The following is a 72089-nucleotide window of genomic DNA, read 5'->3' as shown; positions in this document are numbered from 1 at the left end:
ATTTATTTAAATAAATGTACAATTTTATTATATTTGAATGTTATAATTATTGTTTGAATAATTTATATAAATATAAAAAATTCTATATTCATTTATGAGAATATGATCTTGTATGCGTACGAGAGAATTAATATCATGTATAATGAATAAAATAGTTAGCAATATTTTGAAGTACAGAATTGTTGACACGGTTTTTCGCCAACGGTGTATTAAGAAATTAAACAAGTCGATTAGTGCTAAATTATAAACTATAATGAACTAATAAACATTCACTCAAAAGCATAGAACTTTTACGTGGCTCAGTGGTTAAAATCCACCTAGCCCACGAGTCAATATTATTACTTTTCTCTCTCTATTTCTGCAGAGTTTCGATAATACAAAAAGTCTCCCCTTTCCTGTCCAATATTCCTAGTATTTATAGGAGAATTCCATGGACAAGTTTGGGTAACTGTTTAAATAAACCGCGTAATTAAATAAGGTATATAATTAATACAGATTGTTCCCATTTTTATTGGGATATGATTTGATAACATAATAAATATACTCTTGCTATCTTGGATAATAAATGATAGATATATGATACAGCTTGGTCATTAATGAGCGTATAAAGAATTCCCTAATCTTCTAGGATCCTTTAGTACGTGTTATGTCTAGGTTCTCACGAGCTGAATATCTCACCCAAGCTCGTGTTTAACAACTACCTGACTCCGAGCTCATAGTAACTTCAAAGCGCCCAAAGTTGGATCTGATCATTATGAGTCCCGAACTCGATTGTTACCTTAAGTGTAGGTCAGATAATGACCTTTATACTGTGTACGAACTGGATTGGATCTCGAGCTGCTCACATCATTAATAACTATATATTCCACTTGGCTATTTTTCCACATATTTATCTGCCAGCTGTACCCGAGCTAAGTAATTGAACTCGTGCTAATTTTAGGGTACAACATTTTCCCCCCAAGCTCCTGCTCGTGCTTGATGTCATCACCTTCTGACATGCACAGTAGGGGCTTTTAGAGTTCTACAATATACAATCGTTCTTGCCCACTACTCAAGTACTGGACATGTGGCTTCCTGCAATTGGCGTTCATTCGGGTTTCGAGGACTTACAACTGTCCTGTCAAATTTTTGCCGCCGTATGGTTCATTTAATCGGATGGCCCAGATTAATTTCCATAGTTTACATATAAATAGGATGATTCATCCTGAGACTTCACCACCTTTGCATTCAAAATATTTCCTTTTCAAAAACCCAAGCTTTCCTTTTTCTTCTCCAAAATCCCCAAAAACCTTCATCGCCTTTCAAACTCTCAGAAGCTTTCAAGGAGCTTCCCGTGGACATTTCGACATCTTCTTTGAACAAACATACACTCTATAAGTATTTCATCATCTGCTTTGAATTTTTTTTTATTCTTCATTTTCCAGTGAGTTTTTCACTTCGAAAAATGCTTGTTTTTCAATATCGTTTAGGCTATGTCTGAGTGCGAATAGGAAATAGGATTCAGTTTAGGCTAAATGAATGAAACCAAACTTGTTTAGAAATAAGATACTCATAAATCTGGGAAATTTAATGGCAAATCGATTCGAATACCTATTTGGGTTGTAGAAACCAAAGGGGTTTTAGGTTTAATCCTAAGTAGCTTAGAGGTTACAATTCCTTAGGCGGTTTTGCATTAAACCACTTTCAAAAAGTAAGTAGTGGGTCTGACGGTTCTGACACGCGGATCCCAAAGTATCTGGGGATTTTAAGAAATCGAGGCGCGTGGCCTAGGATACTGCGTGGGACCACGCGTTGAGGCTTGGGCAAAGCTTAGCTCATATAAACTTTCAAATTTTGAAAATAAACCAATTAAACCTTTTCATCTTCCATACCTCTACAACCATAGCTAGAGACCATCTTAGGTCGCCTACTAATTAGGCCACTTTGTTGTCAGGCTATCTATATCATGTCACCTCCCAAGAAAAATGCCGTGAGCTCATCTTCCCAAAAAAATAAAATAAAGGCAATCATACCGCCTCTGAATCTCCCATCCCTCACTTTGGCCCCGTGGTGGAGAGAGAGGTTGTCGTCGACCCCAACACGTTTTTCGAGGCTGAGCATATAGTCTCACGGATAACGACACAAGGGGAAGGTGAACAAGATCCTACTAAGTCACAATATCGAAATGGGAGTTGATGGTCTCATTGCTCGGCCTGCATTTGAGGAAGAACGGAGCTGCACCCCCTTCTAAGACGACTACGATGCTTGGAGTGACGAGCACTTGAAGGCCGGTGCCTTCCTCTCATTAGACCAATATTTCGTAGATTTTTTTAACTACGTTAAATTGGCTCCTTTTCAGCTCCCCCCAAACTCATATAGGCTTTTGGCGGGGTTAAATATTTGTTTCTGAGGCACGAGTGGGAGGTCCCCACTCCAGCAGACATTCTATACTTCTTCTGCCTCAAAGCCAGTCCTGACCAGAAAGGGCGAGGTGATGGATTTTACTATCTCACTCGGTTTCCAAACTCCACCTCTGTCATCGACCTTCACATCCACCCAAATGACTATAAAGATTTATTCTTTATGTCAAATGGGTTCAAGAACTGTGACCATCGATATTTCAACCATCCTCGTAAGTCTTCTATCTTTGTGAATTCAGTACGTGAACTTTTATCACTTTCATTGTGAATTTTTTTATATGTCTTGACTGAGTTTGCTCCTTGTGCAGCTATATTCGCGAGGACGGGACGATCTGTGGCCCTTGGGGGTCAGTATGAGACTTTGTCTAGTCTTCCTCCCGGGGAAAAAGACTATTGCCAGATCGTGAACGATGCCACCATGGTGCCTGCAAATTAATTAGCAAGGGTCAGACATTAGCTCTAAGGAGCCGAGCTCCACTTCCCATCATCCCCGAGCTCCCCTTTTCTCAAGAGGCCTTGCCAGCCAATGAGGACGTCGAGGAGGAAGAAGAAGTGGCACCGTCGGTGCGAAAAAGGCAAGCTCCTGAAGATAATCAGGGGCCTGATCCTGAGCGAGTTGCATCCAAGGAAACAACCGGCCCCTCTAGCCAAGGTAACCCATACCATTTTAGGGAATTAGATCGGGCTGCTGCCAGCTATAGGCTAATCCATTGTAACCCTAACCAGCTCGTTAGCCGTCACCCTGCAGATCCGGACCTAAACGTAACCCTTCTCCAATGCGTGGATCATTTGGTGGCTCGCTATGATCATAGTTATCCCAAAGGCACCGTTGTAGTTGATAACACATTAAACTTTAGATCCATCATCTTTGAAGAGTATGGGACCAACTGTAGGACCTTGCCTTCCCTGCTCCATGATGCATTTGCTCCGGGTTTTAGGCAGTACGTAGATGAGTCCAGCCCCGAGGAAGGACCTGAACCCCCCCAGGATCTAGGAAATCATAGCTTTAGATTCCCCCTCCCCTCTGTTAATCCCAGAGTTGGAGGTTGTGCCTAGCTCGGTCAATACACCTGAGCTGATCATAATAGGTTCCTCCCCTGGCCCGAAGGGTAGGATTCTTGTTCTTTTTTCTTGCATTTATAATATTTTTGAAGCATTACTCCTGTGAATTGAATCCTCTGTTCGCTCTTTTTTCAGGTGAAGAGATGGAGTTGCTGGGAGCTCCAGATTTAAGGGGTGCCTTCAGGGCTGAAGGGTCCAGAGTTGGTCCCATGGTAAAAAGGTCCAGGGTGGCAAAGATGACCACCCCTAAGACCCCTCCTAAGGGTAAAGGTGCAAGCATTGCTCGGGAGTAGCCACCAAGAAAGCTCCCCTAGCTCTGGTAACAACTGTCACTGTCCAGCAAGCTCCTCCTCCTCCTCGACACATGCCTTCCTCACATCCTCAAGTGATTCAAACTAGGCCCCCGTTCGAAGTGAGACTCCCTTCGTCTGAAAATCGGTTGAGCCACACGATATGGACAAGATCCCTGAGGCTTTTTGGGGTATCGTGTATGAGATGACGAGTCACATGGTGGGCCATGCATACAAAGCTAGTGCCAGGGATTTGAGGGCCATAGAAGAGCAGCTCGGAAGATGTCCTCGAATCTGCTATGGGGATGAACCTCACCACGAGTCCTTTTCCCAATTCTAATCTTTCCTCATCTTTTTTTTTGTTATGTTTTTTTTGTTGACTTGCTTCGTTATTCTATAGTCTATCATGGCTCAATACCGAAGCATAGCTCGTGTTAAAGCCAAAAATGAGGAACCCCAAGCTGCCTTAACTGCTGCCTAAGAGAATGAGCAGGCCGCTAGAGCCACCCTGAGAGTTGCCCAAGAGAGTGAGCATGCTGCCAAAGCTGCTCTTATTTCTTCTTAAGAAGGTGACCAGTCTGCGAAGGCCGCCCTGTCCACCTCTCAGGCTCAGGTCGTGGAGGCGAGTCTTTGTGCTGATCTACTTCAGGGCGACAACGATGAACTTAAAGTGAAGCTGATTGAGGCCGAGGATAAGGCCAAGGAGGAAGTTGTAATGTCCTCGTCGCAAATGGAGGAGATGCTTTATCGTTGCTGGGCTTTTAACCAGGACGGGAACTTCTCTTTCATGCAGCCTGAGTTGTGGGACCTGTATCTTGCTAGATTCAAGATTCAGTTTTCGCAGGAACCCTCAGGGACTGGCGAGGCTTCCGGAGCTACAGAGGGAGATGGTGCGGAGGTCACCTCGGTGGAGCGTGCTAACGGAGCTCAATGACTTTTTTTATTGTTTTTATTATTTTTTAAGTTCTTGTAACAATCCCTCGGGATCAAAACAATTGTTGTCGTGTTTATTTCAAGGTTTTTTCTCCTCGAGATGACAATATATTTTTTATTTGAATATACACCTAACTTGTGATCTATTTGTCTTTCCCTTATTATTTTCTCATGTTTATGAATCCTTAGACTCTTGTACATTCGAAATCTTAGGGATGAACTTTTAGATCGAGATAGATTTTATCAATATCTTGGTTGTATCCAAGATTTTGCTCGCTTATTTGCGTCATACCTGTTTAGAATCAGGCCTCAGACCTGGTTATATCCAAGGTTTTTAATGAACTTAATAGTATTATACCTGTTAGGAATCCGACCTCGGACCTGGTTATACCCAGGGATTTTAATGATTTTTTAGACTTAGTTCGCGCTAGGTTTATTGAAAACTCGAGCTTTTAAAAAGCCGTTGAATAATCAATTTCTCCAAGCTTCTAAGTTTTTAATTTTTATTTGAGTAAGCTTAATTTTCTCAAAAACTCACCTCGGTTATGTGCCCCCCAAGTAACCAGAATGTATAAACATTCTTGGTTGCTTTTATAATGTGAGAACACGTGCTCGTAATAATAAAACTAAGAAATGGTTATTTAATAATCCATATGTTATCTAATTGAAACGAATTTTATAAATAAGCCTTACATTGATGGTAATACTATTGATAATACTTTTTCAAATGGAGAGCATTCCAGGTCCGTGGGACTATTTCCCCATTTATTCGGGCTAGCTTAAAAGTTCCTTCGCGTAAGGCCTCTACGATCTGGTACGGTCCTTCCCAATCGGGCCTAACACAGCATCCTTGGGATCTTTACTCGCCGAAAAGACCCTTCGGAGAACCAGATCGCCTAATCCGAGTCTGTGTCCCTTGACCTTTGAATTGAAATAACAAGTAATCTTTTGTTGATAATGGGCGAGCTGTAACTGCGATGCCTCTCTTTTTTCTTCGATCAGATCGAGGGATCCCCTAAGAAGCTCATTATTATGATCTTGATCAAATGTTCTCTGCCTGTGAGTAGTCACCATTGCCTCTATCATAAGCATGACCTCGCTTCCGAAGGTTAGGGAAAAGGGAGTATGTCCTGTGGAGGTTCTATGAGAAGTTTAGTAGGCCCAAAGTACTTGTGGGAGCTGCTTGGGCCATAATCCTTTGGCTTTATCCAACCTTTTCTTCAGGCTCGCCTTGAGGGTCTTATTTATAGCCTTGACCTACCCATTGGCTTATGGGTATGCTACCGATGAGAAAATCTTCTGTGAAGAGATCACTATCAAACTGCATCCCGTTGTCTGATACAATCTTTTTTGGCAGTCCAAACTGACATACGATATTCTTCACCATGAAATCCAAGAATCTCCTTGAGGTGATGGTTGCCAGAGGTTCGGCCTCTACCCACTCCATGAACTAATTGATTGCCAGTACCGCATATCGAACTCCTCCTTTTCCCATAGGTAGGGAACCTATTAGGTCAATTCCCCATGTTGCAAATGGCCAAGGGGATGAAATCATTGTTAGCTCGACTGGAGTAGCTCGGGCAACTATGGCAAAATGCTGGCATTTGTCACACTTCTGAACATACGAGATCGAATCTTTTGTTAAAGTGGGCCAGAAATAGCCCTGTCTCATTACCTTCAGTGCTAGGTTTTGCCCCCCAACGTAATCTCCACAAAAACCTTCATGTATTTCTTGTAAAATGGTTTTGGCTTCCTTGGGCAGAACACATCGTAGGAGGGGCAACGAATGACCTCGTCGATATAACATTCCATCAACTATTACATACCATGGAGCTTGATAAAGCAGTTTTCTCGCATCTTTTCTATCATCAGGTAACTTTCCAGTCGCGAGATATTCCATTATAGGAGTCATCCAGGTCGGTCTTATGTCAATCATTCCGACCTCCATCATTTCTCCCATTGCACTTGAGCTTTCCAAGAATTCCATTAGTACTACATTCAATGTTTCAACCTCTTTGGTGGTAGCAAGTTGTGCCAGAGCATCGGTGTTAGAGTTCTGCTCACGAGGTATCTGTTCAATAGAGCTAAACTCAAATTCAAACAATTCCCCCTTTACCTTAGCCAGGTAGACCGCCATCTTGATGCCTCGAGCTTGATATTCTCCCAATATCTGATTTACCATGAGTTGGGAGTCACTATAGCATTGATGGCTTTCGCCTTCAGCTCGTTTGTCACCCTCAGCCCTGCCAATAAGGCCTCATACTCTGCTTCATTGTTGGATGCTTCAAATCTGAATCTAAGAGTTGTATGGAATCGATGTCCTTCAGGCGAGAATAAGATTATCCCAGCTCCCGATCCGTTTTTGTTTGACGATCCATCAACGAAGATTTTCCATAATTCCTGCACTAGCTCCCTCATGAGCTTGTCCTGAAAACCAGTGCACTCAGCCATGAAATCAGCAATGACTTGACTCTTGATTGTAGTTCGTGGGATGTATAATATCTCGAACTGGCTAAGTTTAATGGCCCATTTTAAGAGACGTCCCAACATTTCAGGTTTTTGCAATACGTGCCTTAAAGGTTGGTCGGTTAAGACGTTGATAGAATGTGGTTGGAAATATGGCCAGAGCTTTCTGGAAGCCAAAATTAAACAGAATGCCAACTTCTCTATCAGTGGGTACCGTGATTCAGCTCCGAGAAGCCTCTTGCTTACATAATATACTAGTTTTTGCATACGGTCTTCTTCTCAAACTAACACGACACTGACTGCATTTTTTGTCACGGCCAAGTAAAGAAACAGAGACTCTCCAGACGTTGGTTTGGATAGTATAGGGGGTTCAGTTAAATGCATTTTCAGATCGTGGAATGCCTGTTCACATTCTTCAATCCACTCAAATTTCTTGTTTCCTCTGAGCAAGTTGTAGAATGGCAGACACTTGTTAGTGGATTTTGAAATGAAGCAATTTAAAGCCGCCACCCTTCCAGTTAGGCTTTGAACTTCCTTACGCGACCTAGGTGAAGGCATGTCTAATAGCGATCTAATTTTTTCAAGATTCGCCTCTATCCCCCTTGTGTTCACTATGAACCCCAGAAATTTCCTAGATGCCACCCCGAAAGTGCATTTCTGGGGATTCAACTTCATGTCATATTTCCTCAAGATTTCAAAACATTCTTCCAGGTCGGACACATGGTTATTGGCAGTCTTTAACTTGACGAGCATTTCATCGACATACACCTCCATGTTTCTCCTGATCTGGTTAGCGAACATTTTGTTGACCAAGCGTTGGTATGTAGCCCCGACATTTTTTAATCCGAATGGCATAAATTTGTAACAATATACGTTATGCTCAGTCATAAAACTGGTATGCTCTTAGTCTATAGGGTTCATTGCAATTTTGTTATATCCAGAGCACGCGTCCATGAAGGACATGAGCTCGTGACCTGTCGTGGCGTCTACCAACTGGTCAATCCTTGGCTGTGGGAAACAGTCCTTGGGACAAGCCTTGTTTGGGTCCACTACAAGAAAAAATACTTTCAATAAGAGCGAAAAAGTATTATCAAATATATACCATAGCACTTTTTGATGTGTTAAGGAAAGCGGTGTTATAGTATGTCAGAGCACTTTGCATAACACTTTTCCATAGTTATAGACATGTGTTATGGTATAGCACACGATAACACTTTTGTTGTGTTATTTTAATAGTTAGATAAGTATTTCATTATGTTATTTATAAATAGATTATATAACACTTTTCTGTACTTATAAAGTACTGTTATGATACACTTTATAATAACACACTTTCTGCATTATAGAAAATTGTTTGCATAACATAATTTTATGCTTATAAACCAGTGTTATTGTAAAAGATACAATAACACATTTTTTGTATTATTCTAATATTTGGATAAGCTTGAATTATTATTATATAAACCTGTACATTATATATTTTTTTTATTTCTTTAATTCAAACGCGCTTCATTTAATATACTTAAGACACCCTTAACATTGTACAAATATATTTTTGAGTACCAATTATATGGTTCATAACACATATAACCAAATAATAGTGTCAAAATACATTCAAGATTATCTAAAAAACAATAAAAAAGTCTTCAGATATTCAACACTGCCTAATTGACATAAACAAAACATTCTCACAATAATTAACAAAATAGTCTTAAACAGTTGCATATTCAAAAGTAAAAGGAGGAATTCATGATCTTCCAAATGTTAGCACAACAAAGCCTTCCAAATCAAATTTTCTTTTGCATTTCACTTGTTGAATCTGGTAAATAAAACATAAAAGAAAACTAATGAGGTCATGAAATATCATATCATTCATCTAAAATAGTCAATAATATCATGACACATAACCAAATTTACAATAATTGAGTTTGAATAAGAAACAAGTTATTATATTACACACATTACTATAACTATCTATACTCAAGTGACCTTAGAACTTTAATTCAATGGTGCATAATATTAATTCAAATTGGCCCCGATATCATTTTGTCTTTCTCATCTTCCCTATCAAATCAATCAAGTAATACTATCATAATCTTGGATTGCATATCGGTTAATGTTGAACAAGCATTTATATAATCAAATAACCAAATAAATACCTCTTGAAATAACCTTTTGAGAAGGCCATGCACCTGTTGAACCAACAACTTCTCGTATAGTAAGCATCGCATAGTTAGGACAAAATAAATAAGCACCAGGCACAACAACAACATCAACCCATACACGCACAAAATCTGGTCCAAGAGGAATTTCGTGCACCTCTAAGTTAGGATCACTAGAATCCCAATGACCTTCAGCAATAATTGCATCTGACCAATCGAGCAAGTAGCAAGCATTCCTTGTTTTTGTAAAGTTATGGCCCTTTTTAACTCCAACACTCTGCAAAATTAATTTTGAAGACAATATATTAGTTTTTGTATTTGTTTCCTTAAAAAGAAAGAAAACAATTTGAAGATTTACCTTAGGAGAAGGAATATTGTTGGATTGTGGAATATTGTGGGACTTCCCCTCACTTGTTGTTGCTCTACCGCCCTAAATATAAACAACAAGATAAGTTTCATTTCAAAAATACAAATTTTTAGTTATATAAGTGCAAGAAAGTTTTTTTCCTTATTATTTTCTATGCTCAATGTGCATTGATTTTGTTTGTTATCATGTGCACACAACATTTGTTTATTAATTAAGTGCTTAGGAACTAGCTCTATGCTGGACAAACACCCCATCGATAATGTTCCTTTATATATATATTATATTTTATGACTAGCCTTCTATGCTAATTCTCTGCTTATAGTCTCAAACAAATGGCATGTGATTCTATTATGCTTCTACAAAGATCTTTCCACTTTTTTACAATTGCATCACTTAAAAAGCTTGCATGTTATTCCTAAGTTAGTTTTCTATGTAATTTAGCCCATTACATATCATTTTGGTGTCTTCTCAATATGCAACTGAAGCATCATTAGACATTGGAATGATTGTCTCCTCATTTTTCCATATTATTTATTGCTTCAAGATGTTGTTATGTGTTTTTAGCTATTCATACGTGTTCTGTTTTGGTCCTTTCAGGTGTTATTGTGTTCCATGTTACAACTAAATTGAATGTCTTCTATGTGTTTGCTAAAATGTGTAACAAAATAATAGATTCATAATAACTTTCCTTAGTTGATAAGTGTGTGGTTGAAGATTAAATATAATTATTATGTGAATTATTTGATAATGTATTTTACTTGTTTGTTATATTTTGCATGTTCTTGTTTTGATTGTTTTTTTATTTTGACAATTATGTTATCAACCATAGTTTAAGAAAAAGAGAATGTGTTAATTATTGATTATCTTTACCGGGTGCATGTGTTAGATCGAAGAGTAAGAGAGCAGCTAAATTGGGGTACTTGAGTGAGCATCATACTTGATTCTTCTCTTCTCTGTCAGATTGTGTTCCGGGTATGTTTATGTATTCAGCTCATCGAAACCCAGTCTTATTTTTGTTTTCTATCTATGTCTTTAATTTTGTTTTTATTTTATAAAGTTGTAGTAACTTTGTGTGTGTTTGGGTTATATTGATACAAGTTTCACAAGATGTCATTCTATAGATTAGTCTTGTATTTTAAGTCCAGCAAAACAGTTACATATAATTAGTTGGTATTTGGTTGCTCAAAATTTGTATAATTATTCAATTGTGGGTGTTGATTGGGCATCCTTGTTTGATGTGGATTTTATAGACTGTTAGTTGGCAAAATTTTAATTAATGCCAATGTCTCTCTGATGCAGGGAGGTCTCTCAAAAGAGCTGGAAGGGGACAACTTTCACAACATAAAACAAGCAACGTTCTAAGTGATATGAGGAAAAAGACAGGGAAATTAAAGAGAGGAGATTGTAAGAATTCTTTAATATAGACCTCATTTTTTTGTATGTGTGTGTAGTTTATTCAGTTTTTATGTTATATATAAAAATCTTCTTAGGCTAGTTGGCTCACTCTCTCAGCATTCTCTCTTATATATATTTATATATATATTTATGTTTTTTTTGTTGTATTAGTTCTATTCTCTATTTTTTGTATGAAAGGGGAAAGTTTTTGGCATTATTCTGTTGATGTGGAAATGGTCAAGCATAATTAGCCATTTCAATTCAATTCTTTTTTTTTCTTTTTACACCATTTTGATTTAAAAATAAAAATGAAGAAAACTACAACAAAACTTTTTAAAGTCACCTATTAATTTTGTTTTCCTCTCTATGTGTATGTATGAATCTTCTAAAGTATTTGAATGAAAAAAGAATGGCTCCTTGTTTTCTTGTTTGTCTTTGCTTATTCCTATATTATTATATCCTTTTGTTTGATTGGATTTTTAAAATTCAGGTTTTATTATATCCTAAAATATATAGAAATATGGACATAATCTGTTTGATAAAATGTTTGTTAGAATAAAATTAGTAGTACCACCATATCTATTAACTTGTAAATATAGATTATGTTTTCAGTATGCCTTTATCTTACTGTTATTTATTAATTTTTAAGTAGAAATTAGATAGAATAATCAAAGTTCTTTATTTGTGCATTTTTACTTTTAGCAAGCACCTTTCAAACATTTTTAAACATATCTATTAAAATTTTCTTCTAAACAATTTTCAATATTGTAATGAGGAAAGATATGATTTAGTTAGTTATACATTATTAAAAAAAAACGATTATGTACCCAAAGCTAAGTCAAAATAGGAAAAATAAAGAATGGATATATTATTTTGTGTTAAAAATAAATTATCTAATAAAATGATTTTTTATATCTTTGTTTTCAGTAATTTTATGGGAAGAAAAGTAAGGGACGAGATCCCTTAAGATTGGGTCTGTGAATCATTCCGAAGTGCCAGTGACTCAACTTATTTGTTTGTAAGAAGATAATACATAATTCTAGATAAAATCTGACATCATTTCCCATATAAAAGTTACCTAACCATCTATCAATACCAAGTAAAAAAATTCAAACAACACACAATAAGTTTTCTTCCTTATATAACCACAACACACAAACAAATTTTCCAGAACCTACTTCTCTAAGACACACAAGTTTTCAACCTTCCGTTATCACCGCAACAAATAATTTTAATCTCATAACCTACTTCTCTACGAATGAATATTTAAGATATTCAAACTCCTCTAACATTTGTATGATATTAATAAAAGAGTTAAGAGAACATACTTGCGTACCTCTTGCAATTGATAATCAAGTTAATTAACTTTGCAATGCTCCTTGCCAATTCGATCCACAACCTAAAGAATATAATCAATACCTAAAAGATTAATACAAAATTAAAATTAAATGATACAATAAGTAAAAAAATTCTTTTATATATTAATTTTTGGCTATATAGGGTTACCATATTATTATAGGGACTAAGGAAAAGAATAGTCGAAACTAACAGTGTTGAAAAAAAATGAAGAATCATCATTCAGAATGTGTTCTTGGTCAGCATAAACAAAAGCCTTTTTTAAATAAAAAAGAAACCAATAAAGAGCATAAGACCATTAGTTTGTCTCAACAATAGTGCCTTGATTCTTTTAAGTATTGCAAAATGTAGGCCTTAGATTGTTAACCAAGTAGTCCCAAATTTTTCTGAAACCAGATTGAGTTAAGTTACTGTTAATCCTAACCGAATCAAACTAACTATCAACCACTTACAGGTTTTACTGAAAATAGAAAGACATAAATTCAAATAACACAACAAAAATGTAATGACCCACTACTCTAGACTCTTGGACCATTAACGAAACTATACATACAAATTCTTACTAAAACTTACATTTGCGAAAATACCATAATTTTATTAGAAAACTTATAGAAATAAGAGTTACTTACATAAATACCAAGAAGGATATGGGATCCCATTGTTTGAAAAACAAAACATAACATGATTTATAAAATAAAGGGATTACATAGTAAGTGCGGAAAATACATATAAAGACCATAAACAAATGACTACATCCTCGAAATCGAACTCTCGACTCCTTGACTCCATTCATCATCGATACACAATCTCCAAGCATCCACGAACCTTACCGCCGCTAATGCTATTTTCCTGCACATTTAAACAAAAAGGAATGAGCCTAATGCCCAGCAAGGAAAAATCTAACACATACTTCACATACATAAATTTCATAATAAACATATCATAACACTTATTACATACACATACTATAATGGCCATTATTACTTGGGGTCCCATAGACTAAACAAGTCATATGCCCATGAGATTAGTGGGGTCCTACTAGCTAAGTAGGTCATATGCCCATAATCTATTTGGGGTCTTGTTAGTCATATGGGTCATATGCCCAAGCCTACAAACATACATACTCATAATATATTTTATAACATATTTCATAACATAAAACATAAGATAACACAAGCATATAACATATAGATTCTATCCTATTTTCCTTACCAAAGTTACCGGGATATGTGGACAGCATTGGGACTTTGGAACACTCCTAATAACCATTATGAAAAAGAGTGAGTCTAATGAAAGAAAAGAGATGAAAAGGAATGGGAAGACTAAACCATTGAGAAACATACTTACCGAAACTTATGTGCTCAAGAACTTAGATTTCCTAACCAAAATAAGAATGAGGTTAGAAGACTGAGTAGAAGGCTATGAGAAAGAAAATAACATAAAACCAATGAACTAGAGTTTTGGGTTACCTTAAAGACTTGTAAGACCAATCTACACCACAAACCGAAATACTATAGAACCTTACTTCCCAAAGTGTTTGATAAGCTTATGAGGATCAAGCTTATGCTTTCCCCAAACCAGGTGTTTACACTCTCACACTCACTTAGCACTTGCAGCCTCTGAACTTAGAGCAAAAGATGAATAATGGCTGGGTACTAGGTCCTATTTATAGAGTTTAGGAATTAAAGGATCTTGATTTTACTTGAATAAAAATAATAGCTTTTTAGGTGAAAATAATTTGAATAATCGTTCAACAGAGGCTGAAGACTCGTTCAAAAAGATGCTGGACTTATCAAGAGGTTGAATGGCTGAATGGAAAAAGAATTCAAAAACTTTCAAAACATACTGAAGGAGGTGATATATCGCCTGGGCCAGTATGCCCGAGGCAGTCGTGCATTGTCTCGTGTTTTCCGTATCTACGTGCTGCGATATATCGCCCCCTATAGCTGCGATATATCGGCACACGCTGATTAATTAAACACGAAATTACACATTTTTAGCTAAGTTTGAATGGAGTAAACAGCCTTGACTAAGCCCTCAACGTATTCAAAGCTGCTGACCCTTATTAAATTAAATCCTCAAAATACTTAATCCTTAATCACCCATTCATAACATGTGCTTAAAATCCTATTGGTCCTTATGTAAACCTTATAGTATAATAAATATTATCCTTAATATCAGTCATATAATCAAACCTTAGGTTAAAATTAATATTCTTAAACTATAGGTTAAACTTAGAAAATCTATAAGTACTACTATGAGTGTCCAAATAATTCCCGGTCTGAACCAAAAATCCACAGTTACAAAGATAATACTATACATACTATAATACTACTAAATAATTAGCTAAGTAAAGTTCTTGGACTCTACAAAAAAATGGGGGATTGACCTTTTACCAGCTTCTCTTTGCTGCTTCAACTAGACCTTTTTTTGCCCAATCTTCATGGAAGGCAAACAAAGTTAAAGTGAAAGAAGCAAAAAGAAGCTTTGGAAAGATTGTACTATACATGAGAAAAAACAATAAAAAGAAGATCACTACCCAAAAAAAAAAAAAGATTGGCTTACAGCTTTTGTATGCCCTCTTCCTAGTACACTTTAAAAAGACTGTGATTCCTAGTCTTTTGTTTTGTTAGAAATTCATAAGAGCACCATTGTTCAGGGTAAAATCGAAGCTTAGTTGATATGGAATGAATGGCCTAAAGATAAAAAGAAAAGCATGCTTGAGATTACCATATGATTATTGTAGAGAAAACAAATTATAGATGCATGTTCCACCTTGGATTTTCTGTCAGCTAACTCAATCAGAGCCATTTTGATGTTGTTATGTACTAGCTTTGATGTTGTCATGTTTATTTCTAGACAGACACTAATTATGATGTACTTACTAGGCAATAATAGATATTGCAATAGTGTGTCACTATTTTAGACTAATCTTTCAAACCATAAATAGAAATAGAATTGTCTTACTTAGATATATGTAAGTTTTGTAGAGTAGAATAGAGTAGAACTGATGATGCAGCAACATTAATTAAGTTGATCTACTAGTGCCTTAGATCAGAACCTAACAAGTAAGGAAATTGAAAAAAGTGAAAGCATAAGTGTACACACTAACAGTCCGAACTAAAAAAAATTAAGTTTTGAGACAGCTAAATAGAATCAATTCTAAACATAAACTACAAATCTTCATAGAAGCATAAAACACCACTAGCTGAAGTGTTTCCCACTTTCCATATATAATAAAAGTATTGAAGTCAATCAAGATTACTTTTTTGTGAGAAGCTCCCAAGCAAGCCACAAGTACCCTAATAAACATCAAATTTACACAAAAACGACATACAAAAATAAGACACCCTGAACAAGAAAAAAAAAACTAGAGCAACCTTTACAAAATAGAGCAAGCTGCTTTTTGTTTTAATCTAAAAATAAATAAGTAGAAATTGGCCAGGTCCAAATAAGGCAAAGATGGAATTTCATATATTTCTATCATAGAATGACCCATTTTAAATTTCAATGAAGCAAAAACAAAAATTGTTGATGTACCGATATACATAAATAAAGTTGTTTGAAGAATATAATTTGGCCAAACAATGAAAAATTGTTGTTGTGACCATTAAAGTATTTTGCAAGGCTCAACAAAAACAAGAGTGAAACCTTACAAGATATACATATAGAACTAGGAAAGTAGCCACTGATTAGTCACTCTCAAACAAGTAAACCCATAAAAGCAGAGATCGGGGCTCTCAAAGAGATTCTTCTATTGGAACCTTAATTAAAATAGTGGAAGCATGATATACCGAAGTAAATTAATATCAATGTCCTCCCTAGAGTAAACACACTAAAAGAAAACAAAATCACATCCACCAAAATAGTAAAACAAATAAGAAATAATTGAATCCTAGTGTCTCATAATTAAATTATTACCCCAAGACAGCAATATGACAATAACTATCTAAAACATCCAAGTCATAAAAAACAAAAATTACATCTCACATATACACTCGAAAATTAAATAACGAACCTAAGACATAGATTTCAAAGTTACAAATTACCCAAGTAACAGAATCTACAAATAAATTGGTAGGAAAATAATATAAAACAATTGTCGAACCTAAGAACCAATCGTCTCTTGTAAACTATGTAAAGGAATAACAAAAACTTAAACAAGTTTTCTATAAGATAACTAGTCCCAGAACTCACACCTTTAAAAGGAACAACCAAAATAAACATAGAACAACAAGGAACCATAATATCAAGGAAACGTAGCTCTATAATTAAAATAAATACATAAGAAACGTAGAGCTAAAAGAAAGATCAAAACCAAATATAATCAATAAATTATCTAAGTCTTTGGTTCTTTCTAGAACATCAACAAGACCTATATCTCACCTTTGCAAAGACCAACCATGAGAAACCAGACCTCCAACCTATGTTGATACTATATACGAGGCCCAAACGCACCTCTGTTGAGATCCCGTCGTGATCACTACAAGTCCACCAACCCACGCGCAGCGTGAGAAGGAGGGGTCTGAGGAAGGGAGAGAGAGGTCAAAGTTTGGGTTAAAAGAGAAAAGGCCAGTGGCTAAAGAAGAGCTTTTGGTTTTTCGGCTTTGGGTACTGAGGTAGGAAATGAGAAAATCTAATTAGGGCTCATTTGTTTTAGTCAGAGAATAGGCGGGAGGGACACACCTTATTTTTTCTTTTTTGTTTTTTCAATTACATTTTACCGCCTCCTAAGCTAAGAGAATATAATACTTTTTCAATAGTATTATAATCATGTGTTGTGGAAATGAGATTTTGGTGTAGTGGTAGTAGGGTTGATTAAATTTCTCATTTAATCTTAGATGAGACCTAATTACAATATATTTTGTATAGTGTGATTATTATTATTTGTGTTATGGATATATGGTCTCTTTTTTTCTTTACGTATGTAATTTTTTTTGTAGATAGGTATAATTCAATTTTTGGTAATATATATTGTAGTTATTTAGAATATCCTACAAATTTTCAATAAATTCTAAATAATTTAAAATGGTGAAAACAAAATTTCAAACAACTTATATATATATATATTGACAAAACAATTTCTATATATAAAGTGGTATTTCTATATTTTTTATAGTGTGTTGTGAGTTGAAATTTTTGAAAATCTCACTAAATATTTATAAATTAGAGAACTATATTTGCACCCCATAAATTTATATATACATCTCCAAACTAAATGCATCTCATTTTATAAGATAAAAAATATATTTATCTATTATTACACACCATACATTTATTATATTAGGTCTTGGTTTGAACACCATTTAAAAAAATTATGTATAGCATTTATTAAAATTGGAGACTTAAATACAAATTTGATTTTTTCTTAGTAAAATATATAATTAAATACAATAAACTTACTTTTATATTATATGATTTGTTTTTAATAAGAAATTTTTATTGCTTTCTTGTTTTAACTTATAACAATGAATATAATTTTAAGAGATTAGAAAAACTCAATTAAATAGGAAAAAAATTAAAATTTTAATTTAATTAAGAATTAGATGTACTCACTAAGTATAACATTTTATAAATAGAATTAAAATTGTAAGGTGGAATATATTTTAATTATTTACTCAAGGATAAATATGTAATGAAAAAATATATATTATTTTAAATAAAATGTCTTTATAATATTTTTTAGTGTAAATAACTTTCCTTATAAATTTTTATGTCTTTTACATATACAAATCTAATATTTTTGTATCTACATAAATTAATATATTTTGTAAATTAACGACATAACTTCATTGCACCACATCTCAAATAGTCACTATCCTGTTTGTATAACAAACTCTATAAATTTTAAGGAAAGCGTTATTATAGTAGAAGTGAAATATAAATATTTCATTTCAAGAATAAGAAAAGGAAGTAGGTTTAAAAAAAACCAGTTGCTGTTAGGTGTGTGGAGCTTCCTTCTCTCTCCCCATGGGTCGAAAGAAAAAGGAGGTGCCGAAGCCGGCGGCGGTGGCCGTTTCTACGGATTGTATTCAGACAAAGCCAGATCTCCCTTCAATTCAAGAACACATCGTGCTGGAGAACAGCGTTGAGGAATACCATGACCTGTGTGAAGTGTTGGAAGCTGAATCGTATGCTGAACAATTTTTGCCAATGGATATAGAGGGCACAACAGGTCCGTCCAAAGCAGCTAGTTGGGCCGAGGAGGTGGAGAAAACAGATTATCAAGACTCAGCTAAAGACGTGTGGAGCAAGTTCAAAGCCAACCAGGTGAAAACTCCGTCTACTATCTTGGATTTCATAGAGCCTATGAAGGTTGGGGATCAAATAATTGCTAAACTGGACATTGATGAAATTGAGGTTGAGGCTTCTTTTTGGCGCACATCGATTGTATGTGTAGTTTTGGGTGCTAATCCCGCCTTTCGAGTATTCGAAGGATTTGTGAAAAGAGTCTGGGGTAACCTTGGTATTGACATGATAGTCCGCATGAACTCTGGGTTTACCTTGGTAAGCTTTCGTGATGTTTCTACTAGGGATCTCGTCCTGGAAACTGGTGTGATTCACTTTGACAAAAAACCAGTTGTACTTCGACCCTGGACACCTGATATGGACACAGTGCAGATGGTGAAATCAGTTCCGGTTTGGGTTCGATTTAACGGCTTAGGGCTTCAATATTGGGGTCGTAAGAGTCTAAGTGCTCTAGTAAGCACTATAGGCAAACCCATTATGATTGATCAAGTTACTCGTGATAGATCGATGGTAAAATTTGCGAGAGTTCTTGTTGACATGGAAATATCTGAGACCCCTCCTAAGACTATCTTGTTTGTTAATGAAAGAGATCAGCTAGTTGAGCAATTGGTGGAATACGAATGGCTTCCCTCTAAATGCAAAGCTTGTGACTGTTTGGGACATACTATGGTGAACTGTTTGAAGGATAAGGGGTACATTTGGGTTAAAAAATCCAATCCGGATTTTAAGAAATCAGAGGTGATTGCTGGAAAAAACATTGCTGAGCCTTATATTGATAATAAGCAGGCTACTACTTCTCAGGAAAGTGAAGCTGCTGCTGTTAATATAATCTCTGCTACTGCCCAGGATGCCTTAATTTCGTGCGAAACAGCTGCTGTTATTGTAAACAAGCCAGCTAATTCTAATGTCGGTATAGTAGCAAAGCATGTTACTGTAAGTAAAGCAGGGGTGGCAAAGGATACAGGAACGGGGGGCGAGTGGATAACGCCAAGAAGGAGAGGAACCAAGGCCAATACTGTCCAGCCTTCTAAAGCATTAAATCGAAATGGATATGCAGTGCTCCAAGAGCCAGGGGATGGGAATTTGGCTACCAATTCTAACTCTAGTCAATATAGAGAAGTACAACATCCTTAGTTGGAATGTTCGGGGTATGAATAAAGGTAATAAACAGAGAGATATTCGCTACTTGTGTCGATTGAATAATATTGGTTTTGGGGCGCTCTTTGAGACCAAAGTCCGCCATGAGAAAACAGCAGGAATAATTAGTAATAGTTTTCCCAACTGGGATTATTACTCGAGTAGTGTGATATCGTTCAGAATATTGCTTATTTGGCAATCGAAATTTGTGCAAGTTAAAATTCTTGTTGAAGATACTCAGTTTGTGCATTGTAAAATCAGAGTTTCTGGGCATAAAACAGAGTTCTTTTTAACTGCTGTGTATGGCTCAAACTCTATGTTGGACAGGAAAATTTTGTGGGATAAGCTTGCTGGGTTAGGACATTTTAATCTTCCTTGGATTGTTTTAGGAGACTTCAATGCTATGTTTAGCTATCAAGACAGGAATGGAGGTAGACCCATAACTGCAAAGGAGGTTTTTGATGCTCAAAATTGGCTGTCTTTAGGCCAATTAGATGAATTTCGCTGTGCTGGTTCCTCTTACACCTGGTCTAATAAGCATGAAATTGGGGACCGAATATACTCAAAGTTGGATAGGGTCTTTACTAATGAGAAATGGCTGGATCTCTTTCCTAACACAGAAGGAATTTGTAAATGGGACAGTATTTCAGATCATAGTTACTGTGTAATCAAGAACCATGTTATAGGGAATATTGGTATCAAGCCTTTTAGGTTCTTTGATTGCTGGATGTTCCATAGTATGTTTAAAGCTGTTGTTCTTGATAGTTGGAACAAAGCTACCTCTAAAGCAGGCCTTGCCGGTATTATCCTAAAGCTCTACAGGGTAAAACACATGTTAAAGAAATTCAACAAAAAGGAATTGGGAGACATTCCTCACAGTTATCAGGTAGCTAAGGAAAGCTTCAATTTGGCCCAAGGTGCCTTAGCTAATGACCCTCTCAATACAATGCTCCAGTTAACTGAACAGATCAAGCTTCAAGAGTTGATTCAAGCCAGGAATAGGTATGTTAGTTTCCTCCAACAAACCATTAAAATAACTTGGCTGCAATTTAATGATGAAAACTCCCATTACTTCCATGCAATCATGAAAAAGAGGAGGGCTGAGAATAGAATTACTTCATTTGTGGTAAATGAGGAGGTGATTGATGATTATGATAAGGTGGTAGAGCATTACTTTAATCACTTCAGGAACTTCATGGGGAAGAAGAGTTCGGCCAATAAAAAGATTGATACCAATAGCCTGAGTTTTGGTGAAAAACTTTCTGTTCAGCAGCAGGTCAAATTGATCAGGCCTTTCAATAAGGAAGATGTGAAAGAAGCTTTGTTTGGCATTCACTCAATCAAGAGCCCTGGTCCGGATGGGTTTGGTGCAGGTTTTTTCAAAGGCCTTTGGAATGAGATAGGAAACGACATTAGTATGGCAGTGTTAAATTTTTTTTCATGATGGTGTTCTTCCCAGCGATCTTAATGAGATTGTTATCTCCCTCATTCCGAAGACTGATTCCCCAAAAATAGCAGCAGATTATAGACCTATTGCTTGCTGCAATACGCTCTATAAATGCTTTATTCTCATTTGTCTGAAGTTCTCCCTTTTTGATTCACAGTAATCAAGGGGCATTCATCAAGAATCGTCTCCTGGCTCATAATATTCTTATTTTTCAGGACTTGCTCAAGGGTTATACGAGGAAGAACATTTCAGCTAGATGTATCATGAAGATCGACCTTAGTAAAGCTTACGATATAGTTGATTGGCAGTTTGTGGCTGACTTGCTCAAGGGTCTTTGTTTCCCTTCGAGGTTCATTCATTGGGTGCTGGTTTGTTTAAAGGGAACCTCTTATTCGTTGATGCTCAATGGTCGGCTTCATGGCACCTTTAGAGGGGAAAAGGGTCTTAGACAAGGAGATTCGATATCTCCTCTTTTGTTTGTTTTGATTATGGAGTATTTGACTCGGCTTTTACTTCAGACTTCTAAACAAAAAGGTTTTGGTTTCCATCCCTTATGCAAGCATGTAAATCTTGTCAATCTCTGTTTTGCAGATGATCTAGTTATTTTTTGCAAGGGTAATGAGAAATCAATGAGACTTACACAGTCTGCCATTGATAGCTTTTGTGCTACAACATGCCTCTCAATCAACAACACAAAGTCTCATATATACTTTGGAGGCATAAAAGACGATTGTAAATCTCAACTTTTGGAGATTACTCAAATGGAAGAAGGCTCTTTTCCGCTTAAGTATCTTGGAATTCATCTAAGACCAACAAAATGGAGAGCTGCAGACTGTGGGGAAATCATTGAAAAAATCCAGCGGAACCTCCATTCCTGGACAAGCAGGAATCTATCTTTTGCGGGCCGAGCCCAACTCATTCATTCAGTCCTTTTTGGAATTAGGAATTTCTGGATGAATATCTTTATCCTTCCTCAGAAAGTTGTTGCTTTCATAGATAAAAGCTGCAGAGATTTTCTTTGGGGGATGAAAGGGAACCGAAGCAAACTTCACCTCACTTCTTGGGAGCAAGTCTGTCTTCCCAAAAAGTATGGAGGAGTTGGCTTCTTTGAGGGCAGGAAGTGGAATATTGCAATGATGGCCAAGTACATTTGGGCTATATCGAGCAAAAAGGATTGCTTATGGGTCAAATGGATAGATTCGATCTACCTTAAAGGTCAAAGTTTCTGGTCTGTTCCTATAATAAGTGACACTAGCTGGTACTTTCGGAAATTATTGAAGCTGAGGAATGTTATAGATTGTCCTGTTGTTACTGCTTCGGTTTTAAGAGGTAAGTTTAAAGCGATTTTTTTTTATCTTTCACTTACAACAGCTAGCGAGGTTTAGTATGCTTCTGCTATATGGCATCGATTATGTGTCCCGAAACATAGATTCATTTCCTGGCAAGTGATAAATGAACATCTTCTTACTCGAGATAGTCTTGGGAAAATTATGGAGCTGGCCTCCTATTTCTGCCCGGTTTGTGAAAGTGTCACTGAGTCCCATCAACACCTCTTTTTTGACTGCACTTTCACTAAGAAAATTCAGCAAGAAGTTAGTTCCTGGTCCGGTTTTAGGGGCTGGCCTCTTACCATTGAAGCCTGGAAGATTTGGAGCACCAATGTCTGTTCAGACCTGCTGTCTTTGGTTTGGAATGCTATACTTTCAGCAGCTTATTACTCAGTTTGGTGTAATAGAAATAGGTGTGTGTTTGATTTGTGTTGTAGCTCAGTGATGGTAGTTAGTTCATCTATAAAATTAGCTATCAAAGCTAGAGTTAAGGGAATTAATTGTATCAAGGCTAAGAAAAGAGAAAGAGATGTAATTGGCCTTATAAATTCCCTTTAACTCTTCCTTCTTGCTGTTTGCTGTAGCTGTTAGCTACTGTTAGCCTTGTATCTGTTTTGTGATAGTTGATTATAAAGTTCTTCTTTTCCTCAAAAAAAAAAAAAAAAGGAAGTAAGTTTACACTCAGAAGAACAAAAGAACCTGGGTCAACAAGATACCCAGCTCTTTAATAGGCTCGGATAACCTTGATTGATCCTTTGAAGCCAAAGTCTGCAATATATAAATAAAGACCAGAAAAGGTACTGTATTGTAAGCAATTCAATGTAATAAATCTTGACACTATCAAAGAACACAACTGGGAGAAGGTAAAAAATGAGAACATAGTAATATAAAACAAAGTGCCAAATTTCATATAAACATTAGGAAGGCCTAGATATACGAGGCACACAACTTACGTTTACCTGCATTTTTCTACAGCCGAGTTTATTCAATACTAACTATAAAGATATCTTGTTTTCAATATAGGAAGTTGTATATAACAATTCAAAAATTGGTAAAAATATGTCTAGTACACATCTAACATTCCTCACCTGTCCATTAAGAAGTTCTCGAGCAATTTCAAATGAATTTCCAGCAATTACAACTTGAACTATTTGTGCTGCAATACCTTGTTCCTGTTCATTTTTTAGCTCTAGAAAGTTAGTATGCCAAAAATTTGTCAATTTTTGAGCTACATTAAATTAGATAGATAATATAAAATGAACCTCTTCATCTCCTAGATGTCCAGTAATGTGATCAACAAGAAGCTGAAACTGGAGAGGGTTAGAATTGCCACTTCCAACTCGCAACCCAGATACAAAAACAACATATATGTCTTCTTCTGCAAGGAGTGAAACCAATGGTCATATTTCATAGCAACGGTATGACTCAACTGTTTCTTTATTGGCTTGAATTACATGATTCTACTTCTTATGTCCTATCTATGAGAAAAAAAGACCATGCACAGAGTTCTAACGAACATTAGGCAAATTAAGAGATTATACTTGATTTAAGTGATCTCTCAATTTGTGGAGGTAGGCCAACTTCCAAAACATCTTCAACATCGAAATCACCAGGTCCTGCTTTTCCATGCAAAACAACAACCACCCCTATCAAAGTATCATGTTAATCAAAAGTTAACAATTTTAAAAGGCATACCGAATGAAATCAACAAAATATTTCATACTCTATTCTAATACTTTGTTCATGAAAATTACCTGTAACATAAACAGGAGGTGAAAGAGCATGGCCACTAAGCTTAACTCTTCCACTTTCATCTTCTAAGACAAGGTAATCATCTGTGTGCATAAAATTATGTACCTTGACAAGTGGGGCAACAGTTCTCTGTAAACAGAAAGATTGCAGACTTTTACTTTCCAAATATTCCATTCTTATTCAAATCCAATGATCATGTATCAAAATATATGCACCAATACAAGCAACAACTATACCTCCTTAGAGTACTCCTCAAGAATTGAAGGTTTAAGTTTCATGTGCTTGTACAAGGTTCCAACAACTATGCATTGCTTCCCCTCTTCTAATTCCAAAACAACACGTACTGTAAAACTCAACAGGAGAACAAGATTTATGAAAGCCATAGCTCGAACGGATAGCTAAACATCTACAGAACTAAACATCAAAAACCTACAAAGTAGTAATAAAAATAAAACCCAAATCAAAATAAACATGCAACCACAACGCATATACAAGATTGAAGCAAAAAAAAAACTATTACAACACAACTAAACCTCTTTTGAAATTAGTCTTAGAATTTGCAAGGACCTGGTAAATGAGGTTTCCAATTAGGAGTAAGGGAATAGAGAATAGTCCTCAACATGTGAAGACGAGCAAAGTAAATCTGACTATACTGTTGACCCCTGTACATCTCTTTCCGAATCTCAAACTTCTCATCCTACATTAATAGTAAAAACTTATTATTGTTATTATTATTATTATTATTCAAATTTTCTCAAAATATATAATACAAATTAAAATTGAAATTGAGATTGAGAATTGAATTATAAAACTTGCCAACTCTGTTAACTGTAATTGAGGGTTAGATATCTAAGAAACATAGAGAAGGGAAAGAGCATTTGGATTTAGCTCATAAAGGTCTGAGTTTTTTTTTTCCTTTCTCACTTACCAATTTCCATAGTTCCTCGAGAACCAAACAGAAAGAGATAAAGAGAGAAAATAAAAAAGAAGAGAGAGGAAGTAGTACTGACCGAAGAGTTATAAGATGATTGTTTTCTCTGGAACATCAGAAACGGGGCTCTACAGCGGAACGGGTGCAGAATCGCACCTAGGCTTTTGGAATCTAGGCCCTCGCTTGGTGCACACTCGGGGCTCTACAGCAAAACGGGTGCAGAATCGCGCCTGGTGGTGGCCCACGAATGGAAGTCGCATTGGGTCGAAGGCACGCAGAGATGGGCTCGCACCTGGGGTCACTTGGTTCGGGGGTTGGGTTCACGGGTGCCTGAGATTTGGAGCTTGGCTCGAAGAAAAAGGGTTGTGAGGATGGTGGTTAGGTGGTCGGAGTTGAGGATGATGGTGGTTACGGGAGTGGCGGCTAGGGCGAAGGGAAGAGAAAGAGACGAGAAGGAGAATGGGAAAAAAGGTATCGGGGTAGGCTGGTTCTTTTTTTATATTTTATTTCTATTACTTTACCACTTTTTACATAGTATATATTATAATACATTTTCAAAAGACTTATAATTATGTGTTGTGGAAAGTAGTTTTTGGTGTAGTGATCGGAGAAGTCGATACAGGTTCTCTATTTCTCATTTGGCTTCGGGACCAGCACAAGATTGGCAACTCAGATCGGGTATTTTGCTTCCCTGATAAACCCGCATATTAGTAACCAAGCTACTTCTTCCTCTAGCGCTTCAGCTCGTACTATTCCCAAAAGCCTTCATTTTTGGGATTTTGCAGGAACGTTCTTGTCCAAGTTTAATGCGTGCATTATTATACTCGAACTGATTCCCACCATATCCTCGTATGACCAGGCAAAAACATCCAGGTTCTTCCATAAAAAATTGACCAGCTCCTTTCTTTTGTCTTCAAGATTTTTTCCAATTTTTACAACTCTTGAAGCTTCTTTGGGGTTGATGTTTACTTCCTCGAGCTCTTCTATGGCTTTGAGCTCTGACCTATCTTTGCCTATCTACGGATCAATGTCGTCACGTTGGACGACCTCACCAGCTTCTTCTTGAGGTTCTTCCATCCCATGAGTGACTTCTACTTCCTGGGACTCCTCACCTCCCTCACTTATGACCATCGCCTGTTGCCCGAGTTGTGACTTTCCCATCATAGAAATGCTATAGCATTCTCTGGCAGCAAGCTGATCTCCTCTGACTGTGCATATCCCCGAAGCTGAGGGGAATTTCATTGCCAGATGTTGGATCGATGTTATGGCTTTGAATGCCATCAGCGCGGGTCGGCCCAAAATCGCATTGTATGCGGCCGAACATTCGATTACAACGAACTTGAGTATTTTGGAGACAGTTTGCGACTCTTCTTCCAATGTCACCACTAGTTTGATTATCCCTATGGCTGATGTTCCTTCACCCGAAAACACATACAACATCATTGAGGTCGCCTTCAAATCGAATATGGACAGTCCCATTTTTTCCAGGGTGGACCTAAAACGTAAATTTACAGAGCTTCCGTTATCCACCAGTATTCTCTGAACCCTTCGGTTGGCGAGTTGCATGGTTACCACCAGGGGATCATTGTGTGGGAATTGGACATGGTTAGCATCCCCTTCCGTGAAAATGATTGGTTGTTTTTCCAATCATCGTTGTTTCGATAACCACTACTCCGGGATGAACTCCACTCCGTTACGAGCCTTCAACTCATTGATGTACCTCTTTTGGGCCCCGCTGCTCGTGCCCGCCAAATGAGGTCCCCCATCAATAGTGATTATATCTCCTCTTACTATTGGAGGAGGATTGAACTGATTTTCCTGAGCTCCATATTGGCCTATCGGAGCCTCTGGGACTGACTGAGAGTTCTGCCTGGCAGGCAGATTGGGAACTACCCGATTTCGGGCGTATTGGGTCAATGGTCCAGCTCAAATGAGAGTCTCAATTTCATCCTTCAACTGTCGACAATCATCAGTGTTATGACCGATGTCATTGTGGAATCGGCAAAATTTTGAAGGATCTCTCTTTGCCCTCTGGTTTCTTAAAGGTTGTGGCTTCTTCCATGGGAGGCGATTAGAATTAGCCAGAAAGATACGCTCTCGGGTATCTGTTAGGTTGATATAGGTAGCGTAAATAGGCTTGAACTTCTCTACGGACTTGTTTTTCTTTGTCCCACTCTGGTCACTCTCACCATTCCCTTTCCTTTTGTTATTCTCCCCTTGGTTATTATGAGTAACGACTTGAGCCATGGCTGCAACATCCGTTATCGTTCCAATGGGTTGGGTAGGGGTCTGGTTGGTTCCTGTGATAGAAGCTTGTGCTTCCTCCAGGTTTATCCATTCTTGAGCTCAGGCCATAAATTCATCTATGCTTTTAACTCCTTTTCTTTGGAGTTCTTGCCACAGGTCGCCCCCGACGAGGATTCTCGTTCTCATTGCCATGAGCTTGGAATTGTCATTAGCGTCCCTAGCTCGTGTAACAACATTGGCAAATCTGGCCAGGTATGCTTTCAATGTCTCACCAGGTTGTTGCTTTATGTTGGCCAATGAATCGGCTTTAACTCGAGCGGCCTACGAAGCTCAGAATGCTCTTTTAAACTTCCACAAGCTTATCGAATGCCTCTTGTATTATTTAAACCACTGCCGAGCAGGTCCGACTAGAGTTGCAAGGAACAAGATACACCTTAGATCGAGCCCGACATTATGGGCCATTATCATAGTGATAAACATTCTGAGGTGGTCAGACGAATCTCCATCTCCATCAAACTTCGACATGTGTGGCATCCTAAAGCCTGTAGGATATGTTGCCGCAGCAATGTTTGGAGCAAAAGGTTCGAGCTCCTCATCTGAGTTGAAATCATCCTTTTCCTTCCCAGATAAGAGTCTTTTCATTTTCTCTTCCATTAGAGCCAGTCTTTTAAGGGTTTGGTCCCTAGTCCCTAGGTTAGCTGGGGCTATTCAACAGCTCCCATCCTATTATAGATGTTTGACGGGTTATTGTCCCTCCAAGCTCGAGCTTGGTTATGTGGGACATTCCCATTGTCGCGTACAATGGACAGACCTCCCTCATGCCAAGTATAGCTAACGTCCTCATCCCGACCTGGATACCTCCTCTGTGAGTTCAAATGATCGCGCAGGTCGGGATGTGGATCATATCGGGGACTTTGTGCTAAACTCAAATGATTTCTTAGGTCGCTCTTGGATCTGCCTCTACGCTAGCTCTCCATCCAATAACTTTCGTTTGTGAAACTTACAGCTCGCGGTTGAGATCGAGGACTTGGGTTATCAACATGCGTTCGTGGGGCAAAAGTATTTGCGGACGGGGGAGGATTTCTCCTACTATTTCCACGAGCTGGAACATCTCAATGAAGACGAGGTGGTGATGGATATCTTACAGGTGATAGAGGATGCTATAATGCCCTAGTTACTTCAAGACCGTTACTGTGAACTTTGAACCTTGCTTAACTCGCTAATCGAGTCATTTGGTTATAAACGTGCATCTAGGTGTTATTAATAGGCTAAGGTGAAAAATCTCGATCAAAAGGAAAGGATAAATTTTATTTAAAACATAAAACTGTACATGGCCCATAAAAGCGTTTACATGTTATTTACAATCCAAAACGGTCATTACAGTGTAAAATTACAACCCGTCGACCTAAGCGGCAAAAATAGGGTTAACCCCTAGTTCCTTTGAGAAACACCTTGGCCGTGGTGGTCAAGCGGCCGCATATGTACACATCACCACCTAAGCTCTCCACTCAAGGCTGGGTGAGCTTTTATTTCCCTTTACCTACACTACATAGCACCCATGAGCCAAGGCTCAGCAAGAAAACTCATTACTGCATGTATACAATATCAGATGATGATTATGATGATCATACATGACTTATAGCCTTAAACAGATGAGTGAATATCACTTCAAGATTCTGGTAACCATGTTGGGGCTTGTAGCCCTAATAAGATAATATCAAGATTCTAATAATCATGCTGGGGCGTATAGCCCTAATCAGATGAGTGACTGATGAGTATGTCACTAACTTAAACCAGACGAGTGACTGAATAGTGAGTCACTAACTTGAACTAGATGAGAGTGAGTCACTAACTTGGGCTCCGCACCCTTAGCCATGTGACGATGCAGTCACTTGGGCCTTCTGGTCCTGACTCTAAGTAACTAGCCATTAGACTAGACAAGTGCTTTTATTTTTCATCGAACTTAAGGTCAGTCAAGAATTTCATGCTCATGACGATAATGCTTATGTTGATTGGATCTAATCTTTTTGGCTTGCGTTAAACACGCTAATACCATTCTTGACTCACAAGCCAATACCATACGACCAGTGCTTAGTACTACTGCCGAACTTGACTAATGAGTCACAGCTTCACAGTTAATACTGACACCATTGCCGATTCTGACTAATGAGTCAGTGCCATTCACAAGTAAGCAAGATTTGCTAAGCATTTGATATGCAATCAATGTCCACATTTAAAACACTCAACATGCCTCATTAATAACCATGCATGTCACATATGGGGTGTAGTTTTCTTACCTCTGGTTCGAGCAATAAACAATACAAAAATGACCTTTGAGAACAATCGGTCCTTTTGATTCCTTAGCGGTCACCTAGTCATAACCAAATATAACTGCCATCAATGAAAATGAGCAATGAAAGGTTCTTGACCTAAACCTCACTCCCGGGACCTCGAATCGTACCCAAATGATTAGTAGATTCGATCCCGAGCCTTAGGAATTGAAACCCCGAGCCAAAAACCCTCAAAAGTGCCCAAAATAGGAATCAAGAAAGACAGGGTAGCGTTGTAGCGCTGCCCCCCTAGCACCATAGCACTACAAGCAGGGAAGTTTGCCCTGGCTAGTGCTGTAGTGCCCTCCTTTGGGCGCTGTAGCACTAGGACCAGGCTGAACTGCCCTAGTTTTTCCCACCTTCGATTTCTCCATTTCCAACCTTAAAAACTTGATCCCAAACTCCAACCAAACTCACAAAAGAACCCAAATATCCACTCTACAAGTCCTAGGCATCATAACCCAATCAATCATAGCCAAAATCTCCCATCAATTCTCAACTGTCTAATCTAAATTTCAATCTGAAAACCAAATGAAAGCAGAGTAGAAAACCAGAGTTTTAATGGCTAGAAACTTACCTCAAGCTCAGTATGGAACCCTCTTCAATGGTGGAACTCAACCTTAGACACTTAAGGTTTGATTCCCTAGCTTGATTCCTCAAATGGAGCTCAAAAATTCAAAGAGAAAAGGAGAAGAAACACTATTGGGAGAAGAAGGAAACTATGCTCTGTTTTTGCAAGTTTCTATAGCCTTCAATGGTTTATATCTATCCTTATGTCAAAAGACAATATTGTCCCTAAGCTTAAATAAAACCCTAAACAGCCACCAAGGGCAAAACCGTCATTTCTCCCCTATCTCATTAATTATAATTAACGCTCTCCAATTCCCGTTATTCCCAATATTCTCAAATACAAATAAATCATATCCCATTACCCTTTTATTCCCGGTAATGCACTAATCATCAAATTACCCCGAGACTCACCCTGAGCCCCGAAATTAACCCCGTTATGACCAAACCGCTAAGTTGTATTAAAAGATCGTCTCATGCCGAATAGCTCGAACAAATCCACATTATAATGTGGCCTCATCAATAATTCACCAACATGCATGAAAATATACAATTATGCCCTCAACGGGCCAAATTACCAAAATGCACTTATAACGAAATGTGGACCCACATGCATGCATTTATCATTATATTATAATACAATTCACATAAACATGCATATAATCATTTAATGGCATAATAAATCAATTATGGCCCTCCCGACATACTAATCCGACCATTAAACCTCATTAGGGATTTTGGGGAATCACAGATGCCTTATGAGTGAGGCTATCCTCGTTCCATCAGGATGGACTAAATTAGCCCGCCTTGGTTCTACTCCAACGCCCCTAGTTCTCTGTGCCTGGGGCTCTGATTGTGGCACAGAGGTATTTGTTGGAGCATTGTGTCTTCGTGAGCTTGTCCCAGCCCCTCCCTGCAGATTGTTATGGGCATTTTTATGAATCTGTGAAGAAGGCACAGAGCTTAGGGTCGCGGTCCTGACCGACCGACTGACATGCTGATGACCCCTATGATGATTAGTGGGTCGAGCATTCTGGTGGTTTTGCTCTGAAGGCATAGAACTTGGAGTGGCGGTTCTGACAGATCGACTCGGTTTAGATCAGTTATTCCTGTGGAACTTATGAGACCCACTTTGCCTCTTTCCAACATTAACGTCAGTTGCAAGAGGGGGTAACCAAGCCAAGACCTCCTCAATTTTCCTATTTTCCCTAGTGAGATGGCTCCTTAACTGGGCATTTTCCATCTCGACGGTAGTCATACATCCTGGATTAGGTTTTGGTGGTAGTGATGCTGAACTCCCAGTATCGTCCTGATCCGCCTGTTGTTTTCCTGGACGTTGCTGAACATTCGGGCCCCTTTCATTAGGAACAGCGGTATGATGGGCCTCCTGCCCACCAGGCTGTTCTGTGTCCTTATCATGCATTGAGCGAGTGACCACCATGATGAAAGTCGACTGGAACTTGTGACACACTAATTTACTCTCAATGAAAGCACCAAACTGTTGACGCGGTTTTTCGCCAACAGTGTATTAAGAAATTAAACGGGTAGATTAGTGCTAGATTATAAACTGTAATGAACTGATAAACATTCACTCAAAAGCATAGACCTTTTACGTGGTTCAGTGGTTAAAATCCACCTTCCACGAGTCAATATTATTACTTTTCTCTCTCTATTTCTGCAGAGTTTCAGTAATACAAAAAGTCTCCCCTTTTCTGTCCAATATTCCTAGTATTTATAGGGGAATTCCATGGACAGGTTTGGGTAACTATGTAAATAAACTGCGTAATTAAATAAGCTATATAATTAATATAGATTGTTCCTATTTTCATAGGGATATGATTTGATAACATAATAAATATACTCCTACTATCTTGGATAATAAATGATAGATATATGATACAGCTTTGTCATTAATGAGCGTATAAAGAATCCCCGAATCTTCTGGGATCTTTTAGTATGTGTTATGTCTAGGTTCTCATGAGCTAAATATCTCACCCGATCTCGTGTTTAACAACTACCTGACTCCGAGCTCATAGTAACTTCAAAGCGCCCAAAGTTGGATCTGACCATTATGAGTCCCAAACTCGATTGTTACCTTAAGTGTAGGTCAGATGATAACCTGTATACTGTGTATGAACTACATTGGATCTCGAGCTGCTCACATCATTAATAACTAGATATTCCACTTGGCTATTTTTCCACATATTTATCTGTCAGCTGTACCCGAGCTGAGTAATTGAACTTATGCTAATTTTAGGGTACAACAATAATATTCAATGAATGGTTACTAGTATGGTTTACTAAGTGTTGTGATAATATTTAATCAAATATGTGCAAGTGTACACAATCACAAAACAAGTAATAAAGTGATAAGTATACAAAATCATCTCCACAGGTATTGCAAATTAAAACTAAATGCGTCAATTAATTACCAAACAATTACACAAGAGTAACCAAATTAAATTATTTTGATTTTTGTCAGCTAACACTACTTGGAATCAATTAAAAATGCTAAAAAATAAACTGCAATGCTAATATGAAAGCGAGATAAAATCGATTGGTTAAAATAGGCTTGAATTATTAAATCCCTCTATGTCAATTGACCTGTCCGTTTTGCGGCAGCAAAATCTCAGCAAATTACCCAGAGTTAACAAGAATTCAAAACATGTTCATGAAACTTTTTCAAGACCAATGATATTAATTCTTCCACCTAATTTAACATATTCCTATGTCAATCAAGTTAAATAATCCAGAATTAAGCATCAATTCATCATTGTTACACAAGGCAAATAACACATTCCTATGTTATTCACAAACATAATTTAACACGATTATCCACTTGTGTCATTCAAATCTATCCATTATATTCAAACTTCCCAGCACAAATATAACTCAATATCTTGTAATTGGTGATCAACCAATAACAAGAATTCATCATTAAGAACATTTGAATGAACAATGGGTAAATTACTAAAATAAAGTGCTATAAATTTAGAATTAAGACATAGATTTCATTAATAATCCAAGCCTCAAAGGATCTAGTTCATAGCTAAAACAATAAACAAAAATACAAAATCAAATCTATCCATGAGAGTTTAAACACCAAATACAAAGAGGAAATAGGAAAGAAATGACAAGGGAGAAGAAATAGCCCAAAAGATGATGATGGAAGCAAGCTTCTCTTCTTTCCTCTTCTTCCTTCTTCTCTTTCCTTCTTTGTACTGCAGAAAACTCTTGTACTTGTTGGTTCTCTCTCTCTATAATAATTGGCTGAATTTTGTAATAGACGCTGTCCTTTTCTCCTCTTTAAGTAGGGTACAAAACCCTTTTTTCTCTCTTGCCAAAAATGCCCTCCAAGCACTCCACGTGAGCCTCCTCATTTTTCTCTAGAATCTTCCTTCTAAAATGCAGCTAATATTCTGATTTGTTGCCACCTCACCACCATTTGACAAATCAATTAATGAAATTCCACGTGTATTTCCCTTATATGGTGACTTTTCCTCGTTGATTCATGTTAAAAATGCTCCAACAAAACTTTATCTGCTCTAGCAAACCTAATATTTTAGCACACAATAAACAAATAAGAGTCTTTTCACTTTTTATTATTTTCTTTGGACAATTTCATACCTAAATTCCTTAATTGACACCTTCAGCTCTAAAACACCAAAAAGGACACAATAACACAAAAAGAAAAAGAATTAAATAAAAATAACAAAATACACAAACATCACTCAACCTAATTCTAAAATTATAAGCTCAGAAGTATGAAAAGTAACTCTTTATTCAAGAGTTATCACTAAGCATATGTGATGCAAGTAATCTAGATTTGGATTACTGATGTGGAAGGACATCTTGGTAAATGTACTTTATATAATTGTGATTATATATGACAGGATCGATGTCAATTAATTATCTTTATAAACTCACCGTTTGCCATAAAGATTTAATTCATATCTTCAAAGATGATCATTTGTATATCAATCTAAATCTTGAGTTATCATGAACTCCTGTTTATGTTTATTGATTCTTTTTAATCATTTGTTAACGTCGTTTAATATAATGAGGCTAGTGACTTTTGTTTTGGAGATTCAACATCATGAATGGCTGGGAACATGATTTTACAATAATGGAATCCATGCTTTCCTAACAGATCAAATATTGGTTCCCTTAAGGGTTAATTCAGTGTCTGAATAGTTATTGAGCTCAAATCTATAATATGATTATATATGAATTATTCATTGGTGCATTAATGGTACTTAAGGAACAAGAGGTAATTAGAAGGGTAAAACGGTAATTCATGACTAGCTCTAATTAGCAAACCAATAAATGGAGGACAAAGTTGCATATTTTGATTATATTAATGGACTATAAGAGAAAACTCTGTAAATATAATTCCATACACTGCTACAATCTGCTAGTTAGCCATCGGTCATGAAAAATCGGTTCCGCTTATATCGACTTAACATATATTCATAGGTCAGTTTACACAGAACTGACTTATCATGCATGTCAAAGGTTAGCATGAGAGGTCGGTTGTGCGGGAATCGACCTACCATGTGGCCATGGTAGGTCGGTTCTGTGTGAACCAACCTCCAATGCTCGTAGAAGACAAAGTAGATCGGCATTGTGTGAACCGTGTTTGGAATTGTGCCCTTAAAGCAATTGTAGGTGACAATGGTTTTAATGAAATGAATAAATGAATTGAATTATTGTGTATATGTAGCTTATGTACTATATTATTGTTAATAATATTAAGTAAATATCAGAAAATTCCCAAGTTCATCTATGTGGTCTCAATCTCATATTGGTATGAGAGGATCGAGATTGAGATAATGGACTTAAATAATTTGCAGTAAAATAAAGTTGTGGAATCTTTAGATTAATTATTGATAGAACGGTCCACTAGTATTATGAATACGTGTGACCTAGATCCGAGTTACTAGTGTAGTAGGACACTTTAGTGGAGGTACTTTGCATACTGAGAGTATGTAGAACTGGACTAGATGTGATTTGATAATACTTGTTTACATACCATTTCGTAGTATTATAAAACACATCAACTGATGATCATATACACACTAATCTTAATCCTGAAGTTCTATATATGTCATTTGATCCTTTGATTCATGCGTTACGGTTTGTCAGAATGATCAGGCTAAGAACTATTGTTTTGGGGACTCAATGATGTATATGGTTGGGGACATAGCTTAACAAATATGGAATCTATACCTTCTTATAGATTGAATAATGGTTCCATATTGGGTTGGCTTTTGGAACTAAAAAATGTTAATGACGTCAAATTCATAATCAGATTATGAATTAACCTTCACTAGTAAAGTCAATGATACACTAGGAATCAAGATATAATTAAAAGGGTAAAACAGTAATTTTATTCTCACTTAATTATGAATCATCAATAGCAGATTAATTTGTATGTAATGATTATATCAATGGACACTTTATGGTTACAATAAAGTACTCAGTAAATATGTCTTTAATTCTCAAGAATGCATTCTCATATTTATAGTGGAGTAATCATGAGATTAATAAATATGATTATTGAATCAAAGAGTTTTGGTTAATAATCTTTTATTTATTGGAGCTTGGAATTATTGCTCCATAGGTCCTCAGGGTGGCTCTATCAACACTATTCAAGGTAAGAGTTGATACAAGGGTTAAACTGTGAATGAGCAATTTGAGAGAATATTTATTCTTCGGGGTAAATATATGTGATAAATGAAGTTACACAATTTATTATTGCATTAATGCAATTTTCGAAATTGTGTAGATATAAAAGAAATTGATTTTAATCAATTATTTTATTTAAGTGAGAATGGATAAATATGGATAGTCAAAATTGGTTTTGATTATATTTATTTGATTAATAATAAGATGATAATGAAAATTCAAAATTTGAATTTTGAATTTTGAAATTCAAGTTATTATCTTTTCCTTAAAAAGATGATATCTTATTTGAATTTATAATTATTAATTAATTAAAATAAATATGCATGAAAAATCAAATCCTCTTATTTTAGGGAGGTATTACAAGCATAGGGCTTCCTGGACTGCCCTATGTGTCTACCACTATTGATAATGATCAGTTATTGGTTTTTTCATTTATTTAATTAATTAATAAAACATTTTGAAAATGGTTTTTAGAATGGAATGTAAGACTTTGTCTTTAATTATCATTTATTTGATTATTATTAAGATGATCAATTTTATTTGATTATTATTATTATTATTATACCTATATATTCTACATGATAGAAAATAGGAGAGTAAGTTTTATAAGAAGATTAAGAAAAACCTATCACCTTCTCTCACAAAAGAAAAATCTTTCTCTCTAGCCTATAATCAAGAGTCTCATGTGTTGAGAATACTTTTGATTCACAAATTTGATTCTTGTTCTCTATGTGCCCACCCACATCTTGAGGTGTAGAGAACGTCTTGGAAGATCTTTGTGTGAGTACTCAAGTGAGGATAGGAAGATCGAAATATATACGAAAAGATTCAAGGATTCTTGATAGGCTACAAGAGGTAAATCATTTCGTATTACTTTTACATATACATATTTTTTGTTGATTAGCACATTGCATATTAAAAGACCATCATATAAAGTTGTTTATATGAAATTTTTTTGTTGTATACAATACTACCATTACCGCAATTTTCGCTGCGCACTAGGAACAATTCCTAACAATTGGTACCAGAGGCATCTTTAATCCTTGCGTATGTTAATTACTGTGTGGGTATCATATGCATTTTTTATATTATGTGTAATATATGAATGGATGAATATTTATGTATGAATTGTTTATGTTCTTAAGGGTTGGTTTTCATGGTGCTTTTGGGTCAGGAAAAGTTCTAAATTTTCTAGATATCCAAAAATTGTAAGCCATTTTGGGGAATAGGAATTTTGTAATTTTTTAAAAAAATTTATGGATTAAATTCTATTATGGCCCGAGCCTCGAGCATGAACCCCGAGGCCCGAGTCGCCGCCCCTGCCAGCCACTGTTCGTGAGCGCTATCCACCACCCACGGCTGTGCCCTCCTCCACTGTCGACCTCCCTAGTCGCCGCCCAATATAATTAAAAGTGTTTAATTATAATTTTTGAATTAATTATGGTGAGTCCAAATTCCAATTGGGCCTCAATAACTTGTTGGGTATTTGTAACACCCTACTTCCTTAGAGTCGTTACTAAGTGAGTTAAAAATGTGCCACTAGCCCGCTAATCGAGGTTTTAGGTTAAAAGTGTGATTAAAATGAAATAAAACTCGTTTAATAACATTAATTATAAAATTAGGACATTCATTGAAATCATTAAAAAGCTACATAGTTGGGATCCCAAAATACTGTTTAGGAAATACTTTACAACTCAAAAATACAAGTAAGGTCGACCTAGGTAGCAAAACAACCAATACATTACATTTTCCCAAAATAACCCTGGTCGTGGCAACCAAGTAGACCGAACATGTACCTGTTGCTCCACACTCTCCGTACTCATAGTTGGTCGACCTTTCCCTTGCCCTTACATGCACCATAGAGCACCTGTGAGCCGAAGCCCAGCAAGAAAACTCAACACAAAGCATATAATACATACATGGCAATTCACAGTATATAACAAAATAGCCAACGAGCTAAGCACATAGCGGCTAACACCGTCCCAGGCGCTATACCAAGCCATGGCTTCGTGGTCTTCACTGAGAGGGTGGCTCTTGCACCCCAAGAGGATCTCCCCCTAGTGGCCTGCACTCAGCATGCTCAATACCGAACCCGGCCCCTTGCCGTACTCGGTTTCCTTCGCCGTTCTCGACCTTCGCTGTTCCCGGCCTTCGTCGTTCACTCAAAACACATGCATCATATCAACAAATATTTAATCATATACTAAACAGAAAAATTAGGGCCACGCCCTACAATACAGACAATAGGGCTACACCCTGCAATACAACAATAGGGCCACACCCTGCTCTACGTGTACACTAGTTTCCTTACCTTTAATCCGAGTGCTTCCAGTCAGGCAAGCAATAATGACTTCCGAGAACGATCCTCTCCTGAGTCCCAGTAGTAACCTAGTCACAAACCACAAGTAACGTTCTCGTTACTATCTGATTTTATAATTGATCCCCGGAATCAATCTCGTGCTCTCAGGACCTCCAATTTTCCCCACACAGGATGGTGAAATCGTCGCCGAGCCCCTTGGGCCTAAGCCCTAAAATACAAATTTAAGGGCCCTGAAAATGGCTTGCCCTGGATCATCCCAGCGCCGCTGCCTGGAAGAACAGCACCCTGACGCTCCTACGCGAACCCAGAAAACTGGGTTTTTCCACCATTTTTCCCCGAGCCAAAACTCACCCAAGCCAGGCCCCAAGTGTACCCAAGTCCCAAAACTCCAAATAACACCACATACATAACATATATGCATCAAAACCCAATCCAAACTCAATCCTAAACTCAATTTCAATCAATGGTTTAAAATTCTACAAAAACTTAAACCAAACCAGAAACTTTTCAAAACTTGAAGGAATCCTTACCTTTAGAACACAATTCGACCCTAGGCTGCCTCCAATGCCACTCCAAGCTTCAATCCTCAAATTCCCAAGCTTAAGTTCCTCAAAACTTCATCCCAAAACCTAAATTCAGAAATCAACTTCACATTCCTCAAGAACAACATAAAAGACCTAAACCATAGAAATGAAATCCTTACCTTCTCTTAAATTTTGAGAGTCCTAGGTGTGGATGGCTGCTAATCTCTTCCTCAAATGAATTCACTTCCAAATTCCTTCAAAAAACCAGCTGCCTAGTCTTGTGCTATCCTATTTCTTCTTGAAAGCTTGAACCAAAGTACCAAGGAACTCTTGAGAAGCCTAGAACGTGAAAGCTAACTTTCAGTTGTGGGTTTGTCTAGTTTAGAACCTCAATGACCATTCTACCCCTCACTTCTATACTAAACCTCAAGGGCAACCTAGTCCTTTCACTCTTTGAAAAAATACCACCTTTTACTTATTATTTCAGTAACAACACCAACCTCAAGTTACTAGTAGTTACCAATCTCACAACTAAAGACCAATTTCGTGACTCTCTGCTAACACCGTGGGACAGGATCTCCTCATGCCGGAAACACCACACATAGCTCAAAATCATACCCTCAACGGGTTCAAATTAAAAATATGCCCCTAATAGCCAAATGGGGTCCACATGCATATTTAATTCACCTAACACATGCATTTCTAATCACATAATCATTGAGTTCACATATTACCTTAATTAAATCAATTATTAACGTCCCGGAACACTAATCAAGACCCTAAGTCTTATTAGAAAATTTGGGACGCTATAGTATTAAAACCCAAAGTTTGATTATTTTAATTCGTTTTACAACCAAATTGAAAAATATTGATTTTGAGAAAAACACATTCTTTTAAAATAGTGAGTGGGAGAGGGAATTATGACAATAAGTCTCATAGTCTCCATTATTGGTTGAACACCGAGAGGCATAGGAAGGGCCTCGTGTCGCCTCCGCTTGCGGCCTCCCTAAGGAAAGGCTTCCGAATATGTTTATTTTATCTCAAGGTTGACTTCTGAAAAGAGAATAAGATCAGTGATATTTCAAGTTTGACTGACCCTAAGGCACACTCTTGAGTTAAGTCATTAATCGAAAAATAATGGGTTACACTCTGAAGATGTATCTAGACTTTCGAGCACGACTAGTACATCTTGACCAAACTAACGGTAATTCATAAGTCAAAAGAGAAAAATGAGTTTTAAAGTTTTCACTTATGGAGTTGAGATCTTGTCTCAAGGTTAATTTGTGATTAGTCTGACCTACCCCAAGGCTAGTCCATTAATTTTCAAATTAATTTATCGTGGACTAGTAACTATTTTGTGTGTGTTATTTTATGTGTTGTATTCATGCATCATGTTTACTATTTCAAATATAAATTGATATTTATTATATGCATTAATTCATTATATTTTATTTATTTATTTTTCAGCAATATGTCCAATCCAAACCTTGTAACTGCTTTACTTGCTAATGAGAAATTGACTGGTGATAACTACATGAAATGGAAATCAAACATGAACATTGTTTTGATATGTGAAAACCACATGTTTGTCCTGAATGAGGAATGTCCTGAGGTTTCTGCTCTCACTGTTACCAAAACTGCTACAGAAAAGTATGACAATTGGATCTTATCTAACAATAAGGCCAAATGTTATATGCTTGCTAGTATGAGCGATGTGCTCAAAAAGAAGTTTGAAACCGTTGAAACAGCTTATAAGATTTGGGAATCTCTACAAGACATGTTTGGCCAGCAGTCTGATAAGTGCAGACATGGTGCTACTAGAAGCTTCATGAATATGAAAATAAAGAAAAATGTTTATGTTAGAGAACATGTCCTAGACATGATCAACATATTGCACGATGCAGAAATCCATGGTGTGACCATTGATGAGAGAACTCAAGGGTGATACTTGAATCTCTCACACCAGCTTTTGCAGCATTCACTACCAACTATGTTATGAACAAGTTGGAGTACAACATGACCCAACTGCTGAATGAGTTGCAAACTTTTGAGTCTTTAAACAAAAGTTCCACTAAGGTTGAGGAGGAAAATGTTGCTGAAACAAAGCCTTCCACTTCAAATGGTAATTCAAAGAAAAGGAAGGGTGGCCAAGGAAAGGACAAGAAAAAGGACAAACAACCAGAGAAGACCAACAAGTCTTCCAAAAAGAATAATTCTGCAAAGAACTCCAAAAAGAAGGCACTGAAAGGATCATGCTTTCATTGTGGAGTTGATGGTCATTGGAAAAGGAATTGCCCTAAGTACCTGGCTGAACTGAAAGACAAAAAAAGGGTAAATTTGATTTACTTGTTTTAGAATCTTGTTTAGTGGAAGGTGATTTTTCATCTTGGATAGTTGATTCTGGAGCCACTAATCATGTTTGTTTTTCTTCGTAGAGTCTTAGTACATCGAGGAAGCTGGCTCATAGAGAGGTGATCCTAGAGTTGGAAGTGGGCAAGAGATCTCGGCAGCTGCAGTTGGAAAAGCTCGCCTAGTTTTTTATAATAATAAATTTATTGTGTTGGACAATGTTTATTTTATTCCAGGTTTTTCTAGAAATTTTATTTCCTTATCAAAATTACATGAACAAGGTTTTAATATTTCTTTTAATAATTATTCAATTGTTATTTCGAAATATGGTTTTGACATTTATTCTGCAAAGTCTGAAGGTGGAGTTTACAAGTTAGAGTCCAATGTTGAGCATGTTTATAATTCTGAATTATTTAAAACTGCAAATCCTAGATTTATTAAAAGACAGAAGATAGATAATGATAGTGAAACATATATATGCCATTTGAGATTGGGACATATTGGTCTAGATAGAATTAACAGACTAATAAATGATGGTCCTTTAAGAGAACTATCTATTGGTTCTCTCCTAGTCTGTGAATCTTGCCTAGAAGACAAAATGACCAAAAGACATTTCTTTGCTAAAGGTTCAAGAGCCAAAACCACTTCAACTTGTACATACATATGTTTGTGGTCCATTAAATGTCCAAGCTAGAGAAGGTTATGAATATTTTGTCACTTTCATTGACGATTATTCGAGAAATGGTTACCTATAGTTATTGGAAAGGAAATCTGAAACTTTTGGTAAGTTTAAAGAATTCCAAGCAGAAGCTGAAAAGAATTTAGGTAATTCACTAAAAGTACTTCAATCAGATCGAGGTGGAGAGTACTTAGATTATGAATTTGAGGACCATTTACGTGAGCATGGTATTCAATCCCAACTCACTTCACCTGGAACGCCACAACAAAATGGTGTTTCAAAAAGACAGAATTGAACCTTATTGGATATGGTTAGATCAATGATTAGTTTCTCATCATTTCCTTTGTCATTCTGAGGTTATGCAATAAAATGTGCTCTATACATACTAAATTTTGTTCCATCTAAGTCTATTAAAAAAACACCATTGGAATTATGGAATGGTACTAAACCTAGTTTACGCCATTTTCGTATATGGGGTTGTCCTACACACGTGCTTAAAGGAAAGACTGGGAAGTTGGAATCACGCACAGAAGTGTGCATGTTTGTAGGATATTCCAAAGAATCAAAAGGTGGTGTATTTTATAGTCCCAAAGATAACAAAACGTTTGTATCTACAAATGCTACTTTTCTGGAGCATGACTATATAAATAACCACAAACCTCAATGTAAAGTCGTACTTGAGGAAATGATCTCAAATAAACAAGACTAATCACCAGCTTCGTCGTAGTGGGAGGGTTGGTAAACAACCAGTTCGCTATGAACATGAAATTTAGATGCTTGTGTCTAACATAAACAAAGATGATCCATTGACATATAGAGATGCAATAGAATATTCTGACAAAGAAAAATGGCTAAATGCCATGGTCCTTGAAATAGAATCGATGTATTCCAATTCTACCTAGAATCTTGAAGATCCACCTAAAAATGTTAAACCTATTGGTTGCAAATGGATATTCAAGAAGAAGAGAGGAGCAGATGGGAAAGTAGAGACTTTCAAAGCAAGGATAGTAGCAAAAGGCTACACACAGAAAGAAGGAGTTGATTATGAAGAAACTTTTTCACCTGTGGCCATGCTTAAATTTATCCACATACTCTTATCCATAACTGCTTGCATGGATTATGAGATTTGGAAAATGAACGTTAAAACAACTTTTCTCAATGACTATCTTGACGAAATCATTTACATGTCTCAACTAGAAGGGTTCAAAGTGAACGGTTAGGAGCAAAAAGTTTGCAAGCTTCTTAAGTCTATTTATGGACTCAAACAAGCTTCAAGATCTTGGAATCTTAGATTTGATGAAATAATCAAAACGTTTGGTTTTGAACAAAATGTTGATGAACCTTGTGTTTACAAATAAATCAAAGATAAGATTGTGGTATTCTCGTTCTTTACGTTGATGATATTCTACTCATTGGGAATGACATAAAAACATTATCAAAAGTAAAGAAATGGTTAGCTGAGCAATTCCAAATAAAGGATTTGGGAGAAGCCAAATATGTTTTTGGGAATTTAGATTTGTAGAGATTGAAAGAACAAAATTTTGGCACTGTCTCAAGCCACTTATATTGATAAAGTGCTAGAATGCTTTGGCATGCAAAAATCCAAGAAAGGCACTATCCCTACCCTGTCAGGAGTTAAGTTGTCTAAAGAACAATGTCCATAAACACCTCAGGAAGAGGAGGACATGAGATAGTATTCCTATGCCTCTGCAGTAGGCAGTCTAATGTATGCAATGTTGTGCACTAGACCTGACATCTGTTATGCAATAGGGATGGTCAGCCATTATCAATCCAATCCTGGATTGAGTCATTGGACAACAGTAAAGAATATTCTCAAGTATCTCAGACATACTAGAGATTACATGCTTGTGTATTCAGGTGGGACCCGAACCCCATTGGATATACTGATTCTGATTTTCAATCAGACGAAGATAGTTGAAAGTCGACATCTGGATCAGTTTTCACACTTGAAGGAGGTGCTGTAGTTTGGAGAAGTATTAAACAATCCAGTATTGCAGATTCCACCATGGAAGTCAAATACATAGCAACTTGTGAAGCACCTAAAGAAGTTATGTGGCTCAGGAAGTTCTATATTGATCTAGAAGTTATTCCAAGCATGGATAAACCACTTGTTTTGTACTGTGATAACAGTGGGGAAATAACTAATTCAAAGGAACCCAGAAGTCACAAGAAGGGAAAGCACATCGAGAGGAAATATCACTTAATCCGAGAGAAAGTCAATCGTGGAGATGTTACTGTCTTGAAGATTGCCTCTGAAGACATTCTTTCAGATTCGTTCTCAAAGACTTTATTTATTAAATATTTTCAGGGTCATGTAAGAAGCATGGGGTTAAGGGAAATGCCTCATTTGCTTTTTAGGGCAAGTGGGAGATTGTTGGGAATTCTGCTGTTAAAGCAATTGTAGTTGACAATGGTTTTAATGAAATAAATAAATGAATTGAATTATTGTGTATATGTAGCTTATGTACTATATTATTGTTAATAATATTAAGTAAATATCAGAAAATTCCCAAGTTCATCTATGTGGTCTCAATCTCATATTGGTATGAGAGGATCGAGATTGAGATAATGGACTTAAATAGTTTGCAGTAAAATAAAGTTGTGGAGTCTTTAGATTAATTACTGCTAGCATGGTCCACTAGTATTATGAATACTTGTGACCTAGATCTGGGTTACTAGTGTAGTAGGACACTTTAGTGGAGGTACTTTGCATACTGAGAGTATGTAGAACTGGACCAGATGTGATTTGATAATACTTGTTTAAATACCATTTCATAGTATTATAAAAACACATCAGCTGATGATCATATACAAATTGATCTTAATCTTGAAGTTACTATAAATATGTCATTTGATCCTTTGATTCATGCGTTACGGTTTGTCAGAGTGATCAAGCTAAGAACTATTGTTTTGGGGACTCAATGATGTATATGGCTAGGGACATAGCTTAACAGATATGGAATTTATACCTTCTTATAGATTGAATAATAGTTCCCTATTGGGTTGAATTTTGGAACTGAAAATGTTATTGATGTCAAATTCGTAATTAGATTATGAATTAACATTCACTAGTAAAGACAATGCTACACTAGGAATCAATATATAATTAAAAGGGTAAAACAATAATTTTATTCTCACTTAATTATGAATCATCAATAGATGATTAATTTGTATGTAATGATTATATCAATGGACACTTTATGGTTATAATAAAGTACTCAGTAAATATGTCTTTAATTCTCAAGAGTGCAGTCTCATATTTATAGTGGAGTAATCATGAGATTAATAAATATGATTATTGAATAAAAGAGTTTTGGTTAATAATATTTTATTTATTATAGCTTGAAATTATTAGTCCATAGGTCCCCGGGGTAGCTCTATCAACACTATTCAAAGTAAGGGTTGATACAAGGGTTAAACTGTGAATGGACTATTTGAGAGAATATTTATTCTTCGGGATAAATATACAATTATGTGATAATTGAAGTTACACAATTTATTATTACATTAATGGAATTTTCGAAGTTGTGTAGAAATAAAAGAAATTAATTTTAATCTATTATTTTATTTAATTGAGAAATGATAAAAATGGATAGTCAAAATTGGTTTTGATTATTATATTTATTTAATTAATAATAAGATGATAATGAAAATTCAAATTTTGAATTTTGAATTTTGAAATTCAAGTTGTTATCTTTTCCATAAAAAGATGATACATTATTTGAATTTCTAATTATTAATTAATTAAAATAAATATGCATTAAAAATCAAATCCCCTTATTTTAGGGAGGTGTTACACGCATAAGGACCCCTGGACTGCCCTATGCGTGTACTACTACTTATAATGACCAGTTATTGGTTTTTTTATTTATTTAATTAATAAATAAAACATTTTGAAAATGGTTTTTAGAATGGAATGTAAGACTTTGTGTTTAATTATCATTTATTTTGTTATTATTAAGATGATCAATTTTATTTGATTATTATTATTATGATAATAATACTTATATATTCTATATGATAGAAAATAGGATAATAAGTTTTATAAGAAGAATCAGAAAAAACTGATCACTTTCTCTCACAAAAGAAAAACCTTTATTACTAGCCTATAATCAAGAGTCTCATGAGTTGAGATTACTTTTGATTCACAAATTGATTCTTGTTCTCTATGTGTCCACCCACTTCTTGAGGTGTATAGAATGTCTTGGAAGATCTTGGTGTGGGTATTCAAGCAAGGATAGGAAGATCGAAATATATACGAAAAGATTCAAGGATTCTTGATAGGCTACAATAGGTAAATCATTTCGTATTACCTTTACATATACATATTTTTTATTGATTAACATATTGCATATTAAAGGATCCTCATATAAACTTGCTTATATGAAGAAAAAAAATTGTTGTATACAATACTACCATTACCGCAATTTCCACTGCGCACTAGGAACAGTTTCTAACAAACCGACCTACCATGTCCTACCATGCTGACATGGTAGGTTGGTGATGTGTGAACTGACTTGTCACGTCACATGATTAGTTATTTTACATTATTTTAATTTTAAAATATATTAATTTATTTAAACTATAAATATATAAGTTATTAGTGTATGAAGTAAATGTAAAAAAAATTATATTTATTACTATTACATTATAATATTTTGAAATATAAATAAATAAATTAAAATAATCAATTATTTGTAATTTAAAATAGTAATTATATTTTATAAATAAGAAAATATTTTAATATAATATTATTTATTATTTATAATTTATAATAAAAAAAATTTATAAAATAATTTAGAGCATCTATTTAATAATTTTTTAAATGACATGGTAGGTCGGTTGTGTGGGAACGGACCTACCATATGTCATTATAGAAATATATTATTAAAGATACTCTAATTTGTTTTTACATTATTGGAATTTTAAAGTACATTAATTTATTTAAACAATACTGATTAGTGTCCAAAAATTCACATTTATTGATTTTAATAGTCAAAATAAATTAAGTTTTCATTAATATTTTCATTGAATTAATATGATTTAATTTATAAATTAAAATATTTAATTTTAATTTATTTTGTAGGATTTAATTGATATTTTTGGCACTTGGAAACAAAGAAAGAAAAAGAAAGAATAAAGAATCAAATAAAATTGAAGAAACAAAGAAAATATGGCACTTTTGGAACCAAAAGGCCAGTCCAAAGGCCCAGCCCGCTGCTTCTTTCCTCTCTCTCATGCACTAAGTGGCGTGCCCTTGTTGCGCCATGAATCCTAGTTCAGCCCAGCAGGACCCGCGTGCCGACCCGAGACTCGCCCGCGTGCCCACCTACTGACCCGTGAGCCACCTAACCAGTCCAACCCATGACCCGCCTGCTCCTTCCTTCACCCTAGCCTTGACACGCGGCCTTCTTTGATTGGCTGCGAATGGTCAACACCCGTCAACTGCCACCAGCCACCTTCAAGCCCATTTTTTTTGTGCACTTTGGGCCTTGGACCTTCCACTTTGAGCTTTAAAGCTCACATTTTGTGGTGTTTTAGAAAAAGGGGCATGTTGACCATTCCCTAAAATAGCTAGGTTAATATTAATAATATGATTTGATTTTTCAAAATTATATTTTATTATTAATGTTTCAAATTTATTTTGTAAACACCATTTGTAGTTTAATTTCTTTTTAGTCATTTTCTTCTTCTATAAATAGGGACTCTTTTTTCACATTTGAGATGTAATTTTTAGAGTAAAGAAATTATAGCAAAATGTCTACTCACTTTCTTCTTAGAATTTTGTGAGAATCACGAGCATAATGACCTAATCTTCCTAGGAAGGTTAGGGATGATTCCATATGCTAGTGATGTTATTTTGCCACTTTGATTTACTATGTTCTTAATATAATGCATTTGAATGGTTTATGTTCTTTCATCCTCATCTTTATTTTTATTTTCTTTATATACTCGTGCTAATAGTTTATAGGACTAGTCATGCTCTTTCTATGTGTTTCTAATTAGTAAAAGTAATATTGATACATAGTTTTATGTCCAATCTTCTATTACATTATTGCCCTTGGGTATTTTGTCATTTTTAGATTTTTCATAAGATTAACATTGTGCTCCTAAAGTAAAGAACTTTATAACTCAAATGGACTTTTGTTAGAAAATAATATGGACTTTATTGTTAGATTTTCCAAGTAAATGTTGGGATGTGAACTATTTACTTGTGTATTTTTGTAAATCAAGTAACTAAATAACCTAACAAGCATATGGATGATTCTTGAAACCTTTATACTTCTCAACTCTTGATTACACCTTATTTTTATTTCACTTGTTTCATTTTATTTTTTCATCAAAAAGACAACATCAAAATCTCAAATCTATTTTCATTTCCATTTTTATTTGTTTCATGTTACTATTTTTGTGTTATTTTTCGACTAATCTTTTTGTTTTAGGTTACCTCGTGGATCGACCGTCCGATTTTACTACAATTACCGTTTAGTGGTTGTCACATTTTGGGTGTTAAACAAATTTTGGCGTCATTACCGTGGAGGTAGTTTTCAAAAGTTTTAGTGAAATTTTTATCAAAATGTTAGTAACTTTATTTGTGTTTTTGTTGGTATGAATATTGTGTTAGTATAGTATTTTTTTTTTCATTTGCGTGTTGCATTCTTTCTATTTACTAATTTTAGTTAATTTGCATATTATTAAAAAAACAAAATAAAAAAATAGTTATATATTTTTCTTTCTTTCTTTCTTTTTCGGTAAAACAACAAAAAAAGGAAAATTATATATATAAATACATATATATAAAAAAAACATATATTTATTTATTTCTTAATTTTTTTTCTACTTTTCGGTTACATAAAAAAACATTATATAAATATATATAAAAAACTTAAATTTTTATTTTTAGCTAACTCTAATTTCATTTATCTTTCCCTTTGTTCCTTAATTTATTTTTATTTTTTTTAGTTTAATAAATAATTGTAAAAAAAAGGAGATTAAGCTTGCTATTTTATCTTCGCTTCAATTCTCTTTTCTTTATTTTTTTGTGTTGACTATAATGTTGCTTTAGGTTCTTAAGTTAGATCTTTCATTCCTTTTTTTCCCTTAGTCTTCCTTAGAATTTAATTTTTCCTTGAAAAAAAAACATAAAATTGCATAAAATTATTCATAAAATTTCAATCATAAAACACTTAGTATTGAGAATAACTGTGTAATATTACAAATGGTAAAAACTAATATTGTTCTGTCTAGAAAGATTGGTTGTTAAATAAGGTTTGTGATAACGTTATCCCCCACACTTACCTGAGAGCCCCGGGTAGTTCTGTCTAGGTAAGTGTGGGTCTAAAACAGTACCTTGACAACCTTCCCAATTGGCCTGGGAACATTTCGAGCATATACCTTTGCACTATTACATTTTTGAACTTATTACTATAAGAAAACCAAGCTTGTTCTGTCAAAATAAGCAATTTCACTATGCTTAAAGGTTGTTTGGTTCAAAAAGTCTAACTTGTGATCCACCATACTTACTCAGTAACCTCAGGGAGTTCTAGTAAGGCGTTGGAGATCACCCTAAAACCTCCAAATCTACATGGGAACAAGTTTAACACAAAAAATAAAAAAAAATAAAAAAATAAAAACATAAAATAAATCTAATTCTGATTTTCGAGAGTGGATGAATCATCACGAAACTTCTAATGAAACTTCTTCCAATTCATCCACCACTCCTTCTGGAACTCCTTCCACCATTCCTGCTTCTCCACAAACCTTAGCTGATAATAATTAATTCGTAATGGCTTGCAATGATGAAACCCAACCAAGAACTCTTAATGACTACCTCCATCCTACTCACACTTCCACGCCTTCATGCATTATCTCCCTCCTAATATGCCTGCATTAGACTTTAAACCTGGCATGATTCAACTCTTGCCCACATTTCATGGAATGGAAAACGAAAGTCCATACATGCATATTAGAGAATTCGAGGAGGTAGTAGCCACGTTCTATAACCGAGCCGAAAATGTCAATTTTGTGCAACTAAAGTTCTTCCCTTTCTCCTTGAAAGACAAAGACAAAACCTGGTTATACTCTTTGAGACCTAGGTCTATTGGAACATGAGAGGAATGACCAAATCCTTCTTTCTAAAACACTTCCCTAGCAATAAGACCAGCAGTCTAAAATTTCCACATTTTCTCAAAAGGATAATGAAACGTTATATCAAGTCTGGGAAAGATTCAAGGATCTGTTGAATCAGTGCCCACACCATGGCTGTGAGAACTGGCGTTTGGTCAGTTACTTCTATGAAGGCCTCACGAGTCGTTAGTGTTATATTATTTTATAATATAATGTAATATTATATTATATTATAATGTTTTAGATTAAATAAATGTGACAAAGAGTGTCACATATTGTAACATATAATAGAGAGTTACAATATTTAGATATATGAGATATATCCAAATAATGTAACATATTTGGTGTTACAAATTTGTAACTTCCAAATGTTACCCTTTATTGTGTAAATTTGGTGTTACACAATATTGAGATGAATTTCATAAAGCCATATGTGAAATGGCTGTTAGGGATATGATTTTAACCCCAATAATGTGTTTTGGGAGTTACAAAATTATTTGGGAGGGTTTGGAATCGTTTGGAAAAACAACACATTTTTAAGTGCTGAAAATGGTCAGTGGCCACGGCCACTGAATGTTGGTGGCCGTGGCTTGTGGGACAGAGAGTAGTGGCCGCGGCCACCAATGTCTCTGGCCACGGCCACAAGCCAAAAACTGACCAATTTTTCAGTATTTTCAATCTTTGTTGAACGGCTCAAAAAACCCAAATAACTCTCAAATCTCATTTTTAATTCCATATTAATCCAATTAAAAATTGGTAACAGCCATGGGGGTTGGTGGAGTTTGAAATTCAAAGGGTGTCTCTAAACTCTATAAATAGGAGCCTGTAGCTCACTTGAAAGACACAACATTTTCTATCCATTAGAGCACTTGGCTAGAAACACCTTAACGCTTGATAATTCCAGAAATCATTTCCTATAATCTGTGAGAGATCCCTTAGTGCTTGAGTTAGGGGGAAATAAGCTTTTGGACAAAGGTTTCAAACCTTGTTCAAGTTGGTGATCTCCAACACTCTTCACTTTGGTAGTGTGAGTGAGAGTTGTTTATCTTTTGTTTTTTGTTCCTTTCTTTCATTCTATTGCTTTTCATCTTTATATTCTTCTTCTCTATTTACTTGTATTTCTTGTTTAAGAGTTGTAATATTTTCTTTTCTTTTGTTTCAAACACTTTACTTTATTTGTAATCTTTTGCTTAGAGTTGTATTTTACTATTCTCTTCTTCTTCTTCTTTTGTTCATTTGTATTTTCAGTTATAGAGTTGTAACACTTTATTTAATCAATCCTTGTCTATTGTAATATTTTGCATAGAGTTGTAATTATTCTTACTTATTTCCATTGAGGCAAATACATATTTTCCTAACATTCAAAAGCTTATCCCTTTGTTTGTTTCAATGGAAGGTGAGACCATCAAAATCATGAATCAAGACCTAGAGAGGTTGGATAGGTTTGATGGGTCCAATTTCAATAGGTGGCAAGACAATGTGAGATTCCTTTTGACCACTCTCAAAATCGCCTACATTCTAGAATCCACTTTAGAACCTCTCCCAACGCCATCCGACAAGGACACTCCCGAGGAGGTGGAGAAAAGAAGGAAGAGGGAGGAAGAAAATCTCCTTTGTAGGGGTCATATCCTCAACGCCCTATCCGATAGGCTCTATTACCACTACACCGAGACAAAATCGGCCAAGGAGATATGGGATGCACTTGAGAAAAAGTTCAAGGTGGAAGAGGAAGGTGCCAAAAAGTTTTTGATATCTCAATATTTTGATTTCAAATTTTTTGGTGATAAACCCATTCTTCCTCAAATTCATGAACTACAAATAATAGTTAACAAACTGAAAGTTTTAAAGATTGAGCTTCCCGAGGCCTTTCAAGTTGGTGCTATAGTGGCTAAATTACCACCAACTTGGAAGATCTATAGGAAAAGAATCCTTCATAAAAATGAGGATTATTCTTTGGAGGAAATCCAAAAGCATATTCGAATCGAAGAGGAATCGATATGTAGATATAAACTTGTGGAGGGGTCCAATGGAGAGACTTCCAAAGAAAATGCGGTGTCACAACTAAAACATCCCAAAAACAAAGGGAAAAAGGGTAACGAGAAACCTTTGGGTCCAAAAACCAACCCAAACAAGTTTAAGGGAGAGAAAGGTCCTTGCTTTGTGTGTGGGAAAAATGGTCACTATGCTAGAGAGTGTAGGCATAGAAAAGACCAACAAGGACCTAAGGTGAACGCAACTCAAGAGGAAAACATAGTTGCTACCTTTAGTGAGGTGAATGCGGTCCAAGGCAAGGTGAAAGGGTGGTGGTATGATACATGTGCCACCGTCCATGTCACCTATGACAAATCATGGTTCAAGACCTTTGAAGAGTCAAAGGGAAAACATGAGATTCAAATGGGCAATGAGGGCAAATCCAAGGTACTTGGCAAAGGTACCATTGAAGTCTTTTTCACCTCCAGCAAGAAAGTTACATTAGTGAATGTACTTTATGTTCTTGAAATGAGTAGAAACTTGGTAAGTGGTGATTTGCTTGGCAAGCCCGACATTAAAGCCGTTTTTGAGTCCGGTAAACTTATACTTACCAAATCAAATGTATTTTTGGGAAAGGGGTACTCTTGTGAGGGTATGGTTAAATTGTGCACCAATGATGTAACTTTCAATGTAATTAATAAAAATGCTAATTCCGCCTATATTGTTGAGTATGATTCTTTATTTTTGTGGCATCTTAGACTATAGCATATAAGTTTTTCAACCATGAAAAGAGTAGCAAAATGTGGTATGATTGCATGTAATATTAAAAACTATGGTAAACGTGAAACATGTGTTAAGGTAAAAATGATTAAGAAACCATTTCCTAGTGTAGAAAGATCATCTAATTTACTAGATTTAATCCATAGTGATCTTTGTGAATTAAATGGTGTTTTAACTAGAGGTGGTAAAAGGTATTTTCTTACTTTTATAGATGATTTTAGTAGATATACCTATGTGTTTCTTTTAAAGCATAAAGATGAAACTTTTGATGCTTTTAAATTGTATAAATTAGAAGTTGAAAATCAACTAAATAAAAAGATTAAGGTGCTAAGAAGTGATAGAGGAGGAGAGTACTTCTCTAATGAATTCAATACATTTTGTGAAGAAAATGGTATAATTCATTAGTGCATTGCACCTTATACACCACAACACAATGGTGTTGCCAAAAGAAAAAATAAGACTTATCTAGAGATGATAAATTCTATGTTAGTCTTTTCTAAGTTGAGCTTCAACTTATGGGGTGAAGCGCTTTTAACCACTTGTCACATTCTTAATCGAATACCGATGAATAAAAATGAGATATCTCAATATGAGTTATGGAAAGGAAGAAAACCCAACATAGGGTACTTCAAAGTGTGCGGGTGTCTTGCATATTGCAAGAAAAACGAGCCTAATAGAACAAAGTTAGGTTCAAGAGCCATAAAGTGTGCTTTTGTTGGTTATGCCAACAATATTAAAGCTTATAGGCTATTAGACTTAGAGTCTAATATTGTGATTGAATCTCGAGAAGTTGAATTTTTTGAGAATATGTTATGTGACAACAATTCTCACGCTTCAACATCTCTAAAGGAGAATTTGTTATATGAGAACAATTCTCAAGTTTCTACATCCAAAGTTGATTCTCAAGAGGAGAATTCTCAAAAGGATGTAAAGCAACCCTTTGAACCTAGAAGAAGTCAAAGGCTTAAAAATCATAAAAGTCTAGTAGTGGATGAGATAGATACTCAATGAATTTTAATTCTACATGGTAGAAGGAAATAGAGAGGAAGTTATTAGGAAAATTCCTATTGTACTTCTCGTTGAGGATGATCCTAAGACTTATAGAGAAGCTATGCAATCGAGAGATAGTGCATTTTGAAAAGAAGCCATCAATGATGAGATGGATTCCATTATTTCTAATAACACTTGGGAATTGGTAGACCTCCCACTGGGGTCTAAGCCAATTGGGTGTAAGTGGGTATTTAGGAGAAAATACCACACTGACGGCACTATCCAAACCTTTAAAGCTAGATTAGTAGCTAAATGGTTTAGGCAAAAAGAGGGTATCGATTATTTCGATACCTATGCGCCTGTTGCAAGAACAACTTCTATAAGAATTTTGTTCGTTTTAGCTTTTATACACAACTTCTATGTTCATCAAATGGATGTCAAAACGACATTCCTTAATGGTGACCTCAATGAGGAGGTCTATATGGAACAACCCGAAGGGTTTGTCCTACCAAAATATGAACATAAAGTTTGTAGACTTGTAAAATCCTTATATGGATTGAAACAAGCTCCTAAGCAATGGCATGAGAAATTTGATCAAGCCATCATGTCTAATGGGTTTAGACATAACAATGGAGACAAGTGTTTGTATTCCAAAACTTGTAAGGGATAGGTGATCATTGTTTGCTTATATGTGGATGACATGCTTATTCTAAGTAATAGCATGAAAGGGATAGAAGAAACGAAGAGGTTTCTATCATCAACCTTCAAGATGAAAGATCTTGGAGAAGTTGATACCATACTCGGTATCAAAGTAAAGAAACATAGTGGGGGTTTTGCGTTAGGGCAATCCCACTATGTTGAGAAAGTATTGAACAAACTTAACTATCTCAAGGTTAAAGATGCCAATACTCCATTCGATCATAGTGTAAAACTAGAGAAGAATGAAGGAAGAGCGGTGGCTTAATTGGAGCACGCTAGTGCTATAGGGAGTCTAATGTACACTGCCCAATGTACTAGACCTGATATAGCATTTGCGGTAAGTAAACTTAGTAGGTTTACAAGTAATCCAAGTGTGGATCACTGGAAGGCAATTGGAAGAGTCCTAGGTTATCTCAAGAAAACCAAATGACTAAGCCTTCACTACTCCAAATTTCCTTCAATTTTAGAAGGATATACAAATGCAAGTTGGATATCCAATCTTGGGGACAACTTGTCCAAAACTGGTTGGGTATTTACACTTGGTGGAGGTGCAATTTCTTGGGGTTCCAAGAAACAAACCTGTATATCTCATTCCACTATGGAAGCAAAGTTTATAACTCTAGCTGCTACCGGTAAAGAGGCCGAATGGTTAAGGGATCTGTTGATAGAGATTCCCCTAATCAAAGATAATGTATCTACTATATCGATACATTGTGATAGCCAAGCGACATTGGCTAGAGCATACAGTGGAGTGTATAATGGGAAGTCTAGACACATTAGTCTAAGACATAGATATGTAAGAGAATTGATTCAAAGAGGAGTCATCTCAATATCCTATGTGAGAACAAGTGAAAATCTGGCGGATCCTTTCACTAAGCCACTAATGAGGGATTTAGTGGCCGCATCATCTCGAGGGATGGGACTTAAACTCCCTAAAGAGATTCACGATTGATGGTAACCTATCTTAACACTAGTTATTCAACTAGTGTTAGGTTCAATAGGTAACAACAAGTCAATCAAGTGAATATTAGTTGTACTCAAAACATGTCCCATCTGAGATATTGAGTACTTGTGTGTTACCAAGTTGAGGGTTAAAACCAAAAGGTTTTTTAATAGAATTCAGTCTTGTGAAGACAAGTATTTTTGGTAACAAAATACTGTAAGAATTCTACCTATATGGACCTAGGGGTGGTGCCTCCTCTCATGAGAATTGGGAGTATTCTCAAGAACATCCATGAATGGAAAGTGCACATGGCCATTAATGGTGTAAAGCGAGACATAGAGGTCTCAAGTGAACATCGCAAAGGTGTGTGTGTTATCACCGATTTGTTATCATGAAAAGATGGTTCAATGCCTAGTGCAACCAAATTTTCGACAAATTTTTTGATAATTACACTATAGTAAAGTTCAAGTTGAAAAACACTTTGCTTTATGCACTAATGCAATGACTCATATAAGAGAGAGTTCTTATTTAATCAAGTGGGGGATATGTTATATTTTAAAATATAATGATTGATTAAATAAGTGTTACAATAGACAACTATTTAATCTAGTGAGGGAATGTTATATTATTTTATAATATAATGTTTTAGATTAAATAAATGTGACAAAGAGTGTCACATATTGTAACATATAATAGAGAGTTACAATATTTAGATATATGAGATATATCCAAATAATGTAACATATTTGGTGTTACAACTTTGTAACTTCCAAATATTACCCTTTTTTGTGTAAATTTGGTGTTACACAATATTGAGATGAATTTCATAAAGCCATATGTAAAATGGCTTTTAGAGATATGATTTTAACCCCAATAATGTGTTTTGGGTGTTACAAAATCATTTGGGAGGGTTTGGAGCCATTTGGAAAAGCAGCACATTTTCAAGTGCTGAAACTGGGTTGTGGCTGCGACCATTGGATGATGGTGGCCGCGACCTAGGGGACAGAGAGCAGTGGCCACGGCCACTGATGTCCCTAGCCACGGCCACAGGTGCATTTTAGGCCATTTTTTTCAGTTTTTTCCAAATGTGTTAAACAGTTCCAAAATCCCAAATAACTCCCAAATCTCATTTTTTATTCCATATTAATCCAATTAAACATTGGTAACAGCCATGGGGGTTGGTAGAATTTGAAATTCAAAGGGTGTCTCTAAACTCTATAAATAGGAGCCTATAGCTCACTTGAAAGACACAATATTTTCTATCCATTAGAGCACTTGGCTAGAAACACCTTCACACTTGATAATTCCAGAAAGCATTTCCTATAATCTGTGAGAGATCCCTTAGTGCTTGAGTTAGGGGGAAATAAGCTTTTGGACAAAGGTTTCAAACCTTGTTCAAGTTGGTGATCCCCAACACTCTTCACTTTGGTAGTGTGAGTGAGAGTTGTTTATCTTTTGTTTTCTTGTTCCTTTCTTTCATTCTATTGCTTTTCATCTTTATATTCTTCTTCTCTATTTACTTGTATTTCTTGTTTAAGAGTTGTAATATTTTCTTTTCTTTTGTTTCAAACACTTTACTTTATTTGTAATCTTTCGCTTAGAGTTGTATTTTACTATTCTCTTCTTCTTCTTCTTTTGTTCATTTGTATTTTCAGTTATAGAGTTGTAACACTTTTGTTGACCCTCGATTTGGCCAACGACACGGAGTCAAATATACAACAAAAGATAGAACGACAATTGAAAAACATAATCTAATGGAAAGGAAGAAAACAGCAAGGAATTATAGTGGTTCGACCCCAAAGAATGGTAATGACCTACGTCCACTTAGTGCTATTGTTATTATTGAATCTCAAAGTCATGATCAAAGAACTAGGGTTCTTTGAGTTTCACAAACCTTGAAAGAATTACAATAAGACGATGAACAATTCACTATAGCTCTCTCTTTTTCTCTATCTTAGCAAAAAGATTTCGGGATCCAAAGTCAAAAGTCCCTCCCTTGAGCTATTTCATGCATATTTATAGGCTCAAGGAGGGTTACATATGCCAACGTGCCCTATCTTTCCTTAATAATCGCGTATCAAGATAATAATGAAGAAATATTCAATGCAGTTACTATAAGATTACAACTTAAGAAGGAAATAAATCAGGTTTTACGACCAGCCTGGTCGTATTAAAAATTAACCCTGACGATGCGGTGTGCTTCTGGTCGATAGTTGAGCAGTACTTTCACCACGTGTGAGAAATCCTTGGCACGTCATCAACAACCATTTTTTGGGTAAACATTTGCCTCCCAAGTTTATTTATTGCGGCCAACAATAAGTAAACTTAGGAAACCGACTCTTCGAATACCCCACGAAATCTGTCAGAGCCGCCCATGCTTTCTCGAAAAAAGTTGATCAATCATGTCTAATCAAGTCTCTTTAGTTTCCCAATAAATTGTCTAACGGCTATCACACTCCCCCTTGCCTTGGAAAGTTACCCTTTATGGTTACCTTGGTAACCACTCCTCGGCTAATATAAATGACCCTTCAGAATCAGTTTTTACTTTTTACACTTTATCTTTACCTTCAAGAAACTGAAGAACCAGGAGCAATACTTCCAGAAGCCCAGAAACTCAGACGGATCACGAAGCTCTTGCCCAGCCGAATCAACTTAGTGCGTCAGAACTTCACTCCATCTTTCAAACAAGTACGTTTCTTCGAACCTTTCATTTGTTAATATGCCATGCAATACTCGTTTGTTTCTATTCTTGATTTCTGAGTTCTTGACTGAAACTGCTTTGGGGAGATTGGGAATATTAACCGATGCTTGAAAAGGTGATGAGATAACATCTTGTAGGAGTTAAGAGCCAGTTTGGTAGTCGAGATTGTAGTCTTAGGGCGTAAAATCAAAGTAAAAATTTGATTTTTAGGCTAGTTGAAAATTTGGGTTTTTCCCGCCCCTTCGGAGTCGAAAAAGCTTTTTCCCGAAAAACTTTTTACTTCTGCTTTTCAATCTGTTTTTCAAACAGCTCGTATAGCACTTAGTGTTTTTGTTAGAATGCTGCTGGCCGTATAAAAACTTAATTTTTATACGCGAGCAACGTTATTCTAACCCTCAACACATATTTTTAGGCTTTACGTTCTCACCTCCCCCTTTCTCTGTTCGTAGCTTTTCATGCAAGATCCGTGGGGAGGTGAAAGACCCATCGACGATGACTTGCTAGCTCAATTGCTTGAGGACGAGGAGCAACCGTCGTTACTAATACCTAAAATTCCTTTTTCTCGCGCCACTTCAAACACTCCATCGACCCTCATCCAAAATATGGGTCGAGCAAAAAATAAAGCCCAGAAAAAGAAACCTTCCAATCCTTCAAATCAGCCTGCTCCTCGGGTTGAAATTCCCTCGACTAGTGTTCAAGAAAGAAATATCCCCGACCCTAGCATCCAAACTTACACTCAACTTCAAGATGCCATTCAACCAGATGTTGAATGGTATGTCCCCCCTTCTAGCCGAGTAACAATTAGGATGATTACGAATTATATTAAAAAATACGGACTTCCTGGGGTAACCTTAGTCCAACCCACCAAAGACCAAAGGGAGAACTTGCCTGGAGGCACTTTCAGCACCTGGTCGAGGTATCACATCAAGGCAGGAGCTATCCTGCCTCTTCACCCTTTCTTCCAAGGAGTGGCCAACTATTTCGGGGTCGCTCCTTTTCAAATAACTCTTAATGGATATAGAATGCTTGCTGCACTCTATATCCTTTATAGCCACAAAAAATGGCCTGTCCCCACTCCACATGAGGTCAACTATCTGTTCGGCCTCAAATCTAACCCCAACCAAGAAAACACGGGGTTTTTCCACTTTTGTCACCAGGAGACAGGTTGTACTTTCCTGTCCGACACCACTCATATCTCGAACGTCGGGAAGTACCATCAGGAGTACTTCCTGACTACGGACATGGTTGCCAACAATCTGGCCTTCACCCAAGGAGGTAATACTTTAACACCCCTGGTCGTTTATTTTTCTTTAATTTTTTTCTGCACTTTCCTTAGATTTTTAGCGCCTTTCAGGCCAATGGTTGCGACCAGACTCAACTCCAGACATGGAGGTTCGATCAGCCCTCTTGGCCTGTATGACTGACATGGAGAAGAGCGTCAAGCATCTGGTCATAGAGGCTAACCTTAGGCTGGTAGGGCTTTTGACTCCTCACCAGGATGTGAGGGAGGCAACAGCGAAAAGTGCCATTGGCGAGGAGATTCCCAAGCAGCACCCAGACGTGTAACAACCTCAAAGAAGGAGGACGGTTGGAGTGACAATCAAGGAACCGTCTAGCATCCCACGAGCTGCTGCTCCCCCCGCCCCACTGGGAAAGGGAAAAAGAAAAGCCACCGAACCTCCCGCTCCCATCGATGAATCTTCAGATGAGAATGGTATTGATCTCTCACTCTTAGATAGCTTGCCAATTCTCTGTCACTTATTTGACGGGGACGACAACTTTAAGTATACTCCAAACTTAAGTTCAGATTTCTTCCAGGAAGTAGGTAGTTCAGTAAGTAATGTAGCGACCAGTAGTTGTAGCACGGGTACTTTACTTATAATCTCTTTACCTTCATTTTTAGTTCTGTCTATATATCTTGTCTCACTGCTCGTGTTGTTTCTTTTTATGTAGATATGTCATCTGAAGATGTGTTCGAGCATTACAAGGCTGCCGCTGCATCTTCAGGCAGGAAGAAGGGCAGCAAGAGGACTTAGGGGGAGAGCAGTAAAACCGCCTCAAAGAAGGCCCGAACTGAGGACCCTCCAGCCACTGTCCCTTCAAAAGAGAACACGCCACCTCCATTGCCACTCGAGCAGCCAGCCTCAACTCCTCCGGTCGACCAGCATTCCACTCCTCCAACACCCGTCGACCAGCACTCTACTCCTCAGAACCCTACCAGCCAAACACAGCGCACTCAGCCTAAAGGCTCCCTGTCTAGCATAGTGGTCAGCTCAGCCAGGGAGAGGATATACAAGCTCTCCAAACACAAACGCAGTCAAGAGGCCATTGACGGAACCATTTCCATGGAGACTGACCAAATACACAACCGATGGCTGAATGAGATAGTTAGCGTAAGTTACTTCCTGATGCTGAATAATTTGCTTTTGATTTTCTGCCATCGCCTTACCCATTTCATCTGGTTGCAGGGATTGTTGACCATGACCGCAGGTTGGTGCCGTGCGGGTGCAATGGTGTCAAAGACTAAAATTTTTGACACTAGGATTGCTGAGGCTAAGAAAGCGCTTGAAGGGAAAAACGCTGACCTTCTCGAGAAGAACAATGAGCTAACTAAGCAGAACGACGAGTTGCTTAAGAAGAGTGCGAAGCTGTCTAAGCAGAAAGAGGAACTGCTCGAGCAAAAATCCACTCTGACCGAGGAGCTGCTGGAGAGTCGGGATTCCCTGAAGAAATCCAATGAAGATAAAGAAAAATTCAGGGAAAGACTCAAACTCAACTACCAACAATCCATACAGCTCAAGCTTGATTTGATTGTGAGTAGGTAGGAGGCGGAGGAGCTGGAAAAGCGTGTGAAGGAGCTTGAGGAACTCGAAGCCAAAAACTTGGAGAAGTACAAGGAAGCCACTCATCTTTGCTTCTACGAGTTTTGGAAGCACAACTGGAAGGCTAGCTTCAGCTGCCTATCAGAACGCCTGAGGCGGACTCTAATGTCTCAGTGTGCCATTCGCCTAAAGGAAGAAGAGAGGGATAATGTTCCTACTTCCCCCGAGATCTCTCTGGCAATGGGGATAGATGGTGCAGATAATGAAGCTGGTGCTACTATCGACCAGGATGCTCCTCAAGACCCTCCAGCCTCTTAGTCTTTTCCCTTTCTATCTTTTAATCTTTTAATTATATGACCTACGGGTCGTGATGTAAAGACATTAATTTTTTATTGCTGCGTGGGCAGCTATTTTCCTTTTAATAAAACAATTACATCTGAGCAATACTACTTGCGGTGTAAAGTAATTCATTTTTGATATTATAATACATTTTAATTTATTATAACATCTGTTCGCATGACCGAACTTAGCATAGCACTTTGCTTTGATTTAACAAAATACAAAATTTTGAAAAATACTCTAAGTACCCTAGCATGCTTTCACTTATTTTTCTCATGTGTTTACATACCTTTCGATATGCTTTGCTTACTAGATACCTTATATGCCCCCCAAGTGATCGAGGAGCTTTAGGTCCTTGGTCACTTGCCTTGACCAAAACCTGTTTGAACAATACTGCTCGGAGCAAAATAATTAAAATTGTAATACAACAAAACAACACACGTAATGAGCAAATACTTGTAATAAATACAATAATTGGCAAGAAATGACTGGCTGCGCATAGTCCCTTATATTTCTCGTAATAAATGGACAAAAGGTGTCTGTACGAGTGATCAATAAGATCTTACACTTATAAGCGATCAGTCACATAAAATGACCAACCCTTTTTCAAAACTTGTAAAAAGTAAATTATTACAAGCCAATTCTTTAAGAAGAATTGTTTATTGATAGTACTTGCGCAGGTGTTCTCCATTCCAATAGCGAGGAACGAGATCTCCGTTTAAGCGAGCAAGTTTATAGGTGCCTGGGTGAAGGTCTTCTTCAATCTGGTATGGCCCTTCCCAATTAGGTCCGAGTACTCCAGCAGCTTGGTCGCGGGTGCTTAGGAAAACTCTTTGAAGTACCAGATCTCCAACGTTGAACTTTCTTTCTCACACTTTAGAGTTGAAATACCGGGCGACTTTTTGCTGGTACGCAGCTACTCAGAGTTGAGCTTGCTCACGTTTCTCATTGATCAAGTCGAGGGATTCCATCAATAGTTGGTTGTTTGAGCCTTGATCGTATGTTATTCTGTGATGCGAAGGGGGATCTAACTCAACAGGCAACATAGCCTCATATCCATAAGCTAAAGAGAATGGAGTGTGGCCTGTCGCTGTTCGGTGGGAAGTTCTGTACGACCAAAGGACTTCAGGCAAATGTTCTGGCCACGCCTCCTTAACTTCTTCTAGTCTTTTCTTCAGTGTATCCTTTAGCATCTTATTGACTTCTTCAACTTGTCCATTTGCTTGGGGATGAGCGACTGAAGAAAAGCTCTTGATAATGCCATGCCGTTCGCAAAAATCCGTGAATAAATCACTATCGAATTGGGTGCCGTTATCTGAGACGATCTTCCTTGGCAATCCATAGTAATAAATGATGTTTTTTATCACAAAATCCAGCACCTTCTTGGTCATTATGGTTGCGAGTGGCTTAGCTTCGGCCCACTTGGTGAAATAGTCGACGGCAACTATGACATACTTGACGCCGCCCTTTCCCGTGGGCAAAGATCCAATTAGATCTATGCCCCGAACTGCAAACGGTCACGGACTTTGCATCTGTTTAAGCTCAATGGGGGCTGGTCGTGGGATTTTGGAGAACCTCTGGCACTTGTCGCACCTTCGCACAAACTCCATCGAGTCTTCGTTCATCGTGGACCAAAAGTATCCTTGCCTCAGTATCTTTTTGGACAAGCTTTGCCCCCCAATGTGGTCTCCACAAAAGCCTTCGTGTACTTCTTTTATCAATTCTTTGGCCTTTTCTTTTGGGATACATCTGAGGAGTGGCATTGAGTATACCCTTCGGTACAAGATTCCATCGACTAGGATATACCTAGCAGCCTGTCGCTGAAGGGTCCTGGCTTTGTTTCTATCCGTTGGTAATACGCCTTGCGTTAGATACTCTATATATGGTGTCATCCACGTATCCGCCATCTGGATCACCATAGTGGTCTCCTCTACTTAGATGCTTGGCATTGGTAGTCGCTCAACCGGTACTATATTCAGAGTATCAGCATCCTTCACACTTGCTAATTTGGCCAAAGCATCAGCATTGGAATTTTGGTCGCGAGGTACTTGCTGGAGGCTGTATTTGTCGAACTGAGCCAACAGATCTCTTGTTTTGTTTAGATAGGCAACCATCTTTAAACCTCGAGCCTGGTATTCTCCCATGACTTGATTCACAACCAGCTAAGAATCACTATAGATGTCAAGCACTTTTATATTCATGTCCCTGGCTAACCGCAACCCAGCGAGTAATGCTTCATACTCGGCTTCGTTGTTAGAAGCAGTGAAGTCAAACCTGATTGCGCAGTGAAATCGATACCCTTCTGGAATTATCAATATTACTCCTGCACCAGCGTGGCACAAGTTAGAAGAACCATCTGTAAATAATTTCCACGAGGGAGATTGGTTTTGACACTCAGGCTCTCTAGGCTCTTCAATATGCTCGCCGTCTGTAAGTTCAGTGAACTCTGCAATGAAGTCAGCCAGGGCTTGCCCTTTTATCGCTGCTCGCGACAAGTAAGATATATTGAACTGCCCAAGTTTGACTGCCCATTTTTAGCAATCTACCCGTAGCCTCTGGTTTTTGCAGGACTTGCCGTAGAGGCTGGTCGGTTAACACTGTGATTGGGTGAGCTTGAAAGTAAGGCCGCAACTTCCTAGAGGCCAAAATTAGGCAATAGGCTAGCTTCTCGATGGGCAGGTACCGCTGTTATGCTTCAATTAGCCTTTTCCTTACATAGTAAACAGCCTTCTGCACCCATTCTTCCTCCCTTACTAAAATGACACTAGCAGCATATTCCGTGATCGACATGTAGATGGACAAAGTTTCTTTATCGACCGACTTTGACAGGATGGGTGGTTGCGCCATGTGAGTTTTTAATGCTTGAAAAGCCTGCTCGCACTCCTCCGTCCATTCAAACTTTTTGTTTCCTCTAAGCAGATTAAAAAATGGAACGCACTTATCTGTTGACTTCGAAATGAATCTGCTAAGAGCGACAATTCTTCCAGTTAAACTTTGAACATCCTTAATCTTTGCTGGCGATTTCATATCGATCGGGGCTTTAATTTTCTCGGGATTGGCTTCAATTCCTCTCGAGTTAACTATAAATCCCAAGAACTTCCCTGATCCTACTCCGAAAGAGCATTTAAGGGGATTCAGCTTCATCTGATATTTGTTCAAGATGTTGAAGCATTCCTGCAAATCCCTTACATGTCCTTCTGCCCTTTTTGACTTGACCAGCATGTCGTCGACGTAGACCCCCATGTTTGTGCCGATCAGTTCCTTAAACATGTGGTTGACTAGTCGCTGGTAAGTCGCACCAGCATTTTTCAAACCGAAGGGCATTACTTTGTAATAGTAAAGCCCTATATCAGTCCGAAAGCTAGTGTGATCATCATTAGGGGGATGCATACTAATCTGATTATACCCGGAGTGTGCATCCATGAATGAGAGAATCTCATGTCCTGCAGTGGCATCGACCAGCTGGTCGATCCTTGGGAGTGGGAAACAATCTTTGGGGCAGGCTTTATTTAGGTCTGTAAAATCCACGCACGTATGCCATTTTCCATTCGGCTTGGGAACTAGCACGGGATTAGAGACCCACAATGGATAAAACGCCACCCTGATGAACCCATTCTCCTTCAGCTTCTTGACTTCTTCTTTTAAGGCCCTTGATCTATCTTTGTCGAGCAGCCTTCTTTTTTGTTGTACTGGTGGAAAACTCTAGTTGATGTTTAGGACATCGCTGATGACTGCAGGGTCTATCCCGACCATGTCTTTATGCGACCAGGCAAAAACCTCCTGGTTCCTCCTTAATAACTCCACCAGTGCTTGTTTTGTTTTTGTATCTAAGATTTTACCGACTTTCACAACCCTGGTTAGATTTTCTTCATCGAGTTGGACCTCTTCAAGGTCCTCGATGGGGCCAATTTCTTCCTCAAAATCCACAAAGCGACGATCTAAATCCCTATCCTCACTTTGGGTAACACCCTATTTTGTGACATTATCACCCGAGTGGGCCTGAGCATCAGTTGCCACTTGCAACTCTTTCCCGTGAACATCTCTCGATACACCCTTCTTTGCCTTGGTGATCGAGGCGTCTTAGCACTCCCTCGCTTCTCGCTGATTTCCCAATACGCAACCTATCCCTGCGTCTGTTGGGAATTTCATGGTGAGGTGCCATATCGAGGTGACGGCTCGTAGGTCGACCAGAATTGGTCTCCCAATCACATCATTGTATGCTGAAGGACAATCAACTACTATAAAAGTCGTGAGTAATGTCCTATTAGCAGGTGCAGTACCTGCTGTAACTAGAAGCCTAATCGACCCTGTTGGGGTGAGCCCTGCACCGAAAAAACCATAAATGGTTTGGTTGCATGGCTCCAGGTCTTTGACAGACAACTTCATCCATTCCAGCGAAGACTTGTATAGGATGTTAACCGAACTCCCTGTGTCGACCAACACCCTTTTCACCATCACGTTGGCAATTTGTACGTCTATGACCAGCGAGTCGGAGTGTGGGAATCGTACGTGCTCGGCATCGTCATTAGAGAAGGTTATCAATTCCTCCTCTGTACGAGCATTTTTTGGTGCTCGATCTTCCACACTCATCATCTCGATGTCCTGGTCGTGGAATAGGGTTCGAGCATATCGTTCCCTTGCCTTCCCACTGTCTCTTGCAAGATGTGGGCCTCCGCAGATGGTGAGTAAAGTGCCTGCCACAGGAGCTGGCTGTAGAGGTGGCGAGCGTTGGTGTGTAGGCGCCTGCTCGTTGCCACCTTGAGCCTCTCGCTGAGACCCTCTTGTGGCTCGCACATATCTTCTCAAATGTCCCTGCCTGATCAAGAACTCAATCTCATATTTCAACTGGTTACATTTGTTGGTGTCGTGCCCGTAGTCGTTGTGAAAATGATAGAACTTTGTCGTATCTCTCTTGGAGACATATTTCCTTATAGCTGCGGGTCGTTTGTAAGGCACGCTTGAGCTGGTCGCCTAGTAGACTTCAGCTCGGCTTTTGACAAGGGCCGTGTAGTTGGTGAATCTCGGCTCATATCGATTTCCTTTGGGGCGTTTACTCTCAAAAGCTGAGGGTTCATTGTTCGCCCATTTTCCACCATTCCTACCATTGTCATTCCCGTTGCCTTTGCCGTTGCCATTAGGCTTTTCCGACCCATTGGCGGCTTTGGCGGGCTCTTCTTTGGGTCCCTTGTCTTTGGTTGGCGATTTCCCTTCATTGGAAATCGCGTCTTCGAGCTTGATATATCGATCACCCCGATCCAAGAACTCTTAGGTACTTCTAACCCCATGCTTTCTGAGGCTACTCCAGATGGGCGAATGGCGCCTCACCCCAGCAGTTAGGGCCATCATCTTACCTTCATCGCCCACTGTCTTGGCTCCAGCTGCTACTCGCATGAAGCGTTAGACATATTCTTTCAAGGGCTCTCCCTCTTTCTGGCGTATCTTGACCAGTTGGTTGGCCTCTGTGGGGGTGTACACGACCTGTGTAGAACTGTCCGTAAAATTCCTTCACCAACATTTCCCAAGATACTATACTAGTAGGAGGGAACTTGAAGAACCACTCCTGAGCGATGTCAGACAGTGTCGCAGGGAAGATTCGGCAGCGGGCGTCTTCCAACACTTTTTGTATGTCCATTTGTATCTCAAACTTATTAACATGAGATACTGGGTCTCTGTACCCGTCGAAGTTTGGCAATGCAGGCATCTTGAACTTATTGGGGGTTTCAGCTGAGGCAATCCTCTGTATAAAAGGGGTGCCCCTCCTCCTATCGTACTCAATATGGGACGTTCTTCCCCCGACCAGCTGTACCGCCTGGTTCAGGGCATCAATCTAAGCTTGAACAGCTTTTGGGATTGCTGGGGCCACCGACGCCAGGGGAGCATACTCGTCACGCCTCTCATGGCGGTCGTTAAGTATGTCCCTAAGATCATCGTCTCTACGTCTCTGCTCTCTAGCTTCTAGCCGACTAAAGACGTTCGGCTGCCTGGGTTGCCCCCTAGCATTGTGGCTAGCTGGCCTATTTTCTCTAGGTGGGGGGCTTCTGCCTCGACCTCTTTCTTCATTTCTCCTGCCAACATTTCCTCTGCTGGAATCAGCTTCATTATAGCCATGGCCATCTCTGAATTGTGGCTGACTATGGCATGACCGACTGTTCATGCTATTTCCTCCTTGGGCTGGCATCTCCCGAGCGTCAGGGGGAGGCTTGCACTGGTCGTTGGGTCCCCGTGCATTGTTATGTCGTGGGGGGGCCCTGACCGCAGAGCCTAACTCGATGTTCCTTCTGTTGGCAGAAGGACGCTGCCCCCTGCTTGGTAGATTTGGCTCTTCATCCCCTAGGTAGGGCTGTTCATTTGACCATATCCAATGTTTTTGGACCCATCCAGATCCAATCCAATTATACATTGGATGTTGGATTTCTCCAACCGATCCAATCCAATACTGTATGCTCAACCGAACCAAACCGATCCAATAAGTCATTGGATTGGATCGGTTCCATCCAATGGATATGAATCCCTGTATTGGATCGGATCCATCCAATATTTTTGATCCAATATTTATTAGGTTATTAGGGTTTAGGGATTTGCTTTTTTTTTTCTTTTAGAATATGTTGACCCAAGATTTGGCCAACTGACACGGAGTCAAAACGTGATTGATATGGACGAAAGTATAGAGAAGAACGCAATGACAAAAGTAAAGAAGATACAATAATTTATAGTGGTTCGGCCCCAGGATTTGGTAATGACCTTCGTCCACTTAGAATAATATTGCTGTAAAATCAGAAGGATGATCAAGGAACCAGGGTTCAATGAGTTTCACTTTCTTCTCAAGAACAATACAAATTTACTTGGAAAATTACTATAGTTTTGAATGACTAAAAAGTGAGAGAAGTCCCCTCCTTTGAGCTATCTCTTCTTATTTATAGGCTCAAGGAGGGTTACAAGAGATTGTTACAGATATTCTTCCTCGAACAATCGGGTATCCAGAAGATTGTGTGAGATAATTTCAGGATTCATAAAGATCTTCCCATAAATGTTGCCTTGTATGCGGAACTACCGACCAGACTGGTCGCGGGTAATACAGTCTTGCCCTGCTTCTACTGTGTCTCCTGGTCGATACTCTAGCAGACGCTTCCAGGTATCAGCCACGTGTCAAGAGATTATTTTCCATGTCACCAATGCTAATTTATTGGATAACATTTGCCCCCCAAAGTTTATTTACTACGAACAGTAAATAAACTTTGAACGAACGACTCTTCGGTAACCCCTCCTGACGTGTCAGAACCCTTCGTGTGCTCTCGAAAAAAGCAACCCACTTCTGTCTAATCATGTCTTTTCAGTTCCCCAGAAACGATTTCGACGGCCATCACGTTCCCCCATACCTTGAAAAAGGAAAAATAATGATCCCACTTTTTTAATATCAGAGACAAACTTATATAAGACCATCGGAGCCCCTTATTTCTTTTTACGCACGCCATTATCTTTGCAGAAAACCCTAAAAACCAGAGCTTTAATCTTCTCCGGAGACCGTTTTCCTGCACTTTCAAGACTCAGACCGCGGACTCTTTAATCTCCGAAGACCTTTCTTCCACCTTCACGATCACTTTTCTTGGTAAGTTTTCGAAACCCCACGCTTCTAATTTCTCGTGACGCATGCTTCTGGTGTTATACTGTTTAAGTCTTGTTTCTGGTTTAAAATGCTTGTAGACAGAATGTTTTGTAGGCGTAGTAGAGTTTACGAGTTAGTTTAAAAACCCAGGATCATGCTTTTTAGGACGTAAAACCGAAGTAACATTTCGATTTTTGAGCCAGTTGAAAAATAATTTTTTCCCGCCCTAAGGGGAGTTGAAAAATCTTTTACAGAAAAACTTTTTACTTTCACCCTTTGATCCACTTTTCAAACTGTTCCTGTAGAAAAACTAGCTTTTTGATAGAATGCTGTTGTATAAAAGCCTAACTTTTATACTCGGCCAGCGTTATTCTATCAAGCTTTTTAGAGTTCTATTTCCTCACCTCCCCATTCTTCTGTTTGCAGACTTTAATGCCAGATTTGTGGGGAGGTGAAAGACCCATCGACGACGACCTTCTTGCCCAGCTGCTCGAGGGGGAAGAACAACCAGCTGTACGTGTCCACGAGATTCCTTTCTTGCGACCCTCTTCCAGACCACATCCTTCCTCTCCAATGGCCCGCTCCAAGTCTTCTGGCAAGAAAAGGCCCGAGTCTGAAAGTAACCCTACTCCTCCTGCCCAGCCTGATTCGCAGGCTAGGGCTCCCTCGACCAGCGGTCGAGAAAATCTTGTTCCTGACCCTAATATCCAAACTAGGGCTCGTCCTCGTCATCGGAATCCGCCTGATGTCGAGTGGTATACACCCCCAGCCAGTTCGGTGACCCTTCGAATGGTTGCCAACTGCTTTAGGAAATTCCCCCTTACGGGGGTAACCATTATACGTCCCACCGCGGACCAGAGGGCTAACCGTCCAGGAGGGGCGAACAGCGCCTGGTCTCGGTATCACATTGAGGCAGGAGCTTATCTCCCTCTTCATCCCTTCTTTGTGGGGGTGGCCAATTATTTCGGCGTCGCTCCCTTCCAAATAACCCTAAACGGATATAGAATGCTGGCCGCACTCTATGTTCTGTACAAACTTAACAAATGGCCAGAACCTTCACCCCACGAGGTCAACTATCTTTTTGACCTCAAGTCCAACCCATAGCACAACGGGACGAGCTTTTTTCACTTCTGCCACCAGGAGACTGGTCGGACGTTCTTGAGTGGTACTACCCATATATCAAATGTGGGGCACTACAACAAGGAGTACTTCTTTACTCCGGACATTACCAGTGACAACTTGGCCTTCGCGAGAGGAGGTATAAACTTGTCTTTACCTGGTCGATGCTTTAACATAAAGTGTTTCCTTTCATCTTTTCTTAAACTTAATCTGTTTTTCAGGCCCTTGGTTACGTCCGACCCCAACACCAAACATGGTGTCGAGGTCTAACACTCTGGCCAGGATGTCTGATGCAGCAAAATGTGTCAAGACCCTGACACTCGAAAAGAACTTGAGGTCGTCTGGCCTCCTGGCTCCTCGCCATAAAAATAGAGGGCCCGTGGTGGACGAAGCCACTGCCGAGGGGGTTCCCGAGCAGCAACCTCCTGTGCCTCCTCCTAGGAGGAGGCCAACAGGAGTTACAATCAGGGAACCCACGGGTAGCCCTTCCGCAGAAAGGCCTTCTGCTCCCCAAGGCAAGGGGAAAGAAAAGGCCAAAGAACCCATTGTTGACTTGGGAGAATCTTCTGACGATAATGGTAAAGTTATTTCGCTTTTAAATGGTTTACCGATTCCCTGTCACTTGTTTGACGGGGATGGTAACTTTACATATGCTCCAAACTTAGGGTCAGACTTCTTCATGCCAGATAATGAGTTTATGACTAATAGAGTCAGTAGTGTAGCGACCAGTAGTTGTAGCTCGGGTATTTACTTTGTTACCTCCTTTCAATTGTCTAACTTAATCTCACTTGCCTCTTTTTTATAAACTTGCTATGTTTATCTTCATTCAGATATGTCAACTCCCAACATTTTCGACATGTACCAGGCTGAGGAGAAGAGGAAGTTCCTCAACTCCAACGGAAGCCTAAGAAGAGAACTGGTGAATCCAGTCGAGGCCCTCCAGCCAAGAAGGGTCGACCAGAAGATCCTCCTCAGGGTACGCCTACTGGGCAAAGTCCTGCGCCGACTGGGCGAACTCCTACTCCTCCTCCAGCTCCTTCTGAACAGCAAACTACTCCTGTTCGGCCAAATCCTCCAGCTGCGCCTGCCAGGGAGCATCTTTCTCGTGAAGAGGCTCATGGGGCCAGACTCATGAGCCGTGCCATCTGATCCGCCAGGGACCGGCTCGATCGCATTGGTAAAGGCGAGCGTGTTAGGGCCGCAATGGTTCAAGCTGAAGAGCTGCCAGTCGACCAGATCATGAACAGGGCTTTGAACGAAATCTCCAGCGTAAGTGTTTCTTTATTCTTCGAGTCTTTAGTTTTTTAGTCCTCGTGATAAGTTCTAACTCCTTTTTCTTTGTGCACAGGCCTTACTTTCTGCCATTACTGCCCGTACCCGAGCCCAGGCTTACCTCGAGCAGGCCGAGGCAAAAGCCATCGAGAGGTTTCAGGTGAAAGCGGCCGAGGAGCTTTCGGCTGCTGAGGCTAAGCATGCTAAGGAGTTGGAGGCAGTGATCCGAGAGAGGGATGCAGCGGTGACTAAGCTGTCCGAGGCTGAAGCCGCGAAGGAAGCAGCGGTCAAGTTGAGGCAAGAGTACCGGGAGTTCAACAAAACCCATCTCCGCGAAATCAAACATCTGGGGGAGGTACTCAAGACCAAGGATAAGGCTATTCTCTCCCTCGAGGGCAAAGTGAAGCAGTTGGAGCTTGACAACTCCAAGAATCTGGAAAAGTACAAGAGGACAACACTCCGATGTTTCTATAATTTCTGGAAACACAATCAGGGTGCTGACTTTAGCTATCTTTCAGAGGAAGTCAGAACTGCGGAGCTGGCCCGATGTGCTGCTCAACTGGCCAAAGAGGAGGCAAGAGCCGCGACCCCTGCCACTCCAAGCATCGCTGGTTTGGAAGAAGAAGATGCTGTTGAGGACGTGACTAACCAAGATGCTGCCCAGGATCCTCCAGCCCCGAATGCCTCTTGAACTCTTCTTATTTATTTTTTTCTTTTTTGGATA

General features: G+C 37.9%; 2 protein-coding genes and 1 non-coding gene across 3 annotated transcripts; 1 reads left to right on the top strand and 2 right to left on the bottom strand.

Annotated features, from left to right (window-relative positions):
- Positions 1-19829: 19829 nt before the first annotated feature.
- On the top strand, positions 19830-23211 carry LOC133806759 (uncharacterized). Its single transcript, XM_062244849.1, has 4 exons — positions 19830-21241; positions 21421-22592; positions 22971-23038; positions 23176-23211. The coding sequence occupies exons 1-4, from the start codon at positions 19830-19832 to the stop codon at positions 23209-23211; spliced, it is 2688 nt and encodes an 895-aa protein (XP_062100833.1).
- Positions 23212-23272: 61 nt separating this feature from the next.
- LOC133806758 (DNA polymerase delta small subunit-like) lies at positions 23273-24693 on the bottom strand (the record flags this gene model as incomplete). The annotated part of the gene is made up of 6 exons (XM_062244848.1): positions 23273-23359; positions 23680-23763; positions 23854-23969; positions 24133-24237; positions 24346-24472; positions 24580-24693. Coding segments are annotated over 6 exons (633 nt in total), but the record flags the coding sequence as incomplete, so codon positions are not given.
- A 25463-nt stretch (positions 24694-50156) lies between these two features.
- LOC133807792 (small nucleolar RNA R71) lies at positions 50157-50264 on the bottom strand. The gene has a single exon (XR_009879685.1). It is a non-coding gene; the product is annotated as a small nucleolar RNA R71 (small nucleolar RNA).
- Between the last annotated feature and the right edge of the window lie 21825 nt (positions 50265-72089).

The sequence above is a fragment of the Humulus lupulus genome, chromosome X (assembly GCF_963169125.1).
Source record: "Humulus lupulus chromosome X, drHumLupu1.1, whole genome shotgun sequence".
In the NCBI taxonomy this organism is placed as follows: Eukaryota; Viridiplantae; Streptophyta; class Magnoliopsida; order Rosales; family Cannabaceae; genus Humulus; species Humulus lupulus.
The sequence above is the reverse complement of the archived record's forward strand: the minus strand, read 5'-3'. Positions and strand labels throughout refer to the sequence as shown.

Bases quoted from the DNA above. Each gene is read 5' to 3' on its own strand.
- LOC133806759 (XM_062244849.1), top strand. From the start codon at position 19,830: ATGAATAAAGGTAATAAACAGAGAGATATTCGCTACTTGTGTCGATTG. The intron at 22,593-22,970 runs GTAAGTTTAAAG...CTATACTTTCAG, and splicing joins TACTGCTTCGGTTTTAAGAG to CAGCTTATTACTCAGTTTGG. The intron at 23,039-23,175 runs GTAGTTAGTTCA...TGTTTGCTGTAG, and splicing joins TGTGTTGTAGCTCAGTGATG to CTGTTAGCTACTGTTAGCCT.